The sequence below is a fragment of the Nicotiana tabacum genome, chromosome 7 (assembly GCF_000715075.1).
Source record: "Nicotiana tabacum cultivar K326 chromosome 7, ASM71507v2, whole genome shotgun sequence".
In the NCBI taxonomy this organism is placed as follows: Eukaryota; Viridiplantae; Streptophyta; class Magnoliopsida; order Solanales; family Solanaceae; genus Nicotiana; species Nicotiana tabacum.
The window spans coordinates 35260789-35332877 of NC_134086.1; the positions used below are offsets into that span (position 1 = coordinate 35260789).

General features: G+C 40.6%; 1 protein-coding gene across 1 annotated transcript in view; it reads left to right on the forward strand.

The window, feature by feature from the left end:
- Positions 1 to 284, forward strand: part of LOC107813610 (large ribosomal subunit protein uL10z-like) — a 3349-nt gene extending 3065 nt beyond the window's left edge. Inside the window, exon 5 of the mRNA XM_016638896.2 lies at positions 17 to 284. Within this exon, the coding sequence (XP_016494382.1) occupies positions 17 to 169 (153 nt within the window). The 3' untranslated portion in view covers positions 170 to 284. The remainder of the gene's footprint in view (positions 1 to 16) is intronic.
- The last annotated feature ends 71805 nt before the right edge of the window (positions 285 to 72089 follow it).

Sequence of the window (72089 nt, forward strand, 5' to 3'; positions counted from 1 at the left end):
TTTTTAACTATTGCAGGATCCTAGTAAGTTTACAGTTGCAATTGCAGCAGCTGCTGAATCTGCTGCTTCTCAAGGTGATGGTCCTGTTGTTGAGACTAAACAGGATAAGAAGGAAGATGAAGCTGAAGAATCTGAGGATGATGCTATTTTCGGTCTTTTCGACGAGTAGATTATCAATTTCTTATAAGTTTTTATTACCAAAAAACTTAGTCCTACGTATTTAAGATATTTTTTTGTTACTTGTTTTAATGACAATGCTGTTAAAGTTTACATTTCTCCTGCGGTACTTTTATGATTTTCATATCAGTTCAATTTCAAGCCGATTGATAATTATCTCTTTTTTCATGTGTTAGCCAGCATCTGCAGACTGCAGCAAAAGAATTTAGTGACACTCAATGTTTATATCAAACTAATAAACATAAGATATTTTCGTACATATACTTAATGTAGATCTTTATGTTAATATGTTACTTAGTCCTTGGTTCGGTATAAATACTCTCATCTTTTTCGTTTGTGTAGCAAAGTTTGAGTGGGTATGAAGTTTAAGAAAGAAACGAAACTTTTGAAAGTTGTGATTTTATACATATCAAAATATTTGGATGTAAAGACTTTTGAAACTTGTGTTTTTAAATATTCCATCCATAACATTTGTGTGGGAAATGATGAAAAGTGTAAATTCAATTGTTTTCAAATTTGGAAAGGTATCATTCTTCTTAGAATGACTTAAAAAGGAAACACTGTCACGTAAAATAAAACCGAGGGAGTACCAAGTATAGGTAATTTGTTGCATCAGGATATAACAGTAGGTCGCTAGTTTATTCAGTGACCTACTTTTATTTTATTTAATGTCAAGTTTTAAATACGCTCTTTCTAAATATTGAGATAACTAAGCATCTCGAGCTTAGTAAGATAACACTCTTCTCCGTCGTTAAAAATATCACCAAGTACTTTGATCTAAAATAAGGGGTCGTTTGGTTGGAATATGATTTATACCAGTATAACTTATGACCGTATAAATTATATTGGGATAAGTTATGCTGAGATTAGTTATGCTGGGATTATTGTTTATTCATTGTTTGATATATTGTATTAAGAATGACAATTGCATAATTTCTAAGAAGGTATAAGTTATACCGGTGCTAATTACCCCACCTTCTATAAGGTACTCCCTCTGTTCCAGTTTATGTGAACTTATTTCCTTCTTGGTCCGTTCCAAAAAGAATGACCCCTTTCTAAATTTGGTAACAATTTAACTTAAACTTACAATTCTACCCTTAATGAGAAGCTTTTATAAGCACACAAATACTCTGGGCCCCTTTTTGACTTGTTTAGGACCACAAATTCCAAAAATCTTTATTTTTTCTTAAACTCTGTGCCCAGTCAAACATGTTCATATAAATTGAAACGGAGGGAGTATAAGTTATCCCAGTGTCAAAATTAACACCGGATAACTTGTAACTTATCTCACCCTTATACATTCTTATACCTCATACCAAAGGACCCTTAATTGAATCGATAGTACCTCATCGAATGACAGAAACAAGATAATTCAGTGCCACTATTGAGTTTTAGACCCTAGTAACAGACGTTTTGGAAGAAAAAAAAAGCCTTATGTGAGAATTTTGAAGTTCGCTCGACATGATTTTTCTCGATCGCCAGAACTTAAAGCGCGATGAACAGAATTTTAAAGTTTGCATCAGTTATGGTGATGGTAAAGATTTTGTCATAAATCTTGATGGATCACCGGAACTTTTAAATATCATGGGTAAAAATTCTGGTGATCGTCACAATTCTTTTTTTAGTGAAATAAAATTTTTATTGATCCCCACCAAACAAAGTTACTTACAAGTGATATTTCCAATCCATAATCTATAAGCTATCCTATCTAGCTCAATATCAAAACTATATCGTTATTCTCTTCTCCTTGAGCATCCCTACTAGGTAGGTATGCTTAGTTAGAAGCTAGTCCTACAGTATTACATAGTTATTGCTATTTCTCTATTTGTACAATTGATTGATCCACTCTATTTCTTTCCTATTCTTTCTGTTGGCTTTTATGAGTTGTAGTCTATATTTGCCATCCTCATTTATGCTTTTCCACATCTTTGTTGGCAATGGTACTTTCTGATTCCATAATGCTTCATTCCTTGCTCGCCATATCCCATACATTACTGTTGTGATGATCGTCACAATTTCTGGTGCTTCAAAATTCTGGTGCTAAAAATTTGGATGACCGTTAGAAGTTTTAGCACTTCAAAATTCCGACGAGAGTGTTTTAAATTTCTATCACAGAGCTTATTTTCCAAATTCTTCTTTTATGGTGTCCAAATATAAACAGTTATTTAAAAAAGGTCCATCCATTGCATTATAATTCTCAATTATGTAAACGAAAAAATTTGTTTGAGGACATGTTCCTTTATCTTTATGGGCAAAAGGATCCAGAACCTAAATATCGTGTTTTTGGACTCAAAATACGTAAATAGGTGAAAAATAACCCTTAGTGACCAAAATATTTAAATCGCAGTTTTGAACCACGTATTACATTAACGTCCGTTTGGGACGTTAAGGTAAAACGAGGTTCATTAATGCCTTTTATATAAAATGCTTTTTGTAAACGCATTTTAACTGGAAGCTGAATGAACGTTTACTTAAAACGCGGTTCAAAAGGACGTTAACATAAAACGCCTTAATGAACCGCGCTTTACCTCTTCAAATATTGTCTGTAACGACCCGACTGGTTGTTTTGCTTTTTAGAACCCCGCCCCCTAAATAAAACTTCCCGCGCTTGCTTTAACTAATTTACGACCTGCAGGGATAGTTGGTTCGGGATTTGGAAGAGTTTGGTTTGAAATAGGATCACTTGATTCCCTAAGATTTTCTTAAAAGGCTAAGTTTGACTTTGGTCAATATCTTTAGCAAATGGATCCATACATGTGTTTTGATAGCCCCGGAGGGTCCGTAGGAAAATATGGGACCAAGTCGTATGCCCAAAATCGAATTTCGAGGTCTCTTGCCCGAGTAATGAATTTTTATTAGAAATTCTAAAATTGAAATTCTAAGGATTTAAAGAAACTAAATAATGATTGATCACATTGGTATCGGGCTCGTATGTTGGTTCCGGAGCCTAGTACAGGTCCAATATAACATTTAAGACTTGCCCGCAAAATTTAGTGTCAATCCGAGTAGTATAGTATGTTTCGACGCGTTAGGAGTGAATTGAAGAACTTGAAGTTCATAAGTTTGATTCAATTGGTTTTAGGGGGTGATTCTTAGATTTAGCGTTGTTTCGGGCATTCTGAAGGTTCGAATGAGTCTGTTTCATGATTTCAAACTTGTCGGTATATTCGGGCGGGGCCTGGGAGCCCCGAGCGTCAATCAGACAAGGCTCGAGTGAAGTTGGAAAATTTGAGAAGAGCTGAAGCTTCAGGTTGCTGTCATAACCGCACCTACGGTTGGTCAGCCACAGGTGCGGGACCACAGAAGCAGTCGTTTTCTCGCGGATGCGGCCAAGGCAGGCCAAGCCAAAGCTGCAGAAGCGGTCCCAGCTCGCTTGGCCAATTCCGCAGATGCGGCTTTCCTCGCAGATGCGATCCCCTGATCGCAGATGCGGAAATCACTGAAGTAGTGAGATTCATTTAATACGGGCTCTAAGCCATTTTGGCTATTTTTCACTCACCCATTGGGCGATTTTGGAGCTCTTGAGAGAGGACTTTCACCTAGCATCTTGAGGTAAGTTTATCCTACATATTTCTAGTTTAATACTTGAGTCTTGGGTAGATTAACACACAAAGATTAAGGAAAAAATCATGGGGTTAGAGCAAAACCTAGGGTTTTGGTAAAAGTTGGATTTAACCACGAAATTTGTTATGAAATGAAGTAGAAATCATATATTATTGATCCTTAGGTTATAAAGAACAACTTTTTTCGAAAAATTTCGGAATCCGGCACGTGGGCCTGTGGTCGGATTTTAGGATACTTGTGTTTAAGGTTGGGAAATTACTTTCGTAATTAAAATGCCAACTTTTAAGCTTGTATTGACTAGTTCCTACCTCGTTTAATTAGTTTTGGATAGTTCAACTTCAAATTGAGGGTTTTGAGCACGTTCTTGGTATTGAAAGTACACTTTGGAGTGAGGTGAGTCTCCTATATAACCTTGTAAGAGGGAACTGTCCCCATAGGTGATATAATTAAATAATTTGCCATTACATGCGGGCGCTACTTACGCACTAGGTGATGAGAGTCCGTGCGTAGCTACTATTATGCTAAGTTCGGGTAGTCTAGGACCCAAAAACATGTTGTATGTGATATTTTTGTAACTTTATGTTTAATTTGGATTATTTAAAACATGTTGATTATGGTAAATGAGACTATTAAGAAGAACATTATCTTTCTTTGCCTTTTAAAGAGAAGTTGATATTTTTGTGAGTAATTGCTCCCCAGATATATATTCTTGTCTGCTTGTTGTTGTGTTTAATTACATTTGACCGCGTCGCATGTCTGATTCAAGAGCGGGGTAATAGATGCATCTATGGTTCGCACCGTTCGACCCTCGGCAGTGCACAATTTACTTTTATGTTGGATCGGGTCATACGACCTCGGCATTACTTGCACATGCTTTTACTCAGTATTTTTTTGTGATTGAGCCTTTTTATATGCCCTGAAATGTAAGTGGCCAAATGTGATATTACCTAGGAAAGGACATGTTATTTCTTGCTATAAACTGTTAATTATTTGTACTATCTATGCTTAGTATAATTCATTTCTCATATTATTTGACCCTAGTAAGTGTCAAGTCGACCCCTCGTCTCTACTTCTTCGAGATTGGGTTCATACTTATTGGGTACATATTGTTTATGTACTCATACTACACTTCTGCACTTAATTGTACAGGATCTGAGACAGGTACATCTGGTTACCAGTCTGGTGCGCATTCTTGATCAGTGTCCGAGACTTCCACGGTGAGCTGCTCCCTTCCTATGCCGTTCAGTAGCATGATAGAGTCTCTCTTTATTTTGGTTGTCTATTCTATTTCAGATAGTAAGATAGATTTATTCTTTTGTATATTCTACTAGTTGCCCATAAACTTGTGACACCAAGTCTTGGCATACACATTGGTAGACTATTCTTTTGGGGATTGTATAACTATTCTTGTACGTTACTAATTATCACATGCTTTTAACTTCAAATTTAGAAATTTCTGTACTTGTTTTAGTAAAGTGAAAACGAGAACTTATTAATACTTCCGCGTTGGCTTTCCTGACAAGGGTGTTGGGCGCCATCATGACCTATAATGGAATTGGATCGTGATACCATGGTATCAGAGCACTAGGTTTACGTAGGTCTCACAAGTCCTGGGAAAACCTAATAGAGTCTTGCGGATTGATACGGAGATGTCTGTATTTATCTTCAAGAGGCTATAAGGTGTTAGGAAAACTACTCTTTATTCATTTCCTATCGTGTAGTGGTTGGTATACTAAATTTCCCTCTTCTATTCTCTCACAGTTGGTGAGGACATGCACGGCTGATGTTCCAGACCCTGGAGGAGCTGCTCCCCCTGTTGCTAGAGGCCGAGGCAGAGACTGGGGGAGAGCACCGGCCCGAGGTAGGGGACGAGGGCATCCCAGAGTTGTCCTAGTAGCACCACTAGCAGATCCTCTGGGAGATCCTATAATTGAGGAGCAGGGAGAGGTGCCCGTAGCTGAGCCTACCTCGGCGGACTTTATGACAGCACCGGGTTTCCAGGAGGTCATGGGCTGTATGTTGCGGTTCATGGACACCATGACTCAGGCTGGTTTATTTCTAGCGGATCCAGCTACATCACAGGCAGGAGGGGGAGCACAGATCCCTACTGCTCAGGCTCCTGGTCATGCAACTGCAGTGTATCAGACTCTGGGTGCACTACCCGTAGATGGGGCTCAGCCAGTTGCTGTAGTGGTGCCCGAGCCCAGACCAGTTGCGGATGGTGATTCGCAGAAGTTATTGGATAGATGGACTAGACTTCACCCTCCTATATTCGGGGGCGAGCATCATGAGGATGCCCAGGACTTCATAGATAGGTGCAGGGACAAACTGCACAACATGAGGATATTAGAGTTGTATGGGGTTGACTTCACTACTTTTCAGCTGGAGGGCAGGGCCCGTAGATGGTGACAGTCTTATGTTCTTGGCAGGCCAACAGGTTCTCCTCCTATCACTTAGGGTCAGTTCACACAGTTATTCTTCGACAGGTATATTCCACCCTCTGAGAGGGAAGAGCTGCAGTATCAGTTTGAGAAGCTTGAGCAGGGTCAGATGTCCGTGAACGATTATGAGGCGAGGTTTTTTGAGTTGTCTCGCCATGTACTCATGATACTTCCCACGGATGCAGAGAGAGTGCAGAGATTTGTTGTAGGGTTGCACCCAGGGTATTCGAGCTAGCATGGCCCGCGAGGTGGAGATGGGTACTAAGTATCATCTAGTGGTGAAGATTGCTCGCAGGATTGAGGGTTATCGCCAGAGAGGTAGAGAGCAGATTCAGTAGGACAAAAGGGCCCGGTTTTCTGGAGAGTTCAGAGGTGCCCCAGGTAGAGGTAGGGGCACTTTGGGAGGGGTCATCCCAGCAGGCCCCCGTATGCAGCACCATCACCACCTTCCCGAGGTGTTCCAGTGAGGCCATATTTCAGTGCGATGCCGGAGAGTTCTTACCGTCCACCAGCTATTCAGGGTTCCTCCGGCGGGTATTCTGGTCATCGGGGTTCTTCCAGTACTTACTTTAGTGTCATGCCAGAGAGTTCATATCGCCCACCAGCCATTCAGGGTTCTTCTAATGGATATTCGGGTCTGCAGGCTCAGACTTCATGGCAGCAGGCTATGGTGCCAAGAGGTTGCTATGAGTGTGGAGATCCGGGTCACATGAAGAGGACTTGCCCCAGGCTTCGGGGCAAGGTAGTACAACAAGGTCAGCAGCCTATGATTTCAGCACCAGTTGCCCAGTCGTCTAGAGGTGGGGGCAGACTGGTAGAGGCCGTCCTAGAGGTGGAGGCCAGATAGGGAGAGGCTAGCTAGCTACTGCTCAGTCAGGTGGAGGCCAGTCAGCTGGCGCTCCAGCTAGGCCAGATGCATTGGCCTCAGATGCCGTCATCACTGGTATTATTTCTGTTTCCGGTAGAGATGCTTCAGTATTATTTGATCCAGGGTATACATATTCATATGTATCATTTCTATTTGCTCGTTTCCTGGTTATTTCTCCTGAGCCCTTAGGCACCCCTATTCGTGTGTCCACTCCTATGGGAGATTCTGTGGTTGTGGATCAGATCTACCGGTCCTGTGTGGTCACATTCTGTGATTTCAGGACTAGAGCGGATCTCCTGTTGCTTGATATGATCGACTTTGAGATCATCCTGGGCATGGATTGGTTATCTCCATATCATGCCGTCCTAGATTGTCATGACCAAGACTGTTACATTAGCAATGCCAGGTTTGCCAAGGTTGGAGTGGAAGGGTTCCACAGTTGATATATCTAATCGGGTTGTCTCTTTCCTGAAGGCTCGGCATATGGTTGAGAAGGGTTGTTTGGCTTATTTGGCTTATGTTCGGGACACCACAGTAGAGTCTTCGACGATTGATTCAGTTCCAGTAGTCCGGGAGTTTGCCGATGTGTTTCCTTCTGATCTTCCCGGCATGCCACCGGATCGTGTTGATTTCTGTATTGATTTGGCTCTAGCACCTGGCCTATATCTATCCCACCGTACCATATGGCTCTGAAAGAGCTGAAGTAATTGAAGGAGCAGCTTGAGGAGTTGTTAGCAAAGGGGTTTGTTAGACCCAGTGTATCACCTTGGGGTTCACCAGTGTTATTTGTGAAGAAGAAGGATGAGACTATGTGGATGTGCATTGATTACCGCCAGTTGAACAAAGTCACCATAAAGAACAAGTATCTGTTGCCTCATATCGATGATTTTTTTGACCAGTTGCAGGGTGTTAGGGTGTTCTCTAAGATTGATTTGAGGTCAGGGTATCATCAGTTGAAGATTCGGGATTCGGATGTCCCAAAGACTGCATTCCGGACTAGATATGACCATTATGAGTTTTTGGTAATGTTCTTTGGCTTGACTAATGCCCGAGCAACATTTGTGGACTTGATGAATAGGGTGTTCAAGCCTTATATTGATTCCTTTGTCATCATCTTCATTGACGACATCTTGATTACTCATGTAGCCTAGGGGAGCACGAGCAACATTTGAGAGTAGTGCTTCAGAACTTGCGAGAGCAGAAGCAATATGCTAAGTTTTCCAAGTGTGAGTTTTGGCTAGAGTTAGTGGCATTCTTGGGGCATGTTGTGTCAGGAGAGGGTATTAAGGTGGATCCTAAGAAAATTGAGGCAGTTCAGAGTTGTCCACGTCCTACTTGAGTGTCCGAGATCAGGAGTTTCCTAGGGTTAGCAGGTTATTACAGACGATTCGTACATGGCTTTTCATCTATTGAATCACCTCTGACTAGATTGACCTAGAAGGGTGCTCCTTTCCGTTGGTCCGATAATTGTGAGGCGAGCTTTCAGAAGCTTAAGACAGCTCTGACTACAACACCAGTTCTTGTGTTGCCTTCCGGTTCATGGATGTATACGGTATATTATGTCGCTTCGCGCGTTGGATTGGGATGTGTATTGATGCAGGAGGGGCAAGTTATTTCATATGCTTCACGTCAGCTGAAGATTCATGAGAAGAATTACCCTGCGCACGATCTAGAGTTGGCCGCGATTGTTTATGCTCTTAAGATATTGAGGCATTATCTATATAGGGTGTCATGTGAGGTTTATACTGATCATCGTAGCTTATAGCATTTGTTCAAGCAGATGGATCTCAATTTGAGGCATCATAGATGGCTTGAGTTACTGAAGGATTATGACATCACCATTCTTTATCATCCGGGCAAGGCAAATGTGGTCGCGGATGCCTTAAGCAGGAAAGCAGAGAGTATGGGTAGCTTGGCATTCATTCCAGCAAAGGAGAGACCACTAGCTTTGGACATTCAGTCCTTGGATAACAAACTTGTGAGGTTGGATATTTCAGAGCCCAGCCGAGTTCTTGTGTACATGGTTGCTCAGTCTTCATTATTGGGGCAGATCAAGGCCTGGTAGTTTGATGATCCATATTTGGCGGTTCTCAGAGAGACAGTGCTGCAGAAAGGTGCCAAGGAGATTTCTATTGGCGAGGATGGTGTTTTGCGACTCCAGGGTTGCCTATGTGTTCCTAATGTTAATGGTCTGAGGGAGAGGATACTAGAGAAGGAACACAGTTTGCGGTATTCCATTCATTCAGTTTCGACGAAGATGTATCGTGACTTGAGACAACATTATTGGTGGCGAAGGATGAAGAAGGACATAGTGAAGTATGTGGCTAGGTGTTTGAATTGTCAGCAGGTTAAGTATGAGCACCAGAGGCCGGGTGTCCTACTTCAGCAGGTGCCTATACCAGAGTGAAAGTGGGAGCACATTACTATAGACCTCGTAGTTGGGTTGCCCCGGACTTTGCAGAAGTTTGATGCAGTGTGGGTCATAATTGGCAGGTTGACCAAGTTGGCACACTTTATTTTGGTTGTGACTACTTACACTTCAGAGAGATTGGCTCAGATTTACATTCGGTAGATAGTCCGGTTGCACGGTGTGCTTGTTTCCATCATATCAGATAGAGGCCCTTAGTTCACTTCCCATTTCCGGAGAGCCATTCAGAGTGAATTGGGGACCCGTGTAGAGCTTAGCACAACATTCCATCCTCAGACCGACGGGCAGTCGGAGCGGACAGTTCAGATCTTGGAGGACATGCTTAGAGCATGTGTGATTGATTTTGGAGTACAGTGGGATCAGTTCTTGCCCTTGGTAGAGTTTTCTTACAACAACAACAATCAGTCCAGCATAGAGATGGCTCCATTCAAGGCTTTGTATGGTCGGCGATGTCGTTCTCCTATTGGGTGGTTTGATCTTGGTGAGGCTAAGTTATACTTTACAGACTTGGTGCAAGATGCCTTAGACAAGGTAGAGTTGATTCAGGAGAGGCTTCGCACAGCTCAGTCCAGACAGAAGAGTTACGCGGATCAGAAGGCGCATGATGTATCATTCATGGTTGGCGAGAAGGTCCTCTTGAAAGTCTCGCCAATGAAGGGTGTTATGAGGTTTGGGAAGAAGGGCAAGCTGAGCCCAAGGTTTATTGGCCCATTTGAGGTGTTGAGGCGAGTTGGGGAGGTTGCTTACGAGCTTGCCTTACCCCCCAATTTATTGGGAGCTCATCCAGTTTTTCATGTGTCTATGCTTTGGAGGTATCATGCCGACTTGTCCCATGTGTTAGACTTCAGTACTATTCAGCTGGATGAGAGTCTGAGTTATGAGGAGGAGTCAGTTGCCATTATTGATAGACAGGATCGCCAGTTGTCACACCTTCTTTTTACCACCCGAGAGGGTATATAAAGGAGTTTTTCCAATTAAAGTGACATTAATCGAAATGAGATTATTTTATTTATTTAATCAGAGTCGCCACTTGGAATAGTTTATTTGGTGTTCCAACTCACCGGTTTATTTTTAAATCCCAAATCGAGGAAATTTTTTGACTTTACTTAAAAGTCTGCAAACTAGAAATTCTAAGTAAGGAATTCTGTTAACCCGGGAAAAGGTGTTAGGTATTCCCGGGTTCCGTGGTTCTAGCACGGTCACTTAAACTATTAATAATTGGCATATTATATGATTTACTACACGTTTTAAACCTATTGTGTATTTTTAACTTTATAACCGCTTTTAATTAATTATTGTTATATATTGCGAATCATGTCACGGGAACCATACCCACAATCTACAACTTGTTTAATTTATTAAAGTTATTAAAAGTTATGACCGGGTCACATAAATGTACCCCCGAATTTGAGAATTAGGTACCATGACTACGTCATGGGAACCGTACCCTTAGCTATGGTGATTTTATTATAAACGCACCTAAAGTAAACTACGGATGTTTACAAAGGGGGTTTTCTATACTAAGTTATTATTAATGTGAGGGCCATAGATTATGGATTTTATTTGTGTATGGCACACCTCAAATTATTTTTAATAGAAAAGATTTGTATATTTTTTTTAGGCAAATTAAAGATGCTCCTACTTTAATCTAATTTGAAATTAGGTATCACAACTACGCCATGGAAACCATACCCGTAGTTGTAATGATTTAATTACGTGCCTAAAGCAAACTACAGTGTTCATGAGTGGTTATTGATCTGAAGTAAAAGATTGTTAGTGGAAGAGACCAGAGTTAGGGAAATTACTCAGTTGGATATTAAACATGAAATAAGAAAAAGTGTGGACCTTAAATTGGAAAAAAACATAGGGTACTGAAGTTCATTTGGAACTCACGTCTAAAGCACATGTAATTAGCAAGATGACTTTGACTAATAATTCTTAACCTGTCATTGATTACTACTTGGAAAATGGTGTTGAAAGCTCAAATTAATTAAGAAAAGTATTAAAGAAAAATCTAACAGGGCTAAATGAGGATAGGCTTAATCAATTAGTCGTACCAGACCCGACTAGACTCATAACAAGTTGAGTCCATCTTCAAGGCTTTAGCAGATCCGGGGCTTCCCAAAAAGCCCATAAATGTCAAAATCAGAATACAAACAAATGTAGTTTATTGTTTCAGTTATGTACACAACTAAAAGAAACTGGTAATCAATTATACATTCTACTAATCAGACATGGATAACAGGATTTCATTAACTTGGAATTCGAATGACTATCAACAGTAAACATCACATTATCTCTTAAGATCTAGCAATTCGAATATCTAACTTTAATCCACTGATACTTTCAAAGCTTAACAGAGATAGTATTTTTCTAAAAACAATTCAGCAATTGTACATGCTAGATCTCAACATCTGAATATGATTAGAGAGTGACAATTTTATAGTTTAACAGAGAAAACCATTCCAAACAGACTCAACAGTTTCGTACGATAGATCCAAACAATTGAACCGCATTAAAAGATGAATAGATGGATTTTCATGTAGAATTCAAACGGGAATAAAAGGTGTGTGTACACATACCTAATTAGCAAGAAAATATCAGAAAATGATCAAACGATTGTCCGAAAATAGAAGGTGAAGTCCAGCAAATCCAGAAACAGGTAGATTCAACAAATTCATCAACTTCCACAGCTCAAACCGCTTTGAGAAATCCCAGAAACGTGCAACAATTGAATGAAAACCCAAAACCAGCTTTGGATTCTTCCTTTTATTTTTTACTTTTTAAAATTTTTCTTTTGTTTTTTGGGAGTTTTGTTTTTGTCTTCTAACCTCAAATCAGAGATTGACTCTAGTGATTAAAAAAATGAAAGGAAAGTGAGGAATGACTTCTACTTTTTGGTCTTCTTTTGTGAAGATTCAGAGCCATAAATGGTGCTGCTCTAGGTTAGAAGGGGAGGGTCCGAAATTTCTTGGGTCTCTCTCATGAAGAAGAAGAAGAGGAGCCCATTATTGCTCTCTGAAAGAGAAGGGTTCAATCTTTTTGTTGTCTTTTTTTTTCTAAAACTGAAGAAGATATCTGTTGTATTGGTTCTTTTCAGGGGAGGGGATTTCCTCCATTTTCTTAGAAAAATCCAGAGGAGAGGGTCCTCGTTCTGATCGTTCTCTAAGTCTAGATTTTTAGGGATTTTAATGGGAGAAGGCGGCTTGGGTCGGTTCGGGTAGGCTAATTATTTGGGCGGACTTTTTGGACTGGTTTTGTATTAAATTGGCCCAATTTCAAAATAAAAAGCCCCCTTGTTCAATTCCCCCTTTTATTTCCTTTTTCTTTGTTTTTCTCTTTTCTTTTTTCTTTAATTAAAAATCCTGAGGTTGTGAGTTCGAGTCTCCCCAAGAGCAAGGTGGGAAGTTCTTGGAGGAAGGATGACTGGGGTCTATTTGGAACCAGCCTCTCTACCCCAGGGTAGGGGTAAGGTAAGCGTACACACTACCCTCCCAGACCTCACTAAGTGGGATTATACTGGGTTGTTTTAATTAAAAATCCTAAATTAAGTTCCTTAAATTAATCTAAATTGTAAAATTAAGCTAATTATCTAATTATAAAATTTATAACAATTACTTGATCCTAAATTAAAAGGGAAAAATCATTAATCTAAAAAATTAAACGGTTAAAATGTAAAAATGAACTATTTTTGTGATTTTTATTTTTATGAAAGTAATTAATTAACTAATTAAACCTAAAAATATAAAAATAAATCCTAAACGCAATGCATGGTATTTTTCTCATTTTCATGAATTTTAATAAAACTTAAACGTGCACAAAAATGCAAATAATTAATAAAATCCTACAAAAATCCAAAAAAAAAATGGCAAACAATTGGAAAAAATCTATTTTCTTGGATTTTATAGGAGTAATTCATATATGGCAAAAATCACATGCTCACAGCTGCCCCTCTTTACTTTGAAACACGAAGGGTTTTTGGGAAAAGATAACATGAGCAATTACGAGGGAATTTTTGCCCGTTTGAAACTCCGTGGAAAGCATTTTTGAAATATCTAACCGAACCTTGCTTCCGAGGTTGCCTACATATCCTTGGCTATAAAGGAATCAAGTAAGTGTAGTTCTGGAGGTTTTGGTAGCTGGGACTACCGGGAAACTGTGATTTCACTGCTATTGCTGCTGTTTTTGCTTGTTGAGCTTTTTATTACACCGAAATAAAAGATGAAAAGCTAAACTAGTTAATCCTATCAACTACGAGTTATAAGATCCCTATCTATAGACCTTCTAAAGCTTGATCTTGAGTCTTGGATGGTTTTTCTTGCGTACTCTGATCTGAATCTTGATGCTTGTTAGCTACAACCGCTGGTTCATTCTTCTTCAGCTTTTCGGATCAAGGTGGGACATGCAAAACTTGTGACTTCAATCATATATTGAGCAGTCCGCATCTTTTCTCTGCTTCTACACTTAGAGTTCAACTTCTTTTCTTGTTCTTCTTTTTCTTTTATTTGGGTTGAGACTTCTTCTTTTGGTTATCTCAAACCTTGTGCCTCACGGTGAAAACATGTTTAGGAACCAAAGCAAACAAATGAACGAAATTTTCTGCCCCAGTTTTCAATAGGAAAATTTCTTGAGTTATTGCACCAAAATCTAAACTATTTATTTATTGAAAGCAATTAAAATAGGGATTGTTTATCCCTAAGAAAAAGAGATTAGGGAGTGGAGACCCTATATCTAAAATGCCATCAAATGGAGATCGGAGCCCCCAAGTTGGGGAGATTACCAGGTTATGCTGGAGAAATGACCGGGTTATGCCAAAAAAGAAAATAGGTCCTCGGGTTATACCAAGGGAAGTCATCGGGTTATGCCAAAAAAGGTCCTCTGGTTATGCCGGGGAAGGTTATCGGGTTATGCTGGAAAAGAAAAAGGTCCTTAGGTTATGCCGGGGAGGTCCACAGGTTATGCCGGGAAAGTCATCAGATTATGCCGGAAAAGAAAAAGGTCCTCGAGTTATGCTGGGGAGGTCCACGGGTTATGCCGGAAAAGTCATCGGGTTATGCCGGAAAAGAAAAAGGTCCTCGGGTTATGCCGGGGAGGTCCATGGGTTATGCCGGGAAAGTGATCGGGTTACGCCAAAAAATAAAAAGTCCCTCGGGCTATGCCGGGGAAGAAAAAGGCCCTCGGGTTATGTTGGGGAGGTCCACGGGTTATGCTGGGAAAGTCATCGGGTTATGCCAGAAAATAAAAAAGGTCATCGGGTTATTCCGGGGAGGTCCACGGGTTATGCCGGGAAAGTCATCGGGTTATGCCGGAAAAGAAAAAGGTCATCGGGTTATGCTGGGGAGGTCCATGGGTTATGCCGGGAAAGTGATCGGGTTACGCCGGAAAAGAAAAAGGTCCTCGGGCTATGCCGGGGAAGTCATCGAGTTATGCCGGAAAAGAAAAAGTCCCTCGGGTTATGCCGGAAAAGTCATCGGGTTATGTCGGAAAAAGGTCCTCGGGTTATACCGGGGAGGTCCACAGGTTATGCCGGGAAAGTCATCGGGTTATGCCGAAAAAGAAAAAAGGTCCTCGGGTTATGTCGGGGAGGTCCATAGGTTATGTCGGGAAAGTCATCGGGTTATGCCGGAAAAGAAAAAGGTCCACGGGTTATGTCTGGGAGGTCCACAAGTTATGTCGGGAAAGTGATCGGGTTACGGCGAAAAAGAAAAAGGTCCTCGGGTTATGCCGTGAAAGTTATCGGGTTATGCCGGAAAAGGTCCCGGGTTATGCCGGGGAGGTCCATGGGTTATGCCGGGGAGGTCATCGGGTTATGCAGGAAAAGAAAAAAGGTACCCAGGTTATGCCGGGGAGGTCCACGGGCTATGCCGGTAAAGTGATCGGATTACGTTGGAAATAAAAAAAGGTCCTCGAGTTATGCCGGGGAAGTCATCTGGTTTTGCCGGAAAAGAAAAAGGACCTCGGGTTATGCCGAGAAAGTCATCGGGTTATGCCAGAAAAGTCATCGGGTTATGCCAGAAAAGTCATCGGGTTATGTCGGAAAAGGTCCTCGGGTTATGCCGGGGAGGTCCATGGGTTATGCTGGGAAAGTCATCCGGTTATGCCGGAAAAGACAAAAGGTCCTCGGGTTATGCCGGGGAGGTCCACGGGTTATGCCGGGAAAGTTATCGGGTTATGCCGGAAAAGAAAAAGGTCATCGGGTTATGCCGGGGAAGTCCACGGGTTATGCCGGGAAAGTCATCAGGTTATGTCGGAAAATAAAAACGTCCTCCGGTTATGCCGGAGAGGTCCACGGGTTATGCCGGGAAAACTAGGGTGTGGAACCCTTTAATAGAAAATATTACCAGGTTATGATGGGAGCGACTAGGGAATAGGACCATATGTTGGAACAACGTAGCTAGAGATTGGAGACCCTAAGGTACCATGATTTTGAATTTTTCTCCTTCTTTTCTTTTTCATTTCTGTTTTTTTTTTCATTTTCATCATCATTTTTTTTCTTCTTATCTTTTTTTTTTTAATTTTAGAGAATGAGTAAATGCGGGAAAGAATTTTGGAGGAGACTTTCCTTTTTGGAGTTGTTGCTGCAAAGCTGTTTTTTAGCTCAAGCAGCTTCTTTTGGGTAGCACCTACTTCTTGCAAGGTTGCTTTGGATTGCACATGTTTCATGTTTTCAAACAGAGAACAATTGTTAGTTTGAAATGGTGGTTGGTTTTGTGGCCTTGATTGTTTCAATCACTTGATTTCGGCCCGGCTTCTTTGATGAAGATCTCAACTGTAACTGCTTGTTTCCTGAGAACTGATTTCATTTCAGGCCCTGGAGAGCCTCTGGTTTTTTGGAACTTTGCCATGACGGTTGGTCGGTGGAACTCAATCTTTTCGACTTTATTTTGCCTTTGTAGGCCTTTTCCTTCTAACTTTTTTTTCTCTTTTTTTAATTTTTGAGCATTGGGGAACTTTTGGCTCCTCAAACTTTGCTGCAACGGCTAGTCGCGTGGGACTTAACTTTTTCCAACTTTGTTTCGCCTTCATAGACCTTTCATTTCTGGATTCTTTCTTACGACTTCAATTTTAGAGCATTTGGGTGCCTTGGCTTTTCAAACTTTTGTCGAGATGGTTAGCCACGTGAGACTCAACCTTTTCAACTTCACTTCGCCCTTATAGGCACTTCAATTTGATTTCTTTCTTTTGAAAGCTTTTAATTTCAAAGCATCGACCGCCATGGCCAGTCGAGGTCGATCTGATGCCCCTAACGAGGTTGGCTGCCTTTTTGCACATGAGCTTATATCAAATGATAACCCTGTAAATCAGTCTTACCATCTTTTCTTTGTCTTAGTTTCGGAACAGAGTTAGACCGAAATGGATCCAAAGAAAACAAACAATGGAATGGAGAATAAGTTTAAAACAAGAAGTGTCACTTTCGGGGAAAGGAAAGAAGGACTTATCTGGAGTACATGCGGACTTCAATGAACATGACATGCCTTTTGGACTGGATGCCTGATCTGTGTAAACCGTCCGACTCTCAGAAATTCATCACAACGTTTGCCTCAAAATCAAGAAACCTTGCCAGGACTCTATCGGTGCCGATGGCTATGAGGATCCTCTTTTCGATCAGGGGTGCCCTTTGCGGGTTTTCACGAGCTGACCTCTCTCATTTCTCTTCTCACCATCGCCTTATAGTGCTTTTTGCGAGTTTTCACTAACAAGACTCTCTCCTTTTTAGTTTCTCTGCTTACCATTGTCCTATGGTGCCCGTGTGGATTTTCACCGATAAGACTCTCTCATTTTCAATCTCTCTCATTTGGTTGTATCAGCTTCAGGTAACTGTATCCTCCCATTTTGAACCTCTTTGTCGATTGATCAGAAGGACTTGAACAGGGGTTTGGCGTAAAAGCTTTTGGATTGAATTACACCCTGGGAACCTTTCGGGCAAACCCATCGCCAAACCATTGTAACTTCTGCCCCAATTTCACTTTTTGGGGGGAATTTGGATTTTTATTTTGGTGTGACTGAACCCCAGAGAGAGGATGCCTACGTATCCTTTCGGAATCAAGTCGAACGTAGTTCAGGAAACTTTGTTTTTGATTTTTCTTTTGTTTTTCTGTTTTGTTTTGTTTTCTCTTTTTCCTCTTTTTTTCATTTTTTCATTTCATTTTCTTTGCCTTTTCTTCCTTTTTTTCTTTTTCTTCTTTTTCTTTTTTTTTTCATTTCATTTTTTCAATTCTTTCTTTTTTCTTTTTTTTCTTTTTCAGTGACATTTTCAGGTTCCAAAGAGGGTAGTCAAATAAAGGTAACCGGCTCAAAGGGTTTGTAAAGGGTTGATAGTGTTTGGGTAGCGAGAATAAAAACCTTCTTCACCCAACTGGAGAACATTAATGTTATATAGAGGATCCAACATAGTACCTTTTGGCTGCATTTGCATTGACAGTTGTTTCAGGGACATTTCCTTCGATGTGTCCCAAATACAACGCACTCTTTTGGCAGTACTTTTGTTGCAATGTATGGACCTTTCCAATTTGGAACTAATTTTCCTTCAGATGTTCCGTGTCTTTGTTTTATTTCCTTAAACTTATCTTCACTGTGATCTAATTCTTGATTCATTATTTCGAGGTCTGACAGCATTTCAGGATCTGGGCATGAAGTCCGCAAGTATGTCATGTTATTGAAATCTACATTTAACAGAACTAAAAAGATAATAAGAAAAGTGAAATTAAGAAAAGAGACATTCCTGGACAATGAAATATTAATTTCTTTGATTTTTTTTTGCTTTTTGATTTTTTAAATTTTTGAATACAAAAGAGTTTACATTGGAAAGTAAGACAATAAAGTAAAACATCTGGATCACACCCTGAGATAATTCGGACGCAGAAAGGATAGCAAGACTGGTTACTAAGACTCCCGTCCGATGGGGAACTTTTATGCTTGGCGACCATTTTCTGGCGTTTCTTCTGTCTTGGCAATGGCTGCAATGGCCTTTAGTGCCGGATCAAATTCCTCATCTTCACAAATCATTCCGACCATTGCCCCTATGTTGTGGGCAAGCAACAAATTGTTCATCACATCAGGAGCTTCTTCATCCCGAAAAATAATTCTTTCAACTTCAATAAAATTTTCAACTGCTCTTTTGAGGGTCCAACAGTCCTCAGTACTATGTCCCACTACTCCATAGTGGTATTCACATATAGCATCAGCTCGGTGCAAGGGGGACTCGGGGTTTGACCGGTTCGGGGCCACTGGCTGCAATAAATTTAGCTTGATTAGCTTTTGAAACAAGCTTGAATACGATTCACCATAGGGGTGAACTGATTCTTTCTGAAAGGCTCTCTTGGGCAAGGATTGTATTGAGGATCATTTGGTTGAGGATTATTTAGAGTTTGGTAAGGATGGGTATTTCTGGGAGGTGGAGCTCGATTTTGTATATAATGTTGTGGCCGCTTGTAAGGTTACACGTTCATCATCACATAAGGAGGCAGCGCCATGGCATAAGCAGCATCTTGAAGGGGATAATAGTGTTGAGGGACCTCAGGAAGCATATATGATTGGCTGAATGACATGCGGGCCCCCTCGAGCTTGAAACCATCATGGCTCCCTCTTCAACCCCATTTCTATTCATCAAACCCTCCGAACCATTCTGAGCAGTCTGTGATGTGACTTAAAGGTAGCATGACTCAAGATTCACCCTGTTTTTAAACCGTTTCAACCATTTCCCCAATTTTGATAGCCTCAGCGAACGACTCACCCACAGCAGACATTATGTTCTGGAAGTAGTCCACCTCTTGGGCTTGTAGAAAGACCGTGACCATTTCGATTTCGTCCATTGAAAGCTTTACCCTGGAAGCTTGCTCACGCCATTTGACAGCATATTCGCGGAAGCTTTCCGCGGTTTTCTTTTTCAAATTGGACAAAGATTTTTTGCCGAGAGCGATGTCCACATTATGCTGGAACAGGCGGACAAAATCTCGGGCCATATCGTCCCACACGTGCCAATGAGTAATTTCTTTATCCGCATACCACTCAGAAGCGATTTTGGTAAGGCTTTCCCCAAAATAGGCCATTAGCAGCTCCTCTTTTCCACCCGCGCCTCTCAACTGGTTACAATATCATTTTAGGTGAGCGACTGGGTTTTCGTGCCCGTCGTACTTTTCAAATTTTGGTATCTTGAAACCAGCTGGCAAGTGTACATAGGGAAACATACAGAAGGAAGAGTATGAGACACTCTTTTGGCCGCTTAGACCTTGCATGTTTTTCAGGCTTTGTTCTAGGCTCTTCATCTTCCGAGCCATTTCCTCTTGCTCAGGATTTTAACAACCTTTTCTTGCTCCACCGAGAGATCATATTGCGGAGGTTGAGTGAAAGAGTATGGGGTCACATATGCTATTTCTGATTGAAGCTGTGGACCCTGAAAGGTGAATATTGGAGGCGGTGCACTTGAAGCCGGCGCCTGGGGGAAACCACAGAAGGCATGCCAGGAACATTGGACGACACTGGAGGCTACCCGCATAGGATGAGCGGGTTGGGCACAAGGGCGTTGCTAACCTCACCTGACCTGGGGATCAACTCAGGGAACCCAGGGATTGCACTTGGCGGTTCCCTACCACTAGACCAGGCGTCCCACATTTCCAATATGCGGAGACGCAACATCCTATTTTCTTCAGCAGCTGCTAATTCTAGTTGTGGAATAGTCGCTGCTAGGCTGTCCTCAAGATCGATGATTTGTAGATGGCTTTTAGAGGCCATAATAACCTTTCCGTTGTTGTGAAGTAAGGATGGGAAGTCAGATTACCAACAAAACCAACCACCTGAGCAAGACCTGGCTATCTTGCACACCCAACAACCTTGTTAATTTGGAGACGCTTAACATATAGGAAATCGCATATTGGGATGCAATGCACCTAAACAGTTAAACGTTTCTATTATGTGTTTGAACGAGTTCCATGTTTCATCCCGGCCTTAATTAACCCTTTTTTTTCAATATGCACCTTTTTTCTTAATTTTTGCTTCTCTCTAATCACTCTTGATTTTAATTTTGTTTCCGTCGCTCTTTTATTTTTTGGCACTCTCTTTTCTTTTTCTTTTTTTTTGTTTTTGTCACTCCCTTTTTTTTCACTCTCTTTTTTCACTCAATTTTCTTCCTTTTTCTTCCAGTTTATTTTCCACTCAGTTAATTTTATGGCTATGATCGAATCCGATGGGAATTGCCTACGTATCATGACGCCGCATGAATCGGATCTTGTGAGTTCAGGAAAATCGAGAATAGAGTAAATAAGCTAATTCTTCTTTTTTTTGTTTTTTTTTTGAATTTTCGAAAGAAATGCTTTAAAAGAAGAAAGGAAGTAATTTTTTTTGAATTTTTGATTTTTGACTTTTTTTAATTTTTGAAAGAAAGACTTCTAAAAATTCATTTGCTTTTGATTTGAACTTTGAAAATTTTTAAAGTAAAAAGAAAATATTTTTGTTTGAATTTTCATCCGTTTTCTCTTTTTCTAAAGAAGAAAGAGAATATATTTGGATTTTGGATGTTGCCTCTTAATTTTTGAAAGAGGGACTTTTAATAAAATATTTTGGATTTCTGAGGTTTTTTTTGTTTTGTTTTTTGTTTTTAAATTACAAAAGTACTTCTAAAAAAATGAAAAGAACAACGAAAATATTTTTGGACTTCAATTTTTCAAAATATTTATGACATTTACAAAAGAAAGACTTTTAAAGAAGGAAAAGAATATACTTTTTTTGGATTCTTTTTTTCTGATTTGTTTTTTTAATTTTTGAGAAAAATACTTCAAAATAAAGGAAACCCATATTTTGGATTTTGATTTTTGATTTATTTTTATTCTTTTATTTTTTTCCATATGAAAGACTTCAGAAAGAAGGAAACTATTTTTTTTAGTTTAAAAAACTTCTTTTTTTTTGAATTTTCTAGGGAAAGATTTCTAAAGAAGGAACTAAAGGAAAATATTTTTAGATTTTTTGAAAATTGGGGTCGGACGGATGAGGTTTGCCTACGTATCTCACATCCGGTGAGAATCAGACCCGCGTAGTTCGGTCAGCTTTGATGGAACAAGGGAAACATGTCATAAATTTTGGCTCATTTTGAAATGACTTTTCTTTTTCTTTTTTTTTTCTTCAGATTTTCGGTAGAGTTTCAGTATTTTCAAATACCTACCCTCACTCTTATCTTATTTTTTTTGATTTTTTTTCTCTTTTTTTTTTGATTTTCTTTCCCTATTCTAGAAGTCGGTCAACATGCAAGCCGAAACAAATAGATGCGCAGGTAGCACGTAAGATGAATCAGGATGGTCTTTTTAATTTGGGTACACCTGCCCTAGACGGACCCAACCCCTATGTTGAGTCCCCAAAGTCAAATGCACGTGATTCAAACAAGCGTTCATACTAGGGATCCGGCAAGAGGCTATGTTATTTTAGGTTTAAAAGCCTAGGTGTATTCTTCTAAACCGCCTACCCTAGCGGATAGCTCGAGCCGAGGGGGAGGCAGCGTACCGGAAATACAGAAGTTTCACCGGCTTTGAAACTTGTCCGAACCTTATTCTAAAATTAGGATATGACTCTAACAGAAAAGAAGTCACGCGAAACGCACACTCCCCAGAAGATTTAGAAGACTCAGGGAGAAGAAAGGTTTCTTAACAGTTTATATACAGTTCAAGCAATATCAATGCGGTAAAAAGCGTCATTTAGCACATTAGGCTCAATGTCAAGACCCAGACCCCGATCCGGTCGTGATGGCGCCTCTCGTGAAGACAAGGCCAGCCAACCAACCCATTTTGCCTTTTCAGAATAGTTAATATTAATAAACAGTTTTAGCATAATTAAATAACCACAGTCTAAACAAAAGTTTTCTTTATTAAGTGCGGAATACAACCCAAACACAGCCCAAACCGGGGTGTCACAAGTCACGAGCATCTATTAGAGGATAAACATAACTGCAAGGCCTGAAACATATAAAACAGGACTAATAAACAAAACGAAGAAATGCGGTGCTGCGAACGCTGGCAGTCACCTCACTAAACTCCGATAACTTAGCCTCCGACCAGCTCAAAACCCGCTACCGGGTGAACAAATACCTGCATCTGCACACGAGGTGTAGGGAGTAAAGTGAGTACTCCAACTTAGTGAATAATAAAGGTAAATAATAACTGAGTAGTAAGAAATCACGTAAAGCAAACCATCATGCTGTATAGAGCAGTCTAAAACCCTTTGAGTAAAAGCAGTGAAACTGTGAAATCCTTGGAAAAACATCTTAGCTCAGTTTAAACCTCTTTTAAAAATAACCTTTTTCAATGATTACGCAAATGAGGGCAAAACAAATAGTGCAGTTAAGCACGGAAATCCGCCCCTCGGGCACAACACTCAATTAACAAATAATGCGAGACAATCAGATAGATATCACATGAAGTAGCACAAGCAACAGATAATGGCAGACAAATGAAATAAAGTAAACACATAGAATAGTACCAGCACCGCTGCGGCGTGCATCCCGATCCATATATCGCTGCGGCGTACAACCCGATCCATATATCTCGTCGATGGCGCTCACTGGGGGGTATGCATACTTCGAGAGGGGCCCCTTACGGCCCAAGCACAATATCAAGCCATCTCGTGGCATCAAATCTAGGCCCTCGGCCTCATATCAATATTAGTATAACACTGCTGCGGCGCGCAGCCCGATCCCATAGTATCCTCACATCTGGACCTCGGCCATACTCAGTCCAGAAATCACATAAGCCCCTCAGGCGTTAGTAAAAATAGTAGTTCTCAGTCTCAAAACAACATTTAATATATCATTTTAGTTTCAAAACAGAGTAAAAGTGGCTGAGTTGTACAATAGTGGAAAACAATACGACTGAGTTCAAGTAGTAGGTCAAAACAGTGAGGAAATAGTGATAAAAATCCCCAGAGGATTCAAATATTTGGCTCGAAGCCCAAGTATGGCAATCATTCCAAATAATGATGATAACAAATAAGTTTCAATCAAATACGCGGTAAAAGCGTCAATCGAGACAGACCAAGTCACAATCCCCTACAGTAAATGACCCCACACTCATCATCAAGCACGTGTCTCACCTCAATATAGCACTACGATATGCGAATCCGGGGCTTCAAACCCTCAGAATATCATTTACAATCATTACTCACCTCGAACCGGCAAAATCTCTAGGTCGCGACGCCTTTGCCCCTCAAATCGGCCTCCACGCGCGTCAAATCTATCCAAAATCAGAACGAATGTATCACAATATGCTAAGGGAACAAAGCCCAAGCGAAAACAATCAATAACGGGCACAAATCCCGAAATTACCAAAAACCCGAGCCCCGGGCCCACTTCTCGAAACTCGAAATTTTTTATATCAACGGGTTCCTTATCCTTCCACGAGTTTATACATATCAACAACATCAAAATCGGAGTTCAAATGACCCCTCAAATCCTCCATTAAAGGCATCTTAATCTCAAGCCTTAATCCTCCATTTTTATCCCTTTAAACCCATTAGTTACAGCCCTAAATTCATGAAATTCTACTATATGAATGTGTTTTAAGTCCAAAATCCTTACCTCAATGAAGTCTCTTTGATTCCTCTCTTCAAAATCGCGCAAAGCTCCCAAATTCCGAGTGCAAAAATGGTTAAACCCTTCAAAAATCGCGAAGGAAGACATATATATATTCTGCCCAGACATGACCGCATTTGCGGTCCAAAATCCGCTTTTGCGGTACCGCATATGCGGTCAACACATCCGCTTCTGCGGAGTTCATTAAACCGGCCTAAGCCGCATCTGCGAACCACTTCCGCATCTGCGCTTCTGCAAATGCAATCCCTTTAGCCGCTTCTGCGGTCCAGCTCGCCTGACCCATTTTCGCTTCTGCGATGATACACCCGCATCTGCGGTCCACAAACCACAGATGCGGAAATACCAGAAGTAGCAAATCTAAAGCTGCAACACAAATTCCAATTTCCCCGCCAACCATCCGAAATCACCCCGAGGCCCCTGGGGCCTCAACCAAAAGCACGAACATGACCCAATATCTTATTCAAACTTGTTCCAATCATCAAAACACTTCAAACAACATCAAATCCATCAATTCACATCGAATTCAAGCCTAAGTTTTCTAAAAACTTCTAAACTACGCTTTCGATCAAAAACCCAACCAAACCACGTCTGAATGACCTAAAATTTTGCACACACATCACAAATGACATAACGAAGCTACGACAACTCTCGGAATTCCATTCCGACCCTCGGATCAAAATATCACCTATCAACCAGAAATAGCCAAAATACTAACTTTGCCAATTCAAGCCTATTTCTACTCCGGACCTCCAAAACCAATTCCGATCACACTCCTAAGTCATAAATCACCCAACAAAGCTAACCAAATCATAAAAATTCCGATTCGAGCTCATATACAAATAAGTCAACTCTTGGTCAAACCTTTCAAATTCAAAGCTTTCAACTAAGACTGTTCTTTCGAATTCATACTGATTTGCGTGAAAACCAAAATCAACGATTTACATCAGTCATAATACATCATACGGAGCAAGTCATGCCCGAGAACTAGTGATCAAAGTGCAAAAGCACGAAACAATCGGTCGGGTCGTTACACTCAAACACGTAAAAATCAGATAATAAATAAAAGACAACTTTAACAATTATTCTAAGCTCGAATTCTGAACCCTGAACTAGAAGTTCAGGGTCTCACTCCCCAACGGAGTCGCCGGAGCTGTTACACCTCCTTTTTACCACCCGAGGGCGGATATAAGGGAGTTTTTCCAATTAAAGTGACATTAATCGAAATAGGATTTATTTATTTATTTAATCAGAGTCGCCACTTGGAATAGTTTATTTGGTGTTCCAAGTCACCGGTTTATTTTTAAATCCCAAATCGAGGAAATGTTTCGACTTTATTTAAAAGTCTGCGAACCAAAAATTCTAAGTAAGGAATTCTGTTAACCCGGGAGAAGGTGTTAGGCATTCCCGGGTTCCGTGGTTCTAGCACGGTCGCATAAACTATTAATAATTGGTCTATTATTTGATTTACTACATGTTTTAAACCTATTGTGTATTTTTAACTTTATAACATCTTTTAATTAATTATTGTTACATATTGTGAATCATGTCACGGGAACTGTACCCACAATCTACAACATGTTTAATTTATTAAAGTTATTAAAAGTTGTGACCGGGTCACCTAAATATACCCCCGAATTTAGGAATTAGGTACCACAACTACGTCACGGGAACCATACCCGTAGCTATGGTGATTTTATTATAAACGCACCTAAAGCAAACTATGAATGTTTAAAAAGGGGGTTTTCTATACTAAGTTAATATTAATGTGAGAGCCATAGATTATGGATTTTATTTGTGTATGACACACCTCAAATTATTTTTAAAAGAAAAGATTTGTATTTTTTTAAAGGAAAATTAAAGATGCTCCTACTTTAATCTAATTTGAAATTAAGTATCATAACTACGCCATGGGAACCGTACCCGTAGTTGTAATAATTTAATTGCGTGCCTAAAGCAAATTACGGTGTTCATGAGTGGTTATTGATCTAAAGTCCAAGATTGTTAGTGGAAGAGACCAGAGTTAGGGAAATTACTCAGTTGGAAATTAAACATGAATTAAGAAAAAGCGTGGACCTTTAATTTGAAAAAAAAACATAGGGTACTGAAGTTCATTTGGAACTCACGTCTAAAGCACATGTAATTAGCAAGATGACTTTGAGGAATAATTCTTAACCTGCCATTGATTAGTACTTGGGAAATGGTGTTGAAAGCTCAAATTAATTAAGGAAAGTATAAAAGAAAAATCCTACAAGGCTAAATGAGGATAGGCTTAATCAATTAGTCGTACCAGACCCAACTAGACTCATAACAAGTTGAGTCCATCTTCAAGGCTTTAGAAGATCCGGGGCTTCCCGAGAAGCCCATCAATGTCAAAATCAGAATACAAACAATGTAGTTTATTATTTCAGTTATGTACACAGCTAAAAAAAACTGGTAATCAATTATACATTCCACTAATTAGACATGGATAACATGATTTCGTTAACATGGAATTCAAATGACTATCAACAGTAAACATCACATTATCCCTTAAGATCTAGCAATTCGAATATCTAACTTTAATCCACTGATAATTTCAAAGCTTAACAGAGATAGTATTTTTCTAAAAAAAAATCAGCAATTGTACATGCTAGATATCAACATCTGAATATGATTAGAGAGTGACAATTTTATAGTTTAACAGAGAAAACCATTCCAAACAGACTCAACAGTTGCGTACGATAGATCCAAGCAATTGAACTGCATTAAAAGATGAACATATGGATTTTCATGTAGAATTCAAACGGGTATAATGAGGGTGTGTACACATACCTAATTATCAAGAAAATATCAGAAAATGATCAAACGATTGTCCGAAAATAGAAGGTGAAGTCCAACAAATCCAGAAACAGGCAAATTCAACAAATTTATGAACTTCCACAACTCAAACCACTTTGAGAAATCCCAGAAACGTGCAGCAATTGAATGAAAACCCGAAACCAGCTTTGGATTCTTCCTTTCTTTTTTTTTTACTTTTTAAAATTTTTCTTTTGTTTTTTGGGAGTTTTATTTTTGTCTTCGAACCTCAAATTAGAGATTGACTCTAGTGATAAAAAAAGTGAAAGGAAAGTGAGGAATGACTTCTGCTTTTTGGTCTTCTTATGTGAAGATTTAGAGCCATAAACGGCGCTGCTATAGGTTAGACGGGGAGGGTCCGAAATTTCTTGGGTCTCTCTCATGAAAAAGAAGAGGAGCCCATTCTTTCTCTCTGAAAGAGAAGGGTTCAATCTTTTAGTTGTATTTTTTTCGAAAATTGAAGAAGAAATCTGTTGTCTTGGTTCTTTTCAGGGGAGGAGATTTCTGCCGTTTTCTTAGAAAAATCCAGAGGAGAGGGTCCTCGTTCTCTAGGTCTAGATTTTTAGGGATTTTAATGAGAGAGGGGGGCTTGGGCCGGTTCAGGTAGGCTAATTATCTGGGCCGAACTTTTTAGACTGGTTTTGTATTAAATTGGCCCAATTTCAAAATAAAAAACCCCCTTATTCAATTCCCCGCTTTATTTCCTTTTTTTTTCTTTAATTAAAAATTCTAAATTAAGTTTCTTAAATTAATCTAAATTGTCAAATTAAGCTAATTATCTAATTATTAAATTTATAATAATTACTTGATCCTAAATTAAAAGGAAAAAATCATTAATCTAAAAAATTAAACGGTAAAAATGTAAAAATGAACCATTTTTTGTGATTTTTATTTTTATTAAAGCAATTAATTAACTAGTTAATCCTAAAAATGTAAAAACAAATCCTAAATGCAATGAATGGTATTTTTGGCGTTTTCATGAATTTTAATAAAAATTAAACATGCACAAAAATGCAAACAATTAATAAAATCCTACAAAAATCCTAAAAAAATGGCAAACAATTGGAAAAAATCTATTTTCTTGGATTTTATAGGAGTAATTCATATAGGGCAAAAATCACATGCTCACACCAGTTAAGATCCAAGAGGTTTTCAGCAGTCTAGGTCCAGTGGAAGGGCCAACCAGTCGAGGAGGCGACCTAGGAGTCCGAGGAGGACGTACGGAGCAGATATCCACATTTATTCAGCACCTTAGGTACTTTTCTATGTTCGTTCGAGGACGAACGTTTGTTTAAGAGGTGGAGAATGTAACGACCCGACTGGTCGTTTTGTTTTTTAGAACCCTGTCCCCCTAAATAAAACTTCCCGCACTTGCTTTAACTAATTTACGACCTGCGAGGATGGTCGGGATTTGGAAGAGTTTGGATTGAAATAGGCTCACTTGATTCCCTAAGATTTTCTTAAAAGGCTAAGTTTCACTTTACTCAATACTTTTAGCAAACGGACCCAGACTTGTGTTTTGATGACCCCGGAGGGTTCTGTAGGAAAATATGGGTCCAGAGATTATGCCCGGAATCGAATTCCGAGGTCCCTAGCCCGAGTAATGAATTTTTATTAGAAATTGTTAAACTAAAATTCTAAGGATTTAAAGAAACTAAATAATGATTGATCACATTGGTATCGGGCTCGTATGTTGGTTCCGAAGCCTGGTACAGGTCCAATATAACATTTAAGACTTGCACGCAAAATTTGGTGTCAATCCAAGTAGTATAAGCACGTTTCGGCGCGTTAGGAGTGAATTGAAGAACTTGAAGTTCATAAGTTTGATTCAATTGGTTTTAGGGGGTGATTCTTAGATTTAGCATTGTTTAGGCCGTTCCGAAGGTTCGAGCGAGTCCGTTTCATGATTTCAAACTTGTCGGTATGTTTGGGCAGGGCCCGGGAGCCCCGAGCATCAATCGGACAAGGCTCGAGTGAAGTTGGAAAATTTGGGAAGAGCTGAAGCTCTAGGTTGTTGTCATAACCGCACCTACGGTTGGTTAGCCGTAGGTGCGAGACTGCAGAAGCGGTCATTTTCCCGCAGATGCGGCCAAGCCAAAGCCGCAGAAGCGGCTTCAAGACTGCAGAAGCGGTCCCAGCTCGCTTGGCCAATTCCGCAGATGCGGCCTTCCTCTCGGAGAAGCGGGACCGCAGATGCCGTCCCCTGACCGCAGATGCAGAAATCACTGAAGCAGTGAGCTTCATTTAATACGGGCTCTAAGCCATTTTGGCCATTTTTCACTCACCCATTGGGCGATTTTGGAGCTCTTGAGAGAGGACTTTCACCTAGCATCTTTGACATAAGTTTATCCTACCTATTTCTAGTTTAATACTTGAGTCTTGGGTAGATTAACACACAAAGATTAAGGAAAAAATCATGGGGTTAGAGCAAAACCTAGGATTTTGGTAAAAGTTGGATTTTAACCACGAAATTTGTTATAAAATAAAGTAGAAATCATATATTATTGATCCTTAGGTTATAAATAACAGATTTCTTCTAAAAATTTCGGAATCCGGGCCGTAGGCCCAGGGTCAGATTTTAGGAAACTTGTGTTGAAGGTTGGGAAATTACTTTAGTAATTAAAATGCAAGCTCTTGAGCTTGTATTGACTAGTTCCTACCTCGTTTAATTAGTTTCGGATCGTTCGGCTCCAAATTGAGGGTTTTGAGCACATTCTTGGTATTGGAAGTATACTTTAGAGCGAGGTGAGTCTCCTATCTAACTTTGTAAGAGGGAACTGTCCCCATAGGTGATATAATCAAATAATTTTCCATTAAATGCGGGGGCTACGTAACACTATGTGACGAGAGTCCGTGCGTAGCTACTATTATGCTAAGTCCGGGTAGTCTAGGACCCAAAAGCATGGTTTATGTGATATTATTGTAACTTTGTGTTTAATTTGGATTATTTAAAATATGTTGGTTATAATAAATGAGACTAGTAAGAAGAACATTATCTTTCTTTGCCTTTTAAAGAGAAGTTGATATTTCTATGAGTAATTTCTCCTCGGATATATATTCTTGTCTGTTTGTTGTTGTGTTTAATTACATTTGACCGCATTGCATTTCTGATTTGCGAGCGGGGTAATAAATGCATCTATGGTTCATGCCGTTCGACTCTCGGCAGTGCACAATTTACTTTTATGTTGGATAAAAATTGAGTTTTGTTATATGCCCTGAAATGTAAGTGGCCAACTGTGATATTATCTAGGAAAGAAAATGTTATTTCTTGCTATAAACTGTTAATTATTTGTACTATCCATGCTCAGTATAATTCATTTCTCATATTATTTGACCCTAGTAAGTGTCAGTCGACCTCTCGTCTCTACTTTTTCGAGATTAGACAAGATACTTACTGGGTACATATTGTTTATGTACTCATACTACACTTTTGTACTTAATTGTACATTATCTGAGGCAGGTACATCTGGTTACTAGTTTGGTGCGCATTCTTGATCAGTGTCCGAGAATTCCACGGTGAGCTGCTCCCTTCCTGTGCCGTTCAACAGCATGATGGAGTCTCTCTTTATTTTAGCTATCTATTCTATTCAGACAATAAGATAGATTTATTCTTTTATATATTCTACTAGTTGCCCATAAACTTGTGACACCAGGTCTTGGCACACACATTGGTAGACTATTCTTTTGGGGATTGTATAACTATTCTTGTACGTTACTAATTATCACATGCTTTTAACTTCAAATGTAGAAATTTCTATACTTGTTTTAGTAAAGTGAAAATGAGAACTTATTAATACTTTCGCGTTGGCTTGCCTGATAAGGGTGTTGGGTGCCATCATGACCTGTAATGGAATTAGTACAGGTTCAAATCTAGTTCAACTGGGAATTAACATGTCACGACCCTAGTTCACCAACCGTGAACATGTCATGAAGGCACCTAGTCTCCATGACCAGGTCAGCCTAACACTAGCGGAAACATAATAATTGCGGAAAAATAGAATACCATATTTAATTATCTAAAAAGGAAATTGTACTGAATGCCGCTCGGCATATACGACTCAATATCTCAAGACTAAAACAATCCCAAAACCCGGAGACTCACGGGAAAAAACAAGATACAGAAATGTATAGTGAGGATCCAAACTCCAGAATATCTAACAAACGGAAGGAAAGAGAACTAAGTACTAAAGATAGAATAAAGAGGGAGACTCGTCGTCCTGCGGACGCAGCAGATCTACCTCGAAGTCTCCGTAGTCCTCCTGCCTCACTGATAGTGCGCCTGAGTAGAGGTACCTGGATCTACACATGAAAAACATGCGCAGAACAGGCGTGAGTACACCACAGCGGTACTCAGTAAGTGTCAAGCCTAACCTCGGTTGGGTAGTGACGAGGAAGGTCAGGGCCCTACCGAGGTTAAATAAAATATAAAGATGGCAGGATAAGATAAGCAGTGAAATTGAGAACCTACAGTAAGAATCTATGCAGGATAATAAGAGTACAATAATGGAAACAGTGATGAAAGCAAACTTTAAGGAAAGTAACCGGGGATCTCTAAGTATCCCGAGGATCTCTTAGTATCCTCGACATGTACTAGGGATCTCTTGGTATCCCGAGGATCTCTCGGTATCCTCAATATATAACAGGGATCTCTTGGTATCCCGAGGATCTCTTGGTATCCTCAATATATGTGCGGGGGATCTCCCGGGAATCTAAACCATAGTCCCAAAGTAAATGTGCAGGGAGAATCTCCCGGGAATCTAACCCGTAGTCCCAAAGTAAATGTGCAGGGGGAATCTCCCGGGAATCTAACCCGTAGTCCCAAAGTAAATGTGCAGGGGGAATCTCCCAGGAATCTAACCCGTAGTCCCAAAGTAAATGTGCAGGAGGAATCTCCCGGGAATCTAACCCGTAGTTCCAATTTAAAACACAGAGCAGCAACACAAGAATATTAAATTAAACCCTAATTTTGTACCAAGTAAACATTTACTTCTAGCCTAACATGCTTCACGTAATGCAATTCAGGCAATTTAAGCAAATAGGCAATTAAGTCAACTAAACATGCATTTCTAGACTAGCAACATGCTAAATTGACAAGAAGAATAAAACAAGAAAAAGAACTCAATTGAAATACTTAAGGAAAAATCGGATTTTCAATAATTAGCTCAAGTACGCGCTCGTCACCTCACGTACAGGGCATTTCAATTATCAAATATAGCACATCCTAAGGGGAAAGGTCCCCCACACAAGGTTAGAAAAGCCACTTACCTTGAATCGGCTTAAAATCAACTAGAAACCACGCTTTTGCCACAAGTATCCGACTCCAAATGGCCCAAATCTAATCAATTCAATTGCATATCGTAAATATCATCTCAAACAAATGATCCTATGTTTTAATTCAAAGCTAATACGCGAAATTATGGAAAATAACCAAAATGCCCCTCGGGCCCACATCTCGGAATCGGTAAAAATTTATATTCCCAGAAACCTCGCACTCTCACGATTCTAACCATACGAAAATTATACAATTCCGACACTATTTGGTCCTTTAAATCATCATTTTACATTTTTGAAAGGTTTCACAATTTTCTTCCAAAATTCCCTCTCAAATCACGAATTAAATGATGAATTCAGTGTTAGATCTATGTATTCTAGCCAAATCTGAGTTAAAATCACTTACCCCGATGAATTTCTTGAAAAACCTTCGAAAAATTGCCAAAATCCGAGCTCTCTAGGTCAAAATATTAAATAAAACCCAAAACCTCGTATTTCTAGGTATCCCTCAGGTTTCCAGCTACTGCGGGCCACACCAAAACTCACGCGGTCCGCGCAAAGGCAACGTGCGACCGCACAGGCTTCCCTCTGCAGTGATAGGCTTTAGTATTTTGGCCATAACGCTCTCGACAGATGTCCAAATTGCGATTTCTTTACCTTTCTGGAAACTAGACACGAAGGGCTACAACTTTCGTTTTTGAATCACCTCAAAATTCCTTGTAGATCAAAAGATATGAACTTCCGAAGTAGGACCAGCGGGAGGGCCCTTCATCGCGGCCGCGCCCCACTTTGTGCGGTCCGCACGACGCCTACCGCAGCCGCGCCCGCTTTTGTGCTGTCCGCACAGCACTCAACGCGGGTGCACTAATTTTTGTGCGGACCGTGTGAGTGAGTTCTGGGGCCTGCAACCCCTGTAGACCTGCTACAGCTATGATTTTTGCACTAAAACATCCCGGAACCTACCCGGAACTCCCGAAACTTCAAACCAATTATACCAACACATCCCATGACATCGCACAAACTTGATCAACACTTCGGAACGCTTATAACAACATCAAATCACCAATTTCACATAGGATTCAAGCCTAAGAACTCCAAGAATCCCTTAAATTATGTTTTTGATCAAAAACTGTATCAAATCTCGTCCGAATAACCTGAAATTTTGCACACACATCCCAAATGACATGACGGAGCTACTAAAACTTTCGGAATTCCATTCCGACCCTCGGATCAAAATCTCACTATCGGACCGGAAACTTCAAAAATTCAAACTTCGGCATTTCAAGCCTAAATTAGCTACGGACCTCCAAAACATATTCCAAATACGCTCCCAGCCCCAAATTCACCTAACAGAGCTAACAGAACCATCGGATTTCCATTTCGAGGCTGTCTCCCCACTGTTCCGACTTCGGCCAACTTTCTAATAATTAAGCTCTCATTTAGGGACTAAGTGTCCCAAAACTCCTCAAAACTCAAAACCGAGCATCCCGACAAATCACATTATCAAAAACCCAACCAAACCACGTCTGAATGACCTAAAATTTTGTACACACATCACAAATGACATAACGAAGCTACAACAACTCTCGGAATTCCATTCCTACCCTCGGATCAAAATATCACCTATCAACCAGAAATAGCCAAAATACTAACTTTGCCAATTCAAGCCTATTTCTACTCCGGACCTCCAAAACCAATTCCGATCACACTCCTAAGTCATAAATCACCCAACAAAGCTAACCAAATCATAAAAATTCCGATCCGAGCTCATATACAAATAAGTTAACTCTTGGTCAAACCTTTCAAATTCAAAGCTTTCAACTAAGACTGTTCTTTCGAATTCATACTGATTTGCGTGAAAACCAAAATCAACGATTTACATCAGTCATAATACATCATACGGGGCAAGTCATGCCCGAGAACTAGTGATCAAAGTGCAAAAGCTCGAAACAACCGATCGAGTCGTTACACTCAAACACGTAAAAATCAGATAATAAATAAAAGAAGACTTTAACAGTTATTCTAAGCTCGAATTCTGAACCCCGAACAAGAAGTTCAGGGTCTCACTCCCCAACGGAGTCGCCGGAGCTGTCACACCTCCTTTTTACCACCCGAGGGCGGATATAAGGGAGTTTTTCCAATTAAAGTGACATTAATCGAAATAGGATTATTTTACTTATTTGATCAGAGTCGCCACTTGGAATAGTTTATTTGGTGTTCCAAGTCACCGGTTTATTTTTAAATCCCAAATCGAGGAAATGTTTCGACTTTATTTAAAAGTCTGCGAACCAAAAATTCTAAGTAAGGAATTCTGTTAACCAGGGAGAAGGTGTTAGGCATTCCCGGGTTCCGTGGTTCTAGCACGGTCGCTTAAACTATTAATAATTGGTCTATTATTTGATTTACTACACGTTTTAAACCTATTGTGTATTTTTAACTTTATAACAGCTTTTAATTAATTATTGTTACATATTGCGAATCATGTCACGGGAACTGTACCCACAATCTACAACATGTTTAATTTATTAAAGTTATTAAAAGTTGTGACCGGGTCACATAAATATCCCCCCGAATTTAGGAATTAGGTACCACAACTACGTCACGGGAACCGTACCCGTAGCTATGGTGATTTTATTATAAACGCACCTAAAGCAAACTATGAATGTTTAAGAAGGGGGTTTTCTATACTAAGTTAATATTAATGTGAGAGCCATAGATTATGGATTTTATTTATGTATGGAACACCTCAAATTATTTTTAAAAGAAAAGATTTGTATTTTTTTTAAGGAAAATTAAAGATGCTCCTACTTTAATCTAATTTGAAATTAAGTATCATAACTACGCCACGGGAACCGTACCCGTAGTTGTAATAATTTAATTGCGTGCCTAAAGCAAATTACAGTGTTCATAAGTGGTTATTGATCTAAAGTCCAAGATTGTTAGTGGAAGAGACCAGAGTTAGGGAAATTACTCAGTTGGAAATTAAACATGAATTAAGAAAAAGCGTGGACCTTTAATTTGAAAAAAAAAACATAGGGTACTGAAGTTCATTTGGAACTCATGTCTAAAGCACATGTAATTAGCAAGATGACTTTGAGGAATAATTCTTAACCTGCCATTGATTACTACTTGGGAAATGGTGTTGAAAGCTCAAATTAATTAAGGAAAGTATAAAAGAAAAATCCAACAGGGCTAAATGAGGATAGGCTTAATCAATTAGTCGTACCAGACCCGACTAGACTCATAACAAGTTGAGTCCATCTTCAAGGCTTTAGCAGATCCGGGGCTTCTCAAAAAGTCCATCAATGTCAAAATCAGAATACAAACAAATGTAGTTTATTATTTCAGTTATGTACACAGCTAAAAGAAAGTGGTAATCAATTATACATTCCACTAATTAGACATGGATAACTTGGGAAAAGCAGTTAATAGGGGATCAGGGCATTAATTCTTAAGACGACCGGCCGGGTCGTCACATCCTCCTTCACTTAAACATTCGTTCGTCCTCGAAAAAGTATAGAGACATACCTGAAGTAGTGAAAAGATGAGGGTAATGGCTGCGCATATCCTGCTCGGTCTCCCAGGTCGCCTCCTCGACCGGCTGGCCCCGCTACTGAACCTTTACCGAAGAAATGTTCTTTGACCTCAACTTTCTAACTTGCCTGTCCAATATTGCCACTGGCTCCTCAACATAGGATAGATCCTTGTCCAGCCGGACTGAACTGAAATCCAGCACGTGCGACTGGTCACCGTGATACCTCCGGAGCATCGAAACATGAAATACTGGATGCACTCCTGCCAAGCTGGGAGGTAAGGCAAACTCATAAGCAACCTCCCCAACTCGCCTCAATATCTCAAAAGGGCCAATAAACCTCGGACTCAACTTCCCTTTCTTCCTAAATCTCATGACGCCCTTCATAGGTGAAACCCGAAGCAGAACCCGCTCACCAACCATATAGGAAACATCACGAACTTTCCGGTCCGCGTAACTCTTCTGTCTGGACTGGGCTATACGGAGTCTGTCTTGAATCACCTTAACCTTTTCCAAGGCACCCTGAACTAAGTCCATGCCCAATAATCTAGCCTCGCCCGACTCAAACCAACCCACTGGAGATCTACACCATCTCCCATATAAAGCCTCATACGGTGCCATCTGAATACTGGACTGATAGTTGTTGTTGTAAGCAAACTCCGCCAATGGCAAGAACAGATCCCAAGACCCTCAAAACTCAATCACACACGCGCGGAGCATATCCTCAAGAATCTTAATAGTGCACTCGGACTGTCCGTCCGTCTGAGGGTGAAATGCTGTACTCAACTCTACCCGAGTACCTAACTCATACTGAACGGCCCTCCAGAACCGTGAGGTGAACTGAGTACCTCTATCTGAAATGATGGAAACCGGGATACCATGCACACGAACAATCTCCCGGATATAGATCTCCGCCAACCGCTCTGAGGAATAAGTAGTACACACAGGAATAAAGTGAGCGGACTTGGTCAGCCGATCCACAATCACCCAAATAGCATCAAACTTTCTCAAAGTCCGTGGGAGCCCAACTACAAAGTCCATGGTGATCCGCTCCCACTTCCACTCCGGAATCTCTATCTTTGAAGTAACCCACCTGGTCTCTAGTGCTCACACTTCACCTGCTGACAATTGAGGCACCGAGCTACAAATCCAACTATATCCTTCTTCATCTACCTCCACCAATAGTGCTGCCTCAAATCCTGATACATCTTCGCGGCACCTGGATGAACAGAATACCGCGAACTATGAGCCTCCTCCAATATCAACTCCCGAATACCATCAACATTGGGTACACAGACCCGACCCTGCATCCTCAATACCCCAACATTACCAATAGTCACATCTTTGGCATCACCGTGTTGAACCTTGTCCTTGAGGATAAGAAAATAAGGGTCATCATACTGACGCTCCCTGATACGGTCAAACAAGGAAGACCGAGAAACGACACAAGCTAGGACTCGACTGGGCTTCGAAAGGTCCAATCTCACAAACTGGCAGGCTAAGGCCTGAACATCCATTGCCATAGGCCTCTCTGATGCTGGTAGATATGCCAAACTACCCAAGCTCTCCGCCTGGCGACTCAAAGCATCATCCACCACATTGGCCTTGCCCGGGTGATACAAGATAGTGATGTCATAGTCCTTCAGCAACTCTAACCACCTCCTCTGGCGCAAATTTAGATCCTTTTGCTCGAACAAGTGTTGCAAGCTCCGATGGTCAGTATAAATCTCACAAGGCACACCGTATAAGTAATGGCGCCAAATCTTCAGGGCATGAACAATGGTAACTAACTCAAGGTCCTGAACAGGGTGGTTCTTCTCATGTATCTTCAACTGTCTGGACGCGTAGGCAATCACCCTACCATCCTGCATCAACACCGCTCCGAGGCTAACCCTCGAGGCATCACAATAGACTGTATAAGACCCCGAACCTGTAGGCAGTATCAAAATTGGGGCTGTGGTCAAAGTTGTCTTGAGCTCCTGAAAGCTTGCCTCACACTCCTCCGTCCACTGGAACAGAGAACCCTTCTGGGTCAACCTGGTCATAGGGGCTGCAATCGATGAAAACCCCTCCACAAAACGACGGTAGTAGCCAGCCAAACCAAGGAAACTATGGATCTCGGTAGCTGAAGATGGTCTGGGCCAACTCTGTACGGCCTCTATCTTCTTCGGATCCACCTGAATACCTTCACTCGATATCACGTGGCCTAAGAATGCCACTGAATCCAACCAAAACTCACATTTCGAGAACTTAGCATATAACTTCTTTTCTATTAGAGTCTGAAGCACAGTTCCCAGGTGCTGCTCATGAAATTCCCGACTCCGGGAATACACCAGAATATCATCAATAAAGACAATGACGAACGAGTCAAGATATGGCCAGAACACACTGTGCATCAAATGCATAAAGGCTGCTGGGGTGTTGGTCAGCCCAAATGACATAATAAGGAAATCGTAATGGCCATACCGAGTCCTGAAAGCAGTCTTCGGGATAGCTGGTTCCCGAATCTTCAACTGATGGTAACCTGAGCGCAAATCAATCTTAGAAAACACCCATGCGCCTTGAAGCTGGTCAAACAGATCATCAATACGAGGCAAAAGATAATGGTTCTTAACTGTAACTTTGTTCAATTGTCGATAATCAATACACATACGCATAGAACCATCCTTTTTCTTCACAAACAAGACAGGAGCACCCCAAGGCGATACACTGGGCCGAATAAAACCCTTATCAAGCAATTCTTGTAACTGATCCTTCAACTCTTTCAACTCAGGAGGAGCCATACGATATGGGGGAATATAAATGGGCTGAGTGCCGGCCAACAGATCAATGCCAAAATCAATATCTCTATCAGGCGGCATGCCTGGAAGATCAACTGGAAACACATCGGGAAAATCCTGTACTACTGGAACTGAATCAACTGAAGGAGTATCAATACTGACGTCTTTCACATAAGCTAAATACGCGGCACACCCCTTTCCAACCATACGCTGAGCTTTAAGAAAAGAGATAACTCTACTGGGAGTGTGATCTAAAGTACCACTCCACTCAACACGCGGAATACCTGGCATAGTCAGCGTCACGGTCTTGGCGTGACAATCAAGAATAGCATAATGGGGCAACAACCAGTCCATGCCCAGAATAATATCAAAATCAACCATGTTGAGTAACAATAGATCTGCTCTGGTCTCAAAACCACGAATAGTAACCAAACATGACCAATAAACGCGGTCCACAACAAGAGAATCTCCCACAGGAGTAGAAACATAAACAGGAGAACTCAACGAATCTCGGGCTACACCCAAATACGGAGCAAAATAAGAAGACACATAAGAATAAGTGGAGCCTGGATCGAATAGAACTGATGCATCTTTGTGACAAACCAGTATAATACCTGTGATGACGGAATCGGAGGCAACAACCTTGGTACGAGCAGGAATGGCATAATATCTGGCCTGGCCTCCCCCTCTAGGGCGACCTCTACCTCCCCGACCTCCACCTCTAGCTGGCTGAGTAGGTGGGGTAGCAACTGGAGCTGTAATCATAGCCTGAGAACTCTGCGGGGCACGCTGTGGCTGAAAAGTCTGTGGAGGTGCATCCCTTCCAAGTCTAGGGCACTCCCTCACCAAGTGGCGTGTGTCACCACACTCGAAACAAGCTCTAGGAGGACGTGGTGGCTATGACTGGCTAGGGCCAGGTCTGCTTGACTGACCTCTGAAAGCACCCCGCGCAGGAGGCGCGCTAGAAACCGGAGGTGCATAATATGGCTCCTGAGATCTGGGAGGAGTTGGAGCATTGCTGGCTGCTGGAAGAGCTGAATGAACGGGGCGACTCATATAGCCCCTACCATGACGACCTACAGCTGGGGTACGGGCACCAGAATAATGGCCCGACTCACGAGACCTCTTGGCCTCCCTCTCCTCTCTCTCCCTAGCATGCATACCCTCAATCCTCCTAGCAATGCTCACCACCTGCTGATAAGAAATGTCCATCTCCAACTCACGAGCCATGCTAGATCTGATGGGAGGAATAAGCCCCTCAATAAACTGGAGAACCCTCTCGCGGACAGTAGCAACCAAGGCTGATGCATGCCTAGCCAATCTAGTGTAACGAATAGCATACTTTGAAACAGTCATAGCTCCCTGGCGCAAATGCTCAAACTTTGCACGCCATGCATCCCCGAGGCTCTGAGGAACGAACTCTCTCAAGAACATATCTGAGAACTGGGTCCAAGTTAGTGAAGCAGCCTCGTCTGGACTATCTAACTCATAGGTGCGCCACCACTCATAGGCGGCTCCCCGAAGTTGGAAAGCTCATCCTCAGAAGCAGCTGGCCCATCCTCGGCCTGAACTGGTACTGTAGTCTGTACAGGAATGATCTCTGGGACCTGCTTAACCTGCACTCGCTGCTCAGGAGTGCGGGCGGTGGGAGTCTATGCCCCTCCCCCGGCCTGGGATGTGGCTGCAGCAAGGGAAAGCAACCCTGCTTGAGCCAGCGTGGTGTGTATACTTATAAACTGTGCCAATGTCTCCTGAAGGGCTGGAGTAGTAGTGGTTGTAGGCGTGTCGGGTGCCTAAACTCCGGCTGGATCTGCTGGCGGTACCTCAGCGGCAGCTCGCGCAGGTGCTCTGGCTGCACCCCGTGCGCGTCCACGGCTCTGCCCCGGCCCCTGCCTCTGACGGCTGCAGGAGGGGGTGCGGGTGCCTGATCATTCCGAGTAGCACGTGTCCTCACCATCTGTGAGATAATAGAAGACAAAAGTTTATAATTGATGTCAAAAATATCGCACGACAAGGAGATCAATGAAGTGAAGAATTTTCCTAAACAGTTACATAGCCTATCATAGATAAGTACAGACCTCTCCGTACCGATCAACGAGACTCTAAATAACCGGCCTGTGTTTCGTGACTCTTATGAACCTAGAGCTCTGATACCAACTCGACCCTAGTTCACCAACCGTGAACATGTCATGACGGCACCTAGTCTCCGTGACCAGGTAAGCCTAACACTTGCGGAAACATAATAATTGCGGAAAAAAAGAATACCATATTTAATTATCTAAAAAGGAAATTGTACTGAATGCCGCTCGGCATATACGACTCAATATCTCAAGACTAAAACAATCCCAAAACCCGGAAACTCACGGGAAAACACAGGCTACAGAAATGTATAGTGAGGCTCCAAACTCCAGAATATCTAACAAACGGAAGGAAAGAGAACTAAGTACTAAAGATAGAATAAAGAGGGAGACTCGTCGGCCTGCGGACGCAGCAGATCTACCTCAAAGTCTCCGTAGTCCTCCTGCCTCACTGATAATGCGCCTGAGTAGAGGTACCTGGGTCTGCACATGAAAAACATGCGTAGAAGAGGCGTGATTACACCACAGCGGTACTCAGTAAGTGCCAAGCCTAACCTCGGTTGGGTAGTGACGAGGAAGGTCAGGGCCCTACTGAGGTTAAATAAAATATAAAGATGGAAGGATAAGATAAGCAGTGAAATTGAGAACCTACAGTAAGAATCTATGCAGGATAATAACAGTACAATAACAGAAACATTGATGAAACCAAACTATAAGGAAAGTAACCGGGGATCTCTAAGTATCCCAATGATCTCTTAGTATCCTCGACATGTACTAGGGATCTCTTGGTATCCCGAGGATCTCTCGGTATCCTCAATATATGCCAGGGATCTCTTGGTATCCCGAGGATCTCTTGGTATCTTCAATATATGTGCGGGGGATCTCCCGAGAATCTAACCCATAGTCCCAAAGTAAATGTGCAGGGGGAATCTCCCGGGAATCTAACCCGTAGTCCCAAAGTAAATGTGCAGGGGGAATCTCCCGAGAATCTAATCCGTAGTTCCAATTTGAAACACAGAGCAGCAACACTAGAATATTAAATTAAACGCTAATTTCGTACCAAGTAAACATTTACTCTAGCCTAACATGCTTCACGTAATGCAATTCAGGCAATTTAAGCAAATAGGAAATTAAGTCACCTAACACATGCCTTTCTAGACTAGCAACATGCTAAAATTCACAAGTAGAATAAAACAAGAAAAATAACTCAATTGAAATACTTAAGGAAAAACCGGATTTTCAACAATTAGCTCAAGTACGCGCTCGTCACCTCACGTATAGGGCATTTCAATTATCAAATATAGCACATCCTAAGGGGAAAGGTCCCCCACACAAGGTTAGACAAGCCACTTACCTCGAACCGGCTTAAAATCAACTAGAAACCACGCTTTTGCCATGAGTATCTGACTCCAAATGGCCCAAATCTAATCAATTCAATTGCATATCATAAATATCATCTCAAACAAATGATCCTATGTTTTAATTCAAAGCTAATACACGAAATTATGGAAAATGACCAAAATGCCCCTCAGGCCCACGTCTCGGAATCGGTAAAAATTTATGTTCCCAGAAACCTCGCACTCTCACGAGTCTAACCATACGAAAATTATACAATTCTGACACTATTTGGTCCTTTAAATCATCATTTTACATTTTTGAAAGGTTTCACAATTTTCTTCCCAAAATCCCTCTCAAATCACGAATTAAATGATGAATTCAGTGTTAGATCCATGTATTAGATCGATTTATTCTAGCCAAATCTGAGTTAAAATCACTTACCCCGATGAATTTCTTGAAAAACCTTCGAAAAATCGCCAAAATCCGAGCTCTCTAGGTCAAAACATTAAATAAAACCCAAAACCTCGTATTTATAGGTATCCCTCAGGTTTCCAGCTACTGTGGGCCGCACCAAAACTCATGCGGTCCGCGCAAGCCAGTGCGGTCTGCGCAAAGGCAACGTGCAGCCGCACAGGCCTCCCTCTGCAGTGACAGACTTTAGTATTTTGGCCATAACGTTTTCTACATATGTCCAAATTGTGATATCTTTACCTTTCTGGAAACTAGACACGAAGGTCTACAACTTTCGTTTTTGAATCACCTCAAATTCCTTGTAGATCAAAAGATATGAGATTTCGAAGTAGGACCAGCGGGAGGGCCCTTCATCGCGGCCGCGCCCCACTTTGTGCGGTCCGTGCGACGCCTACCGCGTCCGCGCCCGCTTTTGTGCGGTCCGCAAAGCACTCAACGCGGGCGCACTAATTTTTGTGCGGACCGCGTGAGTGAGTTCTGGGGCCTGCAACCCATGTAGACCTGCTACAGCTATGATTTTTGCACTAAAACATCCTGGAACCTACCCGGAACTCCCGGAACTTCAAACCAATTATACCAATACGTCCCATGACATTGCTCAAACTTGATCAACACTTCGGAACACTTATAATAACATCAAATCACCAATTTCAAATAGGATTCAAGCCTAAGAACTCCAAGAATCTCTTAAATTATGTTTTCGATCAAAACCTGTATCAAATCTCGTCCGAATGACCTGAAATTTTGCACACACATCCCAAATGACATGATGGAGCTACAGAAACTTCCGGAATTCCATTCCGACCCTCGGATCAAAATTTCACTATCGGACCGGAAACTTCAAAAATTCAAACTTCGGCATTTCAAGCCTAAATTAGCTACGAACCTCCAAAACACATTCCGAATACGCTCCCAGCCCCAAATTCACCTAACGGAGCTAACAGAACCGTCAGATTTCCATTCTGAGGCTGTCTCCCCACTGTTCCGACTTCGGTCAACTTTCTAACACTTAAGCTCTCATTTAGGGACTAAGTGTCCCAAAACTCCTCAAAACTCAAAACCGACCATCCCGGCAAATCACATTAGCAGAAATAAACTTGGGGAAAGAAGTTAATAGTGGATCAGGGCATTAATTCTTAAGACGACCGGCCGGGTCGTCACACTCCCAAACCAGAATAACCCCCCTAATTTAAAAAACATTCCAGTGGTCCCCCCTCCATTAACGACCCAAAAAACTCGAGTGGACGCCACTCGTCCGGTAAAAAGTAGATAGTGTTGGTCCCACATCCCAGCTAAGGCCTTCTCTCGTTGTGGTTGCTTGTTTTGGAATCAAATTTTCAATTCTTCAACTTTTCGAAAAACATAAATCGACGTATTTTGATTTAATTTTTGTCGAAACTCATATAAAAAATGCATATTAATTCTTTTACATGTGTTCTATGTTGTTTTGTGTTTTTTTTTTGCGATTAAACTGGTATGTTATTTTTATCCGGACTTTGATATTAGTGTGCTAAAAAAATATGTAAAAATCATTATTATTTGTTAATAAAAATGTTAATAAGTTTTTTTACTGTTGTATATGTATCTTCGTGAATATTTTGTGATTAAATGTATTTGTTATTTTTTATCTGGTTTATATTATTTATTTGCTTAAAGACTAGTAATATAATGCCCTTTTAGGGTAGTAAAATGCAATGCCTTTTAGTGTAGTAAAATGTAGTACCTTTTAGCATAGTAAAATCTAGTGCCTTTTACCGTAGTAAAATGTAGCACCTTTTAAGTAGTTTTCCTGTAGTTTAAGTATCTCTTATACTCAAAAATACATCAAAATAACTAATAGATCAAACACAAACTCTGTCCAATTATAGTCAACATATAATTGGTGCTATTGGGATGCAAATATCGAGCCTGGAACTCATATATGAATATTTAATAATTAAATATTGAATAATTATAAAAATTAATTATTTAATTTACAAACAAACATAAAATATTATAAAACTAACATGTAAAATAATAAAACTAACACAGAAGAATTCATGATAAATTGGTGCTACTAGGCCACAAATATCGAGCATGGAACCCATATGTGAATATTTAATTATAAAAATTAATTATTTAATTTACAAAATAACATATAAAATTATAATAAAACTAACGCATACAAGAATTCAGGATATCTTGGTGCAACTGGGTCGTAAATATCGAGCCTGAAACCTATATGTGAATATTTAATAACTAAATAGTGTATAACTGTAAAAATTAATTATCTAATTTACAAATAAACATATAAAATTATAAAACTAACATGCAAAATAATAAAACTAACACATAGAAGAATTTAGGATATCTTGGTGCTACTGGGCCTCAGATATCGAGCCTAGAACCCTTATGGCCTTATGTGAATACTAATTAAATATTGTATAATTACAAAAATTAATTATTTAATTTAAAAACAAACATATAAAATTATAAAACTAACATGTAATTAATGTTGTTTAATTTACAATAGACGACATGGAAGTGACGCCTATTCATCCCGGACCTTCCAGCGAAGAGCTACTGTCATTACAGGGCGATCATAGGTCCGCCCACATATGGGAGGGATAGTTACTAACCTAGACTCTTCGCGTCAGGAGAGTGAACGACATGTGGGACTATCTGCATGATAGTGTTCTCCATCCCCGTGAAGTCACACGTCTACGGGAGACGGGTTTCTATAGGATTTTGGAGATCGGGGGGTTGCAACTCGATTGGTCTTTGGTCACGGCCTTGATAGAGCGGTGGTGATCGGAGACACACACATTCCACCTGCCCATTGGCGAGACCACCATCACACTGCAGGACATGGAGGTTTTATATGGGCTGCCCATTGATGGACACCCCGTTGATCTGCCGCATGGCATGAGAGAGATGACACGTGTGCAGTACCTGGACATGCTGTAGCGGCTCACTGCTTTCCGGCCAGAGGATAAGAATGTACTGACTGGGACCAGTCATTTTTGTTGACGACTATTTGATAGTATTTGGAGACATTGCATCCTGACATCGATGACGATACACCGGATTATCATGTTCACCGGTATACAAGGTTGCTGCTACTTCTTATGTTTGGAGGGGTTTTGTTCCCAAACACTTTAGTGAACCTAGTTAGCTTGATATTTCTTCATCATCTTGAGCAGCTAGATGATTTATCCCAGTACAGCTGGGGTGCTACTGTTCTCGCCTACTTGTACAGGCAGATGTGCTGGGCGAGCATGGGCACCTAGCATGACATTGCTGGATTTTTGTCGCTACCACAGGTGACAACATATTCGAATACTCTATTCATTTTAACATACCTAGTAAACATATATATTATATTTTAAGTCAACCTTTTATGTTAGGTTTGGGCCTGGGAGCAGTTCCTGTAGTTATAGCCACCTTTACTACCATTAGATCCGGATGTACCACCTCCGTTGCTCCCTGTAGTTAGGAGGTGGGTTCTCCGGTGGGGACATACGCACGAGTACAAGGCTTGGTATAATCTCTCCTTGTGCAGGGATATCTTGGATTTACTGGATGGCGCACATGTAAATGCATATCTAAGTTTACTTGTCATAGATTCAAACACAAGCTGCGTATACTCACATTTACTTAATAGCTGACTTGCCCAGTTATTGCTCGGCCGACCGACTTATGTGGGGCTCTTCCGTCCCGTTGATCTGCCTTGATATTGTGGAGCATCATGCCACCGAGCGATTACTTTACCAGTTTGCTCGTCCGTAACTCGTACCGACACCACCCACCTAGCAGACCACATATTACCAGGGGGATGATCATTCCAGGGTGGATGACGCATATTTGGCATGGCTAGAGGAGCAGATATTTACTTGGGACTGGTAATTTGACCTGATTCCCCCCCCCATCACCGAGTCGGCCGGATACTGAGCATGATTATATAGGCTGGTACCGCAACGTTACCTGACTTTTCGTCGGGAATCCCATTCATCAGGCTGGCGGTCGGTACGTTTCATACGCCGGGAGGCACGAGGCACTGGTATGTTATTTGTATTCTTACTTATAACTGTGACCTAGCGTTCCATAATTTATATTTTACATGTTGTGTAGGCTATTGGCCTACATTTATTCCACCAGTTGGGACTGCAATTGCAGTAATGTGCTAATCGGAGCCAACCCTACACCACTACAAAATGGCGAGAGCGGTCGAAGCAGCTTTTACCTGAGATGGTTGGGATTGAATCCACAGGGAGCTAGAATTGGGAATTGGATTCCTATCTAAAATAGAAATGCGTAGTGCTCTTAATTACACTTCCAATCATCTTTTGGTTGGTAATTACTTCTAATATTTATGCTAATGATAAGCTAAATTAAACTAAGAATGATTGCTTGTAAGGTTTTTTAAATAGTTAAAGGGGCACTAGGGAAGTGACTTTTTCCTAGGTGAATACTTGACGGGATCTAAAGCCTAAGGCAGAGAAGTTATGTTGGGGATTGAGATATAGCCAATGTACGGAATTACTCACTCTATACCTCTCGGTAGTTTGAGTGACTTTGCCCTAATTGACTTTCTCAAGACCAATTGGGTGACAAAATTATGCAAGAAATATAGGCTCAAGTCGGGTATTACTATCTCTAGGTTTAACCCTTTAATTGGGGCTATCAATCTCTTGATTACACCCTAATTCCTTGTTGGACTGATTTTCCTAGACTCAAACTCTCTTTCTCGAGAAGAGCCTAAGTCAAATAGGCACAAATTAGTGTTTGCAACCACCAATTCAACATGGAAAATACAAATCAGTCCAAATATCAACTACCCATAAACATCTAAGCTTTAAATCAAAAGACCCATCAAATACCCACACTAGGGTTGATCCACAACCCTAGCAAATGGGTCTAGCTACTCATAATAATGGAAGAAAACAAAGAAATAGACGAGGAATAACCCATAAGATTTAATTACAAACTAAGATAAAGAAGATTCAGTGTTAATCTAGCTACAAATTACTCAAAATATCCTAATACAGCCATTCACGTGCTTTGGTCTCGAACATATTACAAAAGATACCCTAAAAATATGAAAAGAAAGTATTTATACTAGGCCGAATTTTTTGGACAAAAATACCCCTAACGAAGTACTGCAATATGCATAAAATGCACCACGGACCGCAATGAGACTTCTTGGATTGATTAATCATTCTCTGAATCTGGCCACCGCGGGCCGCATAAAATGCACTGCAGTCCGCACAAAAAGGACCGCGGACCACACTGGCCTTTATCACCAAACTCCCAACTCTCTGAACCCCCATCTTTGCGGACCGCACAAAATGGGTTGCGGATGCTAAGAGGCTACTGCGACCGCATGAAATCCTCTACGGTCCATATTGCCTTTGGCTCCAAAAGTGCACCTCTCTGAATCTCCTCACTGCGGACCACACTAAATGGTTTGCGGCCGCGGTGGACTTGTTGTAGCTGTGCTTTGACTTGTTCTTGGTACTTGTGCATGTTTCACTCCTTTTTGAGCTGGTTTTGACCAATTGTCACCTTTTTAACCAAACCCTACAAACATGTACTACATGTAAGCCTTTGGGACTATTTTGTATACATTTTTAATCAAAACTCAAGTAAAAAGGAGTGTAAAATGAACTAGAATCCCTAGTTATCAACTCCCCCAAACTTAAGCTTTTGCTTGTCCTCAAGCAAACAAAATAAGACCCACCTCTTAAGAGTAAATCCAAGAAAATTCAGCTGACCTAAAGTGACCTCATACAACATCAATTGGGACTAACAATTTCCCTCAATTCAAATAAATCATTAACAACATTCGACCTTCTAAGCACCATGGATTTAGTGCGATACAAGAGCATCAAGAGTTGACTCAACCCATCAAGGAAAATCTTTCTACTACTTTGGTCATTGTGGAACCCAAACTTATACTCCTTAACTCTCCCTAAGCAAACCTCACTTTTAGATTGTAACACTCAGAACAAGGATAGTGGAAACACACTAATCTCTCTCAAAGAAAGGTCACAAGTCCGGCTCTAAGTACCATAAGCTTGCCCCTTATGTAAGTCACCACTAATGTAAGATTCATTCAACTCAAGATCATATAAGGCTTTGTGGAGATATAGTGAAGGATTTTGGTTCAGGGTAGGAAATATTTGGTCTAAGTAGGTTCCATCTTTTCTTAAGCACTTCATTTGCTTCATTTTGGCACACATTCTTTTGACTTCTTGAGTCAGTAACTTCTTTCTTAGGGGTTAGAGAGACACACTATCACTCTTTCTTGTTCATTTCAAACCTTTTTCTCCTTTCTCAACTTTCCACACCTTTCATCTCTTTACTTTTATTGAATCCCTTCATTTCTTCTACAATGATCATTCTTTTTGACTTTTTGATTTTCTTTCTTTTTCATTGCCTTTCCTTTTCTTCATTTTGTACTTTTTTACCACTTTGTTGCATTCCTAGTTTCTCCCACAAACTTATGTTTTTGCCTTGTGCTAAGGAAATATCGGGTGCCAAGAGAGGGTATTTTCATAATGGGTAAAGGCTTGTATCGTGGTTCTTGAAAGAAAAAGGTCTATGGCTCAAAAGGGTTGACTAGGGATATTATCATTGGTAGGCTATGGAAGTTTTTAAGATATCATTCCGATCAAGAAGAGCCTATAATCACTTCTCAAGTCAAACTACGCTTAGGATTTCGCCTAGACAAACATTTAGGGCAAGTTCTAGACTAATGGCACGGGACTTGGACTTGCAATTCAAATTCTCACTACACAAGTTATAGGATTGCTAAAGAGACAAAGTCGGGGGCCCACAACAACCTTATCTAAGATTTGAGCAACACAATGGTCCCGAAAAACCACTTGATTGTTATCGGCCAATACAAGAGTCTCAAGGTCACAACTTTCACCATCCTATACACAACAATTTATTTTTGATCATAGGATCAAAGGCAAATGTGTTAGGCCCAAGTGAAGCTTTGCTTGAGGCACCATTACTCACTAGCTACTATTTACACACAAAAAAAACAGACTCAAACCTTTAAGAAGGTTGTCATGCTATCCATCATTGGGAAGAGCCACCCGGTTCACATAAATTCCACCTTTAAGAAAACGAAAGGCTTATTGAACACAAAAATGCAAAAATAAGAAGCTACGAAAGTGAAGTAAGAAGATATGAAAGAAAAATGTGAAAAGTTAAATGAATATGTACAATAGGGGGGTTTAACGAATATACATAAGAGGGGATAAATATATATATTAGAAGGTAACTTTATATACAGAACAAAGTTGCAAAGTATGAAAAGTTCAATAAACTAGTAAAATTATATACATCCCAAAAGTAAAAAGAAAGCATAATAAAAGAAAGTAGTGTCATATATACAACCCAATATCATCAAAATAGGGCTACCCCCCTCAAATGAAAGCTAGCATTGTCCTCAATGCTAACTAGCCAAAATAAGATCAATAAAAGAAAGAGAGTGAAGAAAACTCCCTATTGGCCCTCTGTCTGCATCAGATCATGACTCTAGGTCCCTAGGTCCTCGGACTGCTTGGGAACATGTGACTGGATCCCTGTAACCTGTGTCTGTACTGGGACCTGGGCCTATACTGGGTCTTCAGCTTGCACTGGGGCCTGAGGCTGGATAGAGGAACCTCCCTACGGCTCCTCCAACTCTATCACAACATCATCAACATAGGGAATCACCCTCTTCCTCTTTGCTGGCCTCTTTGTCTCCTGCTTCGGCTCAAGCTGGGCTGCTGGAGCTAGGTCATGCAATAAAAGGTCCAAAGGCAAGTGATCAACCTTATATTTCTCCACCTCCACCCTCAACTCTTTCACCGACTCCTTGGATGCCCGAGTCTTTCTCAACTTCTTTGTTTCTTTGGTGAGCTCCTTCAATGCTTTTCCATGTGTACCGACAAACTCCAATATCAACTGCTGATTCTCTAGAAGCTTCTTCTGGTTGTCCAGAAGTTCCTTGAAAGTGTCCTTCACTAATTGTGGGACCTGTGGCTGAGGGGGTACCGATTAGGCTACCACCGAGGTAGAAAGTATAGATAACTTAGAAGTGGCTGCCTGCATCCAGTTGTTGATACTGGCAAGGTTCTGGTTTAGACGGTGGGCAGTCAATGGGTAGGCTGAAGAGGAGGGGATATTTGGGGTAGTGGTAGTAGAGGGACCTGGGGCCATATCTGATATAGCTGAAAGAGGCTGAGTAGGAGCTACTATTACTACTGGCTCTTCAGACTGGCCAGTAGAAGCAGTGGATCTGTTTTTAGGATCTTTGCCTTTGGTGTTGTCATCACCCTGTAGGTTGTACCAGGAAAAGGGTTCCTTCAGTTTCACCTTCACATCAAATCTCCTTTTTTCTACATCCTGATCCTCAAAGTACATAGTTAGGAAATTTGGGAAGGGGTATGATCTATCACCTTCATTCACCACCCATGTAATCACCTTAGACATAACATTCCCGATGTTAATCAGGTACCCCTCCATGATAGAAGCTACCAGAATTGCCCGGGAGATAGGAAGAGAGTCTCATGAGTGGTGGGGTCTAGCCCAATGCAAACAAATGTCTCCCACCCTTTTGTCTCGAAGTTCAGGGTCCTCCTCAATATTTTGACTCCCGTTATCAACCATGCTGGGGTGGTACCTGGGATTTCCAAGTAATCTTGTAACCATGGACGAGCATCCTCCCCCAAAGCTACCTTCTCTAAGTATAATGCTCCATCCTCCTGCGGAAAGCCCAGGTAGTCATTGATTGTTTTACCATCAAACTTTACTTTCAAATTTTGCACCTTGGTTACTGTAGTGCCCTTTTTGATGTGGGAAACATTAGTGTAAAACTCTTTCACCAAGTGCTCATTTGCATCCTCAACGTTGCTTGTGAAATAGTCCCAGCCCGACCTCTCTCTGACTTGCCTCTGCACATTTGGGATGTGAGGCAGAAGATCCTTGTCAATGAATCTCTGTTTAGGTATTAAGTTCCTCTCGGGCTACCATTCTCTAAACTTATAGTATGCCACTTCACTGACAAACTTATCTTGTCAAGCTTCCGATTTTCGGGTTCTCTCTACTCCTCCTACTTGGGGCTCACCCCCTCCTTCTTATTCTATGGGATCCTCACTGGGTATTGAAGCTGTAGGTGAGGTAGAATAGGCACTGTCACTGCCCGCAGCTGAGCCCTCAAACGACTTAGAAGAAATTTGCACTAACGCTTGGGCAGTAGGAGAGCCTGGAGGTGTATCTCTCAATCTGTGCCTTTCTGGCCAGTCAGGAACATACTCTGGCACGGAATATGAGTCGGATGCCTCCCAGGAGGGCACATACTCACTTCCCGAATGGGAAACAGCTCTATCCATAACCCTTATTGACTTTCTGGTATCTTTGATTGCCTACCGAACTTGTGGGGTCAATCTGATCATACCTTGTCCCCTACCCCGGGAGGACTCTCCTTTGCCTTTCTATTTATCCCCTCCACCTCGTGATTTAACCATTTTTCTGCAAGTGGAATTCAGTTGAAGCTTGTTAGTATCAGAAAAATCAATGAATGACATAATTGCAGGAAATAGAAGAAAATAGTAGCAGATAGCAGACTGTGGTCCACACAAAATGCAGTGCGGCCGCAAAAGGACCACCGCGGACCACACAAAATGGTATCGCGGTTAGAATTGAGGTGGGGATCAGACTACCTACTCTCTGATAAAGGCCACCGTGGACCGCATAAATTTTAGTGCGGCCGTGGTAAGGCACTACGGACCGCAGAAAATCCACCGCGGCCGCGGTCCTCAAATTTTCACTTTCTAAAGTTTTACCACCGCGGTCCACACAAAATGGCATTGCGGACTGCGGAGAAGCACCGCAGACCGCAATAAGTCCATCGCGGACTGCGTTAAGCCACAAACAGTAATACCAACCTACGGTTTTAAATTTGTCTCATTTTAAGCCTAAATGCACATACTATGAACCCACTAGGTAGTTAATCATTGTATTTAACTAATTAATCCTAGTTCTAAGCACATTATGCAACTCTAAGCTAAAAATTTAAAGAAAAGGGGAAGAAGAAGACGTATAACTAATCAATTAAACAAAAATAAACACAATTAAAAACTAATTGAAGATTAAAAATACCAGTAACAAGATGTAACATAGATGAATGGGAGTGAGTGATTGAATTCATGCAGTTAGGGCGTGGATGAATAGTATTTTTCTATTTATTGTGCAGAAGAGCAAAAAGTTTTAAAAGAAGGCCTCAAGTCCTATTTATAGAAAAAGGACCTGGGGCCCACTTCACCTACCCACCGCGGACCGCACAAAATCACACCGTGGACCGCGATACTCACAAGTCAGAAGCATTGGGGATACGTCCAATGCGGATCGCAAGAATGCTCTGTGTCCGCAGTGGTCCATCGCGGACCTCTCAAAATGTGTTGCGGTCGCGATGGCAAACTTAAGAGAACCCCAATCTTTACAAATCAACTCTGCGGACTGCATTGAAATGTTGCCCCCGCACCAAGGCCTTTGCGGCAGTAAGAAATGCAATGCGGTCGCAGTGCAAACTTTAGAGAGCGCACATTTTTCCCAACTTGGTCATGAACTACATCAAAACAATCCTACACACATCTCACAACCCGTTAGTCTAAAAGCAAATCCTACACTAAAAAGAAAATCAAAGAAAAGCAAAAAGAAAGACACATGGGTTGCCTCCCAAGAAGCGCTTGATTTAACGTCGCGGCACGATGCATGTTACTATTAAATCACTTTAGATGGAGCAGTGCCACCACGTGGCTGTCATCAATTTGCCCAGGTAGTGCTTGACCTTGTGCCCATTAACTTTGAAAACCTCCCCATTTTGTTCTTCAAGTCAAGTGCACCAAACGGAGTCACAAGCACCACTTCAAAAGGTCCACTCCATTTCGACTTAAGCTTTCCCGGAAACAGACGTAACCGAGAATTGAACAAGGGAACCAAATCACCCATTTTGAACTCCTTGCCACAAGCATATTTATCATGAAGGTACTTCATCTTGTCCATGTACAAGGACAAACTGGAGTAGGCATGGAATCAGAATTCATCAAGTTTAAGCTGCTCCATACGAAGATTTGCTGCCATATCCCATTCAAGATTCAGCTTCCTCAAAGCCTACATGGCCTTATGCTCTAACTCAACCGGTATATGGTAAGCCTTCCCAAACACCAACCGATACGGAGACATACCAATCAGAATCTTGTAAGCAGTCCTATAAGCCCATAGAGAATCATCCAACTTCTTTGATCAATCAGTCCTATTTGCATTCACCGTCTTTGACAATATACTCTTGATTTCCCTGTTTGAGACTTCAACTTGGCCACTCGCCTGAGGATGATAAGGAGTAGAAACTTTGTGATTGACACCATACTTTGCAAGCAAAGTGTCAAAAGCTCGATTACAAAAATAAGACCCACCATCACTTATGATTGCACAAGGAGTGCCAAACTTAGTAAAAATGCTCTTCTTGAGAAATGCAACAACACTCCGGGCCTCATTGTTGGGTAAAGCCACGGCCTCGAACCACTTTGAAACATAGTCAACCGCCAATAGAATGCATGTTTTCCCACACGAGCTAACAAACAGTCCCATAAAATCAATGCCCCATACATCAAAAATATCAACTGCAAGAATGGTATTGAGAGGCATCTCATCTTTCTTCGAAATTCCACCCGCTCTTTGACATTCGTTGCACCTCTTCACAAGTTCACTTGCATCTTTGTACAAAGTTGGCCAAAAAAAATCCACAACTAAGAACCTTCGAAGCGGTCCTCGCCCTACCGTTATGACCACCATAGGGAGAGGAATGACAAGCCTCTAAGATACTCAATTGCTCCTTCTCTGGGACACACCTTTGGATCACACCATCTGTGCAGATCTTGAACAAGTACGGCTCATCCCAATAGAAATCCAAAATATCCCGTTTGAGCTTCTTCCTTTGGTTAGAAGAGAGCTCACACGGGATTATACCAGTCACCAGGAAATTAGCAACGTCCACAAACCATGGCATACCATTCACCGACACAAAAATGAGTTGTTCGTCGGGAAATGAATCATTGATATCTAAGACATCACGAGGCCTCCCCTCCTCCTCCAGTGGGACAATTGGTCCGCCACTTGGTTTTCACTACCCTTCCGGTCCACAATCTCCAAATCAAACTCTTGAAGTAACAAGACCCATCGCATCAACCTAGCTTTGGAATCCTTCTTCGTCATCAAGTACCGGAGTGCGGCATGATCAGTATGAACTATGACTTTGGCATCCATGAGATACGGCTGAAATTTCTCCATTGCGAACACAATAGCTAAAAGCTCTTTCTCAGTCACCGTGTAGTTCACTTGAGCATCATTCATTGTCTTGATCGCATAGTACACCGGATGAAACATTTTGTTCACTCTTTGAACCAAGACCGCCCCAACCGCAACATCACTCACATCACACATGAGCTCAAAAGGCAAGCTCTAATTGGGTGCGGTAATAATAGGAGTGGTGGTCAACTTGTGATTGAGAAGTTGGCATTTTTTTCCAATAACTTGCATAAGGGATTCACTACCTTCGAAAAGTCTTTGATAAATCTCCAGTAGAACCCCACATGCCCAAGAAAACTTCTAACTCCCTTGATAGAAGTAGGGGGAGGGAGCCTTGAAATCACATTAATTTTTGCTTTGTCCACCTCTATACCATGCTTTGAAATTTTATGCCCAAGAACTATGCCCTCCTCAACCATGAAGTGGCATTTCTCCCAATAAAGCACAAGATTGGTTTATTCACAACGGACCAACATTCTATCAAGATTTTTCAAACATTCATCAAATGAGTCACCCACAACACTAAAGTTGTCCATGAAAACCTACAAAATATCTTCCACCATATCGGTGAAAATGGCCATCATACACCGCTGAAATGTAGTCGGTGCATTACACAACCCAAAAGGCATCCTAGAAAAGGCAAATGTGCCATATGGACAAGTGAAGGTGGTCTTCTCTTGATCTTCTGGAGCAATCAAGATTTGGTTGTATCCAGAATACCAATCCAAAAAACAGTAGAAGGAACGCCTAGCAAGTCTATCTAACATCTGATCAAGAAAAGGCAATGGAAATTGATCCTTGCGGGTCACTTTATTCAACTTGAAGTAGTCCATGCACACCTCCACCCGGTGATAGTTCTAGTAGGAATCAAGTCATTTTGTGCATTGGTCACCACTGTCATACCACCTTTCTTCGACACACATTGTACCGCGAAGTCCAAGAACTATCAGAGATGGGGTACACAACCCCGGCATCCAACCACTTGATCACCTCTTTTTTCACAACTTAGCATTGCTTCGTTCAACCTCACTTGATGTTACAAGGAGGGCTTTGCATCATCTTCCAGAATAATCTTGTGCATACAGAATGCGGGGCTTATCCCCCGAATATCAGCTAAGATCCATCCAATTGCCTTCTTCCACTTTTGGAGCACCGCCAATGTGGCATCAACATGCATGTTAGTAAGACAAGAGGAAAGAATAATTGGCAAAGTTGAACTAGGGCCTAAGAACTCATACCTGAGGTGTGGAGGCAACGGCTTCAACTCCAACATCGAAGGTTCCTCGATTGAAGGTTTTGTTGGTGGAGTCTTCCTATTCTCAAGATCCAAAGAGAGTTTTCATAAGAGTAAAATCCCATTCCATGCAAAGCATTCACACACTCCACTCGGCCTTCATCATCATTTACATCAAGATTCAACAATACTGCCTCTAGAGGGTCCTCTACATTGATCATTGCACAAGTGTCATCAACTATCACTGCCGTGACAAGGTCCACAAAAGAACACACTTCAGAACTGTTGGGCTGCTTCATTGACTTGCACACATGAAAAATCATTTTCTCATCACCCACCCGGAAGGTGAGTTTCCCTGCTTCCACATCAACTAAGGCCTTCCCAGTAGCAAGGAAAGGTTTTCCCAATATGATTGGAACCTCATAATCTACCTCACAATCCAAGATCACAAAATCAGCCGGCAAGATAAATTTGTCCACCCGGACAAGAACATCATCAATAATACCCAATGGTCTCTTTATAGTTCTATCTGCCATTTGCAATCTCATGGAAGTCGGCCTAGGTTGCCCAATACCCAAAGTCTTGAAAATGGAGTAGCGCATCAAGTTGATACTTGCCCCCAAACCACATAAAGCTTTTGCAAAGTCCGCACTCCCAATGTTGCAAGGAATGGTGAAAGCACTGGGATCTTCTAGCTTCGGGGCCATTGAGTTCACTATTGCACTAACTTGGTGGGTCATCTTGACAGTTTCAGAATCCATGGATCTTTTCTTTGTCACCAAGTCCTTCATGAATTTAGCATAACCCGGTATTTGCTCTAGAGCCTCCACCAAAGGCATATTAATGGATAAGCTCTTCATCATGTCAATAAACTTCTTAAACTGATTCTCATTTTTCTGCTTAGCGAGCCTTTGAGGATAAGGTGGATGTGGCCTTGGCAAAGGAGCCTTCATTTTAGGCATAACCGTTTTCGGCATATCTATTACATGTTCCCTAGACGGGTTCACGTCATTCTGAGTTTCCACCTCGGCATCTTGGATATCAATCCTCACTTCCTCATTCACGTTTTCATCAATCACATTCTCAACCACCAAAGGAATCTCATCTTCTTACAACTCAACTTCATCACTCAAAATTTCTTTTTGTTTGGAGGTATTCACATCACCGCCTCGTCCACTCCTTGTAGTTACCGCCATTACATGCCCAAAATTGTTCCCACCCTTCGGGTTTACTACCGTATCACTTGGTAGAGCTCCCTTAGGGCGAGTATTCAAGTATTATGAGATTTGGCCTAATTGAACCTCCAAGTTTCTGATTGAAGTATTGTGGGAAGCCAATTGAGCATCAGAGTCCGCATTCTTTTTCATCATCTGTTCAAACATCATTTCAATTCCCCCATTTCATTGTTGGAAGAACTAGGACCTTGGGATGGAAATGGGGGTGGATTGTTCGGTTGTTGATACATTGGGGGCCTTTGAAAGCTTTGCCCCCGATTTCCTTGATTGCCATTGTTCCAACCACCCTGATTGTTGTTACCACCCCAATTGTTGTTGTTGCCATTCCAATTACCCTGATTGTTCTGATTATTTTTCTGATTGCCCCAATTGGAATTTTGGTTGTTGTTGTAAGGCCTCGTGAAAATTTTTGCTCATTGCCCCAATTGCCTTGGGGTCTTCATTGTTGTTGGTTGGAAAAATTTCCCCTTTGGCCCTGATAATTATTCACATATTGTACCTTTTCATTCTGCCCATCATAACCATCATCTTGGAATCCACCACAATCATTGTCATATTGATCCGAACTCCCTTGGTTTTGTTGACCTCTTTGTCTTCTTTTGTTCACTAGCATGTTGACACCCTCTATAGCATTTACTTGGCGTGGATTTTGAACCTGTTGTAATTGCGCCTTTGCTAACTAGTTCATTGTTGTTGTCAGCTCTGCTATTGCATGCCCATGATCAAGTAGCTCTTTGTGCAAGTGAGTGACCGTGGGGTCACCCTATGGCACATTGGTTCTACTTTGCCAAGCGGAGGACGTGTCAACCATCTCATCAAGAATGTCACAAGCCTCATCATAAGACAGTTTCATGAAGTTACCCCCAGCAAGTTAGTTCACTATGTACTGATTTTTTGTGTTAATGCCTCGGTAGAATGTCTGTTGTATCATTGCCTCAGTCATATCATTGTTGGGACATTCCTTTACATGGTTCTGTATCTCTCTCATATCTCATGTAATGGTTCCGTGGGCTCCTGCTTGAAAACTAAGATCTCATCCCTCAATGCTGCCATGTGCCCCCGCGAGAAAAACTTTGCAATGAATTTATCCGCCAATTCATCCCAAGTAGTAATGGAATGGTTGGGAAGTCTTTCAAGCCAATCCAATGCCTTCCCTCTAAGTGAGAAAGGGAATAATCTCAACCGAAGTGCATCCTCTGACACATTAGTTTGCTTGCTCCCCCAACAGGTATCCACGAAACCCTAGATGTTTGTAAGCATTCTGATGGGGAGCACCCGTGAAATACCCTCGCTGCTCCAACAATGTCAGTATCACATTTGTAATTTGAAAATTGCCCGCCTGGATCTGGGGTAGGACAATTTCACTAGCATAACCTTGGTTGGGAAACACTTGAGCAGCCACTCTTGGAGGTGGCGGGGGAGGGTCTGGAACATTATCATTGGCATGGCAGCCTCTCTTTTGTCCTTGAGGTACAATAGGAACCTCATCATCAAAATTTTCATCTACCTCCTTCCCTGGTGGAAGATCTCCAAGAGGTGCATTGTTTGCTTCCATTTTGTACCTGAATTTGCGACACACACAAATTAGTAACGCAGAAGGAAAGAAGAACAATACACAAAACTATTTAGATAGATATCCAAAACTGTTAGCTCCCCGACAACGATGCCAAAAAGTAATTGGATCCAACCCTACACCACTATAAAGTGGCGAGAGCGGTCGAAGTAGCTTTTACCCGAGATGGTCGGGATCGAATCCACAGGGAGCTAGAATTGGGAATTGGATTCCTATCTAAAATAGAAATGTGTAGTGCTCTTAATTACACTTCCAATCATCTTTTGGTTGGTTATTACTTCTAATATTTATGCTAATGATAAGCTAAATTAAACTAAGAATGATTGCTTGTAAAGTTTTTTAAATAGTTAAAGGGGAACTAGGGAAGTGACTTTTTCCTAGGTGAATACTTGACGGGATCTAAAGCCTAAGGCGGAGAAGTTATGTTGGGGATTGCGATATAGCCAATGTATGGAATTACTCACTCTATACCTCTCGGTAGTTTGAGTGACTTTGCCCTAATTGACTTTCTCAAGACCAATTGGGTGACAAATTATGCAAGAAATATAGGCTCAAGTCGGGTATTACTATCTCTAGGTTTAACCCTTTAATTGGGGCTATCAATCTCTTGATTACACCCCAATTCCTTGTTGGACTGATTTTCCTAGACTCAAACGCTTTTTCTCAAGAAGAGCCCAAGTCAAATAGGCAAAAATTAGTGTTTGTAACCACCAATTTAACATGTAAAAACACAAATCAGTCCAAATATCAACTACCCATAAACATCTAAGCCTTAAATTAAAAGACCCATCAAATATCCACACTAGGGTTGAGCCACAACCCTAGCTAATAGGTCTACCTACTCATAATAATGGAAGAAAACAAAAAAATAGATGAAGAATAAGCCATAAATTTAATTACAAACTAAGATAAAGAAGATTCAGTATTAATCTAGCTACAAATTACTCAAAATAGCCTAATACAGCCGTTCACGTGCTCTGGTCTCGAACATATTACAAAAGATACCCTAAAAATGTAAAAAGAAAGTATTTATACTAGGCCAAATTTTTTGGACAAAAATACCCCTGACGAGGTACTGCATTCCACATAAAATGCACCATGGACCGCAATGAGGCTTCTTCGCTTGATTAATTATTCTCTGAATCTGGCCACCGCGGGCCGCATAAAATTCACTGTGGCTGAGGTGGCTTCAACTGCGGTCCACACAAAAAGGACCGCGGACCACACTGGCCTTTATCTCCAAACTCCCAACTCTCTGAACCCCCATCTTTGCGGACCGCTCAAAATGGGTTGTGGCCGCGAAGAGGCTACTGAGACTGCATGAAATCCTCCGCGACTCGCATTGCCTTAGGCTCCAAAACTGCACCTCTCTGAATCTCCTCACTGCGGACCGCACTAAATGGCTTGCGGCCGCGATGGGCCTATTGCTGCTGTGATTTGACTTGTTCTTGGTACTTGTACATCTTTCACTTCTTTTTGAGATGGTTTTGACTAATTGTCACCTTTTTTACCAAACCCTGCAAACAAGTACAACATGTAAGCCTTTGATACTATTTTGTATACATTTTTAATCAAAACTCAAGTAAAAATGAGTGTAAAATGAACTAGAATCCCTAGTTATCATGTGCCGGGGAGGGAGCGGTCATTTTGCATGAGTATGGAAAGCAGGTTATAGAGTTGTCTGCCCAGACACTGCATCGAGCCAGAGAGGATGAGCACTTAGAGCACGTCCCCACTTATGTGGTGCCAGAGCACTACCATCGAGGTAGGCCTGTCCCACGAGCGAGAGGATCACGAGGCAAGGTTTTCCCACAAGGCAGGGCTGTCCTACAGGGTCGTGGGGGCCGGCGAGGAGGTGGTTCCCATCAAAGGGGCGTTGAGGTACCTATTGAGGCACCTGTTGAGGATGTTGGAGTTGATCTGTCGGGTGACCTCCATCAGCCAGACGAGCATCACAACAGTATGTTGTCATTCAGCATTCAGCTGGCGTTCACTCCAGCAACATCACAGGTGACCCCGTCAAATCCATTGTTGATCACGGGCACGAGCATTACCAGAATGATTAGGAACAGTTCTTTTCAGGACCATCAACCGTTGCTGAGGACCGGCCGACCCGAGATGTGGTGGAGAGCGCCGGCTGAGTTATGGCTCATTGTCGACGGGTGTTGTGGATCTTTCACAGGTGCAAGTATGCTAGTATTATTATTAAATTTAAATTTGTTTTTATCTCATTGATTCTCCATAAATAACTTTATAATTTTCTTATTAAGGCTTCATCCCAGCCCATCACGGAGGACACTTTGTGTGATGCTGAGCAGGATGCGACGGATGCTTATATTTAAGAGCCCGACGAGAGCCCGATGAGACCATGGTAAGAAATTTTTTTGACTTAACACATACATTACTAATATATATTTTCATATACTGAGCTGACTTATTCTTTTGTAGGTTGCTGATGGACCGACGACCCTTCTACCGATCCTGCCAGCACTACTGACAATCATACTGCAGCGCATCCTGCTATAAAGAGGCGACGTAATAAGGATGATCCTAATATCGTATCCGGGCGAGATGGGATGCGCCTCAGGCCAGCAGATGCATTGAAGCACACAGGCTGTGGGACACATTGATTTTTTTTGTATTTTATGTAAATAATAACAATAATTTTTTATGTTTACATAATATGCGCATTATGTTTTTATTTCCCCGTTTCTTCTTTATTTTAATACTACAACACAACATAAACATAGCAACTTAATATAATTTAAATTCACTACAACTAATGAAAACACATGACATGGGAAACATAAAGATAAAGTAGTACACTCAAAACATACATGTCATTGTTTAGTCAGTACCGCCTATTATTCTCTGCTCCAACCACTTAAATTTCTCTTCCAGCTTATTTTTTTCTTCTTCCGCCTCTTTTAGTTTCTCCTTCAACTCTGCAATTTTTCATTTATATTCTCGTTCATATTCCCACTATTTGTTGGTCAAATCATAAAGATACTGCAAAGATCGTTTGTAGCATTCCTGCTTACAGGGTTCATCAAGTCATACCTCAAAATTGCAAAAATTTCTGTTATTGCCTCCAAACCTATTCATACACATCCAGTATCTGCGCCCAACTTCACCATCATCCCAACAGTCCGCCATCATACAACATTTGCCACATTGGCACATACATGTGTTCAGACATTTGTTAAAGCGAAAAGAAAAACCCTGGTTCTATGGAAAGTTTTGCTATTTGTTATGGTTAAGCACAGAAAATAACTAGAATGCGCCCGTTATATATAGGCAAGGCAACACAACATAGTATTTAACCGCGCTATATATATATTCACACAAAACATATTATTTAACCGCGCTATGCTTCACGTGTTAAAGATTCTTTCTGATACAAAACAACTTTTTCCCAGTAGGGCAGCTTTTCAGATCGACAAGACAACACACATAACGTAGTATTTAACCTCGCTATATATATTCATACAAAATGTAGTATTTAACCGCGCTATGCTTCGCGTGTTAAAGATTCTTTTGGATACAAAATAACGTTTTTGCAGTCGGACAACTTTTCAGATCGACAAGACAATACACATAACGTAGTATTTAACCGCGCTATATATATTCACACAAAATATAGTATTTAACCGCGCTATGCTTCGCGTGTTAAAGATTCTTTCGGATAAAAAACAGCTTTTTCGCAGTCGGGCAGCTTTTCAGATCGACAAGACAACACACATAACGTAGTATTTAACCGCGCTATATATATTCACTTATTTATCAAACATCTTCCTCCTCTGACAGTGTAGTTTTCTAATAATTTTAGAGTGAGACTCGAAAGTGAACGTAAAATTTTTCCGTTTTTTAATCAAATACTATTTTTGATTACATGAACGGGAGGGAGAAATTCATTAATTTACTCAACTAAAAATGTTAAATATCAATAAGATTTAACAACAGTGGAAACATAATTTTATTTGATACATCTTGCAACCAAAACAAGTACATACACTTATTACAAAAAATATTACGAAAACAAAACACTACTTGTATCCTTGATAGTTGGGCACATTAGATGAACTTGTACCAGGAGCTGGATTACCACCGCCACCCAAACCAGGTGAAGGACATTTACGATGGTCGTGTCCTGTTTGCGAGCATATGCCACATTTACGCGCATAAACGGTATCACCAACATCCATTTGGTTTTGTATACGCGTTCGTTTTTGCACGTGTAACTTACACAAATAGTCTTTGTTACACACCATTTTAAATGGTTCCGACGGCCAATAATGCTCAGCACCCACTAGCTGCAATGCCCACTATATGTGTTTAAGTATGCAACAATACTGTATTGCCTATCAACATAGTTGGTTTCCCCTAAACCTGTATGTTGAAAGTACTTCATGGCATGTGAGCATGACATGTGGTAGATGGTCCATTTCCTACATGAACACAACCTACTGACTTCGTTTACGGTGTGTATATTATTCACCCGGTGTTGATGGATAGCGGTACGAACTTAAAAAATACCCCGTCGTGATCATACTGTAAAAATGAATGTCAATGTGCTCGCCTCCTGTATTTCTCAAATCTTTTCATTGGTATTGGCATAAATTCAACTGTTACACCCTGTAAGTTTAACAACCTTGATACCATTATATATATATATTTGATATGGTATTTTTAGTAGAACATTTTTGTAAGAAAAAGTTTGAAAAATATGATTTGATATAATTATTAATATTACTACTATTATAAATTATACACATAATATGAGAAAATTTATGAGATTTTCTCTATTGTAAATATATAAATTATTTTTTCACAAGAAATAAAAGAAGATTATCTTTTTTTACCATTTTAAGAATTAAGCGTACGAAAATTTGTACTCTTTATATGAGATTAGAAAAATAAGAAGTTGAGAAAATATATGCATTTTTTATATGGATGTATTAATGAAATAATAGTATATGTATTTATTTTATATGGTACCACATGACCACGATAGTAAAGTGTATAAAGTGTGTTAAAAGTGAGTAATATTTTAAGTAATTTGAGATAATTCTTAATTGTGTAGATAATTGATTAATTGTAGGGATAATTATAATTAAGTAGATAAAAGATCCTTTTTGGGGCTGCCACTTGGAATCAATCTAAGCCAAAGTGGCACTAATAGGCTTGATGAGTCATAAGGCATGAAATGCCTTGTTTACACGTACAAATTCTTGGATTGAAAAACTAGGCTAAGACATTTTGGTCTTTTTACTGATAAGTAACGTGAGGTTTATAAGAATATTCATCAATTCATATAAATAGGAATAGAAACGTTATCCAAGAGTTTCTTATCCAATTCACATAAGAAATGTCATTTTGGGGATGGAAAGGTTTCGTCCAAAATTTTCTTTGAGCCACGTGACTGCGTTAAGCTTTTCATACGACTTGTTCCATGTTTCGTCGCAATTAGCGTGTGTTAGAGGGATTGTCAAGAGAATCGACTCAGGTATGTTAAGGCTATCCCTTCTTTCTTTTGTCATGATCTATACGACATAAACAAAATAAGCAAATACACAATTTCCATAAATGACTCTATTCATAGAAATATTAGAGATGCTTATGTTCTTGATTCCCCATATTTCATATTATTCTATCATCTGTTCATGGGTCTTAGAAAATACGTAAGTTGATAAAGTTTATTTCATGATATTAATCAGAGGCATAATGGTCTTATGACGTTCCGAGAGATTTTATTAACGTATTTCATATGCATTTCATGAATTTATACATGCACATTGACCCATGACCAGATGGCGTTATATATATATATATATATATATATATATATATATATATATATATTATATACGCACCACCACCTGATCAGCTGGTATACGTTGATGATTTTACCCATAGTGGCCGAGATGATATGATGGGATGTCCTTAGAGGCCTGATGATGTTATAAAACAAGTACCTATGCACGACATGACATTCATACGCATATGCATGACACTATAATTATTTTATGAATTACAGAGTTATCCAGACTTACAGGTTGAGTCATTTACTCTATATTTCTTCCATGTCTATTATATACTTATTTATGTGCCTTACATAGTCGGTACATTATTCGTACTGATATCCCTTTTGCCTAGGGACGATGCGTTTCATGCCCGTAGTTTCCGATAGACAGGTCGAGAGTCCTCCAAGTAGGTCATCAGATCAACGGAAGATGTTGTGCGCTCCATTTGCTCCGGAGTTGCTTGTTTGGTCAGTGTAATTTATACGTGTATTATTTGGTATGGCAGGGCCCTGCCCTGACCTTTGTGATAAGTATGTACTCTTAGAGGCTTGTAGACAGATGTCATGTATACAAATGCTTGTATGGCCTTGCCGGCCTATATTTTGAGTTACAAATGATCATGTTGGCCTTATAGGCCGGTATGTCACATGATAAGTTTTTATGTCAGGTTGGGTCGTTCTATATTGAGTATTCCCTTATGTTTATTCTGGTTATCCCATGATGACCCGTTTGGCCCATTTTCCAACGAAAGTACAATAAGAAAGATATGTTATGTTGGTACTCGGTTGAGTAAGGTACCGGGTGCTCGTTGCAGCCCATAGGTTTGGGTCATGACAAAAGTGATATCAGAGCAGTTCTTTCCTAGGGAATCTACACGCCGTGTCTAGTAGAGTATTGTTTATAGGTGTGTCGTGCACCACACTTATAAGTAGGAGGCTACATGGCATTTAGGACTGTCACTTTTTCTTCTTACTCTAGATCGTGTGGTAGAGCTTATTCATAAGAATTCAAGCTCCTAGCTTTTATTTAATCCGTAATATGATGATACCTCCAGTTAGTAAGAGATTAAATGCGGATATGGAAGAGTTGAGTCAGAGGAACTCGTTTTTTCATGATGCTTATGATGAGAAAATGTAAGGTGTTCAGTAGATCATGATGTACTAAGACGTGTAAGCCTTTTGATAAGGAGCTTAAGGCAAGGATATCTATCCACCCCTATGGTAAAAGGCAATAAGAGATTTAGAAGATAATACAAGTCTCAACAAGTAAAAGAAGAAATGTGAAGAAGGGTACCTGGCGCCCAGTTAATGAAGACTGTCATTATTTACCATTCAGGACGGGAGATATAAGCATTTTGAGTTACCTTCAATGGTAGCATAAGTATGTACAAATGGACACATCCATCTCATTTATGTCCTATGAAAGTTAACAAAAATAGTATAACAGAAGGACGGATATCAGGATCTGGCTGGGGTTAGAGTGACCCAAAAATATGGGATGGAATGTTTGTGTTAGTTGACATTTCCGAAGGATAGTGAAAATATACTAATAGATCTCCTTGTGAGGCACCCAGATGATGCACTCTAAAATAGTATGATTAGATATGAGTACTACAAAAATAGGCACTGGAAGCCTTGAAAGGGGTAAATATTATCTTAGTATGGCTCATGTACCTAGTAGAGAGAGAATGTTAGGCAACTCGAAGAGCCAATGGATGGAGCAAGGGGAGCTAAGAGCAAAGGAATATCTTATTCGTATTTTTAGAATAAAGTGATTGACATAAATGTTAGCGGTAAATAAGAAGAGAGTTAATGAAGCATTATGATTGAGATGTGATACATGGATGACAATGGTGAAAAAAAATAAAAAAAAATGAAATGACAGTGTTTCATAGTCTTTAATCGATGGAAGGAAAAGATGAGAGATGCCAGGCCTAGAGATAACAAAAGAGTATAGGCCATAAGGTTGTATCCTCATTTCGAGAAATAAGTTTGTAACTCCAACGCGACTATCAGAAGGAAAAGTTAGACCCCAAAGTAATAGAAATCAGTATGGGCTGGTGAACAAGGTAAGCTAAACATGAATTAGGGACTGAGTAATTTGATAATGATGGCATTATGAGAATTTCAGATTGCATTCCAGTAATAATAAAATGGACAACAGAAGAAGATTCATAAGAAATTCAGAGAAAGGTCATTCAAGAAGACGCTTCCCTAAAGCAAACAATGTGAGCAAAGTTAAGCTTAAGGGACTGTATGTGCCAGTTATACTAAGTGTGACCCTCACGTGTAAGGAAAGTTGCTATCATTGGTACAGAAGGATCAACACAAGGCAAGTAAGGGTCATCAATGATGTGAGAAGACGCCAAATATAAAGAGGTAAAACATCTATAGGCATATCGTCGTAGCGCTAAATATTAGTACTCCTCTAAAGGGGGGAATATAGAGTGATATGTCATTAAGTCAGAATTAAGTGGTTCTAGTAATTATGGAATGGTAAAGGAAGAATGCGATAAAATGAAAAAGGGATGAGATTGCACTTATTCAAAGCCTACAGATATGTTACGATTCTAGAACATTATGTAAACCCAAGATGTTATTGATAAATAAGGAGCCAGTGCGAGAGGTAAGTTAAGACAAAGGTAATAACTCAAGAAAATTACGCGGAATATTGATATGAGGATGGGCCAACGAGTAGTTAGTAATTGATTTAGGAAGAGCCTAGTTATGGCTAGACAAGAGGATACTGACAAATCAACAGATCGTGCAAGATAAATATAGTAAACCCAAATATGGGGAATTCACTCTCGCAGATATGACATCGTGATCCGTGAGAAATATTAAGATAGAAGGTGGGGTAGTTAAAGGTACCATATGAGTGTTATTGAAATAAAGGAGAATTTCACTGGGAAGACAGTTAAAATATTCGTTCAGAAGCAACCCTAAAAGCACAAGGACGTGAAGGCAAGTAACTAAGGATAATTAAAGGTGAGTACAAACATAAAAAATTCAGTCGGGTAAACGATATAACTAGCTTGCAACTTTACAAGAGACAGAAGGTCTCCCTAAGTACTACAATGAAAAACTAGCTGAGGAAATAAGAAAGAAGGCTTCAACCTAAGTACGGTGACCTAAAGAGGAAATGGTCATGTAACAGCAGTCTCATAACAACATTATATGCACTCCATAAGAAAATGGCACCTATTGTGGCTAATGAATAGGGAAGTAAAATCAGAAGTAATATTCAAGATCATATGAGTTGTATGGAATTCCAATATGTGTGGGCACTAAGATAAGCTAAGTATGCGCACAAATAGGGGGCAGAAAGACCAGGAAAAGTAATTACCTACGTTTAAAGAAAGCTGAGAAGGAACAAAAGGAATTATTCGATTAATGATCTATAGTTGGTTGCATTATGAACTCACTTAAGAGTTCGGAGTATTATCCATGCAGCACATATATTGACAATCATATAGCCGTAGAAGATTATGGTTTAAGTTAAATGAAAGAATTGAGCCAGGTCATAGACAAAAGATTGAATTGTTAGAAAATCGAATCATGGATATCCCATAGCGTCCTTGAAGGGATAAAGTAATAACTAACACCATGATCCGCAGATCGGAAGATAACTTAAGCCTATATAAAGGTTGAACAGAGGAAAGAGGAAACTAAAGAATTACATCACCCAAGTAAATCAGTAGTTTGATTATTGGACCAGGAAAATTATGGACATAGTGATTGAGAACATTGCAGAGTCACTTTTAATATCAGAGGTGCAAGAGAGATAGTACAATAACCGTATTCTATAACATCCCTACGATAAAGCCGGTTAGAAAAGTACCATCCTCATAAGAAGTCAGTACAAAGCTCCAACCAGATTGTGTATGAACCAGAGGTGCAAGTATTATAATATAGCTTCAAGTTATGGACGTGAATTATACCTATGTAGAAGGGAGGTTATGAAAAAAAACAGAAGATACGATGCGATGATTAAAAGGTAAGTAAGGTAAAGGTGAGGAAGATACGGCTTACTCAAGTACGAAAGGCTGTGAATAGTCAAGATTTCAGATATAGTTTGGGTTTTAGTTTAATTTACTAAGGAGACCTAGCAAAAATCTTGTAAATCTCTAAGAGTTAACATTCGAGGACGAATGTTCTAAAGGGGGAAGGATGTTACACCCCGTAAGTTTAACAACCTTGATACCGTTATATATATATATATATATTTGTTATGGTATTTTGAGTAGAACATTTTTGTAAAGAAAAAGTTTGAAAAATATGATTTTATATCATTATTAATATTACTACTTTCAGATATGTTTTAAATTATACACATAATATGAGAAAGTTTATGAAATTTTCTTTACTGTAAAGATATAAATTATTTTTTCACAAGAAATAAAAGAAGATTATCTTTTTACCATTTTAAGAATTAAGCGTACGAAAATTTGTACTCTTTATATGAGATTAGGAAAATTAAAAGTTGAGAAAATATATGCATTGTTTTACATGGATGTTTTAATGAAATAATAGTATATGTATTTATTTTATATGGTACCACATGACCATGATAGTAAAGTGTATAAAATGTGTTAAAAGTGAGTAGTGCTTTAAGTAATTTGAGATAATTCTTAATTGTGTAGATAATTGATTAATTGTGGGGATAATTGTAATAAAGTGGATAAATGTCACGACCCCCAAACCGGACCCGGTCGTGATGGCACCTCTCGTGAAGACAAGGCCAGCCGACACAATTCCCAAGTTCATTTGAAAAGTTTTAATAAGTCAATTTAAGCCTTTTAGTTAATCAGGTAGTGCATAATGTAAGTTTAAAAGAACAGTGCGGAAATAGATACAGCTTGACATCGGGGTGTCACAAGTCACGAGCATCTATTAAGGTTTAAAATACAACGGAATTTTTGTAAATATACTAAATGCAGTCTAATGACATCAAAGGGAGAAAAGCAGCGCTGCGGACGTCGGGCAACTACCTTGCTAAACTCCAAAGACTCTGCCTTCAATCAACCAATACCCGCTACCGGGTGCAAAAATACCTGAATCTGCACACAAGGTGCAGGGAGTAAAGTGAGTACTCCAACTCAGTGAGTAATAATCATAACTAAAGCCTGAGTGATGGGAAATCACAAAAAGTATATCAACATGTTGTATAGAAGTAGTACAAAACCAGTAAGAAAGCAATGAAGCTGTGAAATCTCTTAAAGCATCTTAGCTCAGTTTAAACTTCTTTAAAAATGACCTTTCAATGATTAAACAATTGAATGCAAAGCAATTAGAACAGATAAGAACAGAAAATCCACCCCTCAGGCACAAATACACAATTAAATAGGTAAATGACAGACAGATAAGCACATAAAGGATTGCCCCTCGGGCACAATGTCAACAATACCATCCCCTCGAGCTACATCTCACATCACAATGGGTACCCGCGCTCACTGGGAGTTTAAAGACTCCTGGAGGGGCCCCTTACAGCCCAAGCGCAATATCAAACCATCTCGTGGCATCATCACTAGGCTCTCGGCCTCATATCAACAAGCCACCTCATGGCGTAAAATCTCAGGCCCTCGACCTCATAATCATAATCAGTGTATCACCGTTGTGGCGTGCACCCCGACCCAAAAATATCCTCACAACACAAGTCCTCGGCCTTACTCAGTCAAAATCACATAAGCCACTTGGGCAACAGTAACATGATACTCAGCCCAAAATATTATTTGAAATATCATTTAGTATGTTAAGACAGAGTAAACATGGCTGAGTTATGAAAACAGTAAATTATAACATGATTGAGTACAAGTATAAAGTCAAAAACAGTGAGAAAATACCAATAACAATCCCCTAAGGGTTCAAATAGTTGGTACGAGGCCCAAATATAGTATTCAGCCCAAAACATGATGTTCACAAATAGATTTCAGTCAAATACGTGGTAAAATAATTATTTGGGACGGACTAAGTCACAATCCCCAACAGTGCACGAACCCACGCTCGTCATCAAGCGTGTGCATCACCTCAATTTAGTACAACAATGTGCAATCTGGGGTTTCATACCCTCAAAACATCATTTACAATCATTATTCACCTCGATCCGGTCCAAACTCTAGCCCGCGATGCCTTTGCTCTCACGGATCGACCTTCGGATGCTCCAAATCTAGCCAAAATCAGTACATAATCATTAAAATATGTTAACGAAACAAGGCCCACTCGAAAATATCCAATTTACATCAAAAATCCTGAAATTACTCAAACCCAGCCCCGGGCCCACGTCTCGGAATCCGATAAAATTAACATCAATGGAATCTTCATCCTCTCACGAGTTCATACATATCAAGAATACCAAAATTCGATCACAAATGACCCCTCAAATCCCTAGATTAAAGTCTCCAATTTCCAAGCCCTAAACCCCCAATTTTGCTACTGATTTTCCATAGATTTCACGCTTAAAATGTTAGAATTCATCATAGAAACAATTTTAGGGTCCAAAAATCTTACCTCCACGAAATCCTCTTGAATTCCCTCTTCAATTAGCTTTTCCAAGCTTTCTCCCGAATGAAATATGGAGAAACCCCTCTCAAAATCGTGAAGGATGAAATATATACATTCTGACCCAGGCATTTTCGCATCTGTGGCCATGTCCTCGCTTCTGCGGTTAAGATCACTGCATTTGCGATCCTTACTTAAGTCCCCGTTTTCCACTTCTGCGATGAAATATACCACACCTACGCGTTCGCAGATGCGGTCCCACAACCGCTTCTACGGTTCCTGCCAACTTCACCAGCTTCCGCTTCTGCGACCACCCTTCCGCATATGCGGCATCGCACCTGCGGTCCCCAAATCCGCAGGTGCGGAAATACCAGAAGTAGCAAAAGATCTGCAGCTCACCAAAAACTCCAACTCTCCGTCAACCAACCGAAATCACCCTTGAGGACCCTGGGACCTCAACCAAAAGCACAAACACAACCCATAACCTTATTCAAACTTGTACTAATCTTCAAAACACCTCAAACAACATCAAATCAACCAAAACACATCGGATTCAAGCCTAAGTTTCCAAAATCTTCCGAATTTCGCTTTTGATCAAAAACCCAACCAAACCACGTACGAATGACCTGAAATTTTGCACACACATCCCAAATGACACAATGGAACTACTCCAACTCTCGAAATTCCATTACGATCTCTATATCAAAATCTCACCTATCAACCGGAAAATGCCGAAATCTCAATTTCGCCAATTCAAGCCTAAACCTTTCACGGACTTTCGAAATGCATTTCGCTCACGCTCTTAAGTCCCAAATCTCCTAACGGATATAACCAAATCATAAAAATTTCAATTCGAGATCATATACTAGCAAGTCAAATCTTGGTCAAACCTTTCAAATTTCAAGCTTCAAACTGAGAACTGTTCTTCCAAATTCATTCTGGTTACCCTGAAAACCAAAACCAACAATTTATATAAGTCATAATACATCAAACGGGGCAAGCCATGCCCGAGAACTGGCGACCAAAGTGCAAAAGCTCAAAACGACCGGTCG